General features: G+C 45.3%; 1 protein-coding gene and 1 pseudogene across 1 annotated transcript; one reads left to right on the forward strand and one right to left on the reverse strand.

Annotated features, from left to right (window-relative positions):
- The first annotated feature begins 11287 nt into the window (after positions 1-11287).
- Positions 11288-12025, forward strand: LOC136455995 (uncharacterized). The gene has a single exon (XM_066455749.1). The coding sequence runs from the start codon at positions 11288-11290 to the stop codon at positions 12023-12025; it is 738 nt and encodes a 245-aa protein (XP_066311846.1).
- A 13997-nt stretch (positions 12026-26022) lies between these two features.
- Positions 26023-30218, reverse strand: LOC136482152 (peroxisomal membrane protein PEX14-like; annotated as a pseudogene).
- Between the last annotated feature and the right edge of the window lie 41871 nt (positions 30219-72089).

Below are 72089 nucleotides of genomic sequence, written 5' to 3' on the forward strand. Positions count from 1 at the left end.
CTATCTATATTTGAACTCACCTTTTGTGCTAATTGTTGACAAAGGGGGAGAGAAACAAAGATATGAGTGATAGGGGAGTGAGTATTTGACATAAGGGGAGAGATATGATAAAGGAAAGGGATCAATTAAAATTTTGATCACACAAGTAGGGGGAGCAAGCTCATAAACTTGTATGATACATTTGAATGAACATTTCATATATTTGCTTGCATGATACAAGTTCTTAATTTTAATATCCATGCTTGTGTGGTGTATGCTAGTTATAGGTTTGAATGATGAAATGAAAAACTAGCATGCATAGGCTAAAGTAACTAGACTTATGTTCATTCTATGGAAACTAGACCCTTGCATGTAATGTTGATCTCACGGGGTACTCTAGTTTTTGTGTATGTCTAGTTACTAATGATGCTAAGGATGGTATATTGGTGCACTCCAATTGGTATCACGCTTCAAAGGTCCATCTCTTATACCTTATCATCATTTGGTAGAAATTGTCTCCTATATTTCCTATCTAATCATATGTGCAAAGCTTCAATCCAAACTCTTAGCACATATGTAGGGGGAGCAATTGCTATCATATGGAGTTCATGAAACTTGTCCATATCCTTTACACATGGTAAATATGCTTGGGCAAGCAACATGGATTCAAATGAACTTTAATTCATATCTTTGTATAAGGGTTGTCATCAATTACCAAAAAGGGGGAGATTAAAAGCTCTAGTTTAGTTTTGGTTAATTGATGAAACCCTAAGTGCTAACCTAGTTTATCAAGATGATCATGAGATAGGTAGCACTACTCCAAGTGATGAAGCAATGACGAAGATCATGACATTGGTGATGATCAAATGCTTGAACTTGGAAAAGAAGAAGGAGAAAAACAAAAGGCTCAACGCAAAGGTATAAAATGTAGGAGCCATTTTGTTTTAGTGATCAAGACACTTAGTGAGTGTGATCACATTTAGGATAGATAGCCGTACTATTAAGAGGAGTGAAACTCGTATCGAAATGCGGTTATCAAAGTGCCACTAGATGCTCTAATTCATTGCATATGCATTTAGGATCTAGTAGAGTGCTAACACCCTTGAAAATATTTGTGAAAAATATGCTAACACATGTGCACAAGGTGATACACTTGGTGGTTGGCACACATGAGCAAGGGTGAAGAAGTTTGAAGTGAAATGGAGTTGGTCGCAAAGATGCTGGCGTCGGTCAACTGACCGGACGCTGGATCACCCAGCGACCAAACGCTGAAGGGCTACGTCCGGTCGAGCTGTCGGATGGCACAGTGACTAGGGTTAAGCACCGGACGCTGGTCTATGTCCGGTCAAGCATGACCGGACACGTTCGGTCGGCAAAAGATGGTTTTGGGAGCTTACTAGAAACAACCGGACACTGGGGTCTGAGCGTCCGGTCACTTGTGCCAGAGCGTCCGATCAGTTAATAGCCGTTGAGATCTGGCGGCTCAGGTTTAACTCAGAATGACACATGGCTTACATCGGGCGACCGGACGCTGGATTCAGCGTCCGATCAACTAGATCGGAGCGTTCGGTCACCCCGATCAGTGCCCAGTGAAGGGGTACAACGGCTCTATTTCGTGGGGGCTTCTATTTAAGCCCCATGGCTGGCTCAAGCTCACTCTCTTGCGCATTTTCATTGACATAGCAACCTTGTGAGCTTAGCCAAAGTCCTCCCACTCATCTCCATCATTGATCCATCATCATTGTGAGATTGGGAGAGAATCCAAGTGCATTGCTTGAGTGATTGCATCTAGAGGCACTTGGTATTCGTGTGGCGCTGTGGATTTTGCTTGTTACTCTTGGTGGTTGCCACCACCTAGATGGCTCGGTGCAGCGGTGGAGGATCGACACAAGTTGGTGATTATTCGTGGCTATCTTTGGTGATTGTGAGGGGAGTTGTACCTTCCCTGGCGGAGCGCTGAAAGGTAACTCTAGTAAATTGCTCGTGTCATTGAGTTACCTCACTTGTGGGTAGGTTCTTGCGGTGTCCAATCATGTGGACAAGGTTTGTGAAACATCTCTTAGTCGCCGAACCACCAAGTGTTGGTCGACACAACGGGGGACTAGCGTGTTGGCAAGCACGTGAACCTCGGGAGAAAAATCGGTTGTCTCTTGCCATTTGATATTCTCCTGGTGATTGGTTTCATATACATCTTGTGATTGATTCATTCCTCTACACGGCGGTATAACCATTCTACTCACTCGTTTATATTCTTGCAAATTAGTTGTAGCAAGCTCTTTAGTGTAATTAGATTTGAGAGCTTGCTTTGCTATTTAAGTTTGCTTAGTGGAGCTCTTTAGAGTAGAAAAATTGAGAGCTCTTAGTGAGTAGTATCATAGCAAATTGTGTGTCTAGCTATCATTGCAACTAGAATTGTTGGATAGGGGGCTTGCAACCCTTGTAGAGCTAGAGCAAGTTTGCATTTCGCTATTTGTCATACTAATCAAATTGCTCTAGTTGATTTGTAGTTTTTTAAATAGGCTATTCACCCCCCTCTAGCCATATTAGGACCTTTCAAAGTGTAGTTGCGTTCTTGTCTGCTCAAAAGCATCAACTTTTGATGGTTATTAGCTCGTCCTCTTTGCGTACCCTAGTATCTGGTCCCCAACAGTAGCCCCTGGGTGATTCGGATAGAATCACCCGGGGGTGATTTGACTTGCCAGAGGGTGCGCGCGAGCGCACCCGATGGGTGTAGCCCTCGTGCCCCCGAGGGATTTGGATAGAATTGCCTGGGGTTTTTTCAATTCGCCAGAGGGTGCGCGCGAGCACACCCGATGAGTGTAGCCCTCGAGCCCCCGGGTGATTCGGATAAAATCGCCCGGGGGGTATTTTGGTTTGCCAGTGGGTGCACACGAGCGCACCTGTCGGGTGTAGCCCCCGAGCCCCCTTCGTGGGTATGGCTGTAAGATTTGGTGTTTTGATAACTAGATAGTTCGATGGAGTCCCGATATCCCGTTCATGGGGATCTAGCAAGAGTCAGCCTGGCTATGACTCAATCGTGGGTCGAGATACTTGTGGCACTCATGTGCCTGGGTTTTGGCCACTCGCGGGCCCATGCTTCGTCGTAAGGCTGCCTTGGGACAGTCATCAAAACCATTGATGGGCCAGCCCTCGAACCCCTAGGCCCAGGTGGGCCAGAGGAACGCTTTTTGACCCGTATCTCTTTTGTTGGTAAAGAGTCCTGGTCCGCCCGGGAAGGCAAAATGTCCGGCGCGTCTTCGAAGGAAAAGGATAGGGATTGCGGGCGCATATCCCGCGACGTGACATGGTGGCGTATCGTGGTAGGCACGGAGATCTAGGCAAATGGTTGCCTTCCTCGCATCCGTCACCCCTATAAAACCAAAGGGTTCGCCCCTAGGGTTTCGTACTTTGCCTCCTTGCCTTCTCATCTGCAACCTCCGTCGCCAATCACCCAAGCTCCTTGCATCCACATCTCAGCCGTCGTCAAGCTCGGATCCACCCATCCCAATCATTCAATGGAGCCATGGGGTAGATCTGATATCACCCTCTAGCACTTGGAGGGCCTCGTCCACTGCGGTCTCCTCTGCGCGTGGAGCGCCGCCAAGGAGTGGTGGCTGCCCAGTGATGAGGACACGCCGTCGCCGCCTGATGGCTACGTCGTGTCCTTTGCTCACTTCCACGAGCGAGGATTCACCACCCCCGCCCATAAGTTCCTTTGGGGGTTGCTGCATTGCTACAAGGTGGAGCTGCAGCACCTTAATCCCAGTGGAGTCCAACACATTATGGCGTTCATCGCCCTGTGTGAGGGGTTCCTGGGGATTAGTCCCCACTTCGACCTATGGCGGTACTTCTTCGCCGTCACCCTCCTTCAGAAGCGGGAGAAGAGGCAGGAGCTGAGCGTGCCGATGGGATGCGCCGGCATTCAGCTCCACAACAACCAGGTAAAAGAATACCCGCCGATGCGTCTGTCGACCTCCAACAAGGGGTGGCATTCACATTGGTTCTACGTCAAGGACGACGTAGCCGCCCCCTTGCCGGCGTTCACCGGGCGCCTCATCGAACGGGTCCCGGAATCATGGAGAAAGTGGGGGGTCCTGGATAAAGACAAGAAGAAAATCCAGGACCATCTTGCCGCCATCCGAATTCTAAAGGAGAGGGGCGTGAAGGGGTCGGGGATCATCGGCGCCTACCATACACGGAGAGTGGCGCCGCTGATGAGGCGCGCGCTTCCCCTGCACATGATGGTGCCTGGAGAGTCACTCGATGGGACAGCGCTTGTCGTGGGAGCACTCTCCCACTTCGAAGTGGCGCAGTGCATCAAGGAGGCGATGGAGCCTTCGCGCGATGACAACGGATCCATCCTCGATTTCGTGTATCCGGTGCCGAGGCACCCTCCGATGCGGCCGGAACTGGGGTACATTACCTTTGTAAGTTTTTCTTTTCTCGTGCCTCCTTTTTAATTGAACTCCTGACCCCTTGAAGCTGATATCGAGATAGGGGGACTAGCCAAAGAAACTCGCCCTCGCGGATCACCCCGGCTTCGCTACCGAAGGACCCGTTCGTGGCGGTGGCCAACTACGCCGTGGCCGAGTGGTAGAGGAAGACGAAGGAGGTCGAGAGGAAAAAGAAGTAGTAGAAGCTGCAGGCACGGGAGCGAGGAGAGGAGACTGACAGTGACGACGACGATGAGGAAGACGACGAGGTAGTTGCTAACGCCTAGTGGGATGACCTGGAGAGTGAGGATACGTTGATAGGTACTCACTCGTCTATGTAGGGACCCTTCCTGTTTCATGAGGGGGGAAGTGAGTCTGTGAGGCCGGCGGAGATGGGCCAAACCATCGGCCCATCCTCAGGACTAGTGGGAGCAGGCGGCTCTACCGCCGTGCCCGAGGTGCCATCAGAGAGGAGTGGCCCCGCCACCACGCTTTGAGAGGCAGCAAGGGCAGGCAGATCTATCGCCGCGCCTAAGGTGTCGGTGGAGGGGGCGGCTCTGCTGCCACGCCCCAAGAGCTAATAGGGGTGAGCGGATTTGCCACCGCGCCTGAGGTGCTGACAAAGGTGGGTGGCGTCGCCGCCGTGCCCCTGGAGGCAAGGGAGGCGAGCCCCTCTGCCCGGGAGTAGGGGGTAGGCTCAAAACGGTCCCGCCCCGACGAGACAGAGCAGGGACCTAGGGGTTCGTCCCCCAAACAGCCCCGCCCAACAGCACCGATGTAAGCCACCAGTTCCTCTGCTTTTTCTCTGGTTTTCTCTGTTTTCATCATGACTCATGCTTGTTGTGTTCTTACAGCGTCTTGAGACGGCACGATTTTTTGGCAGTGGCGCCCAAGAAGAGCATCGCCATTCAAGCGAGACGGAGGTCGTCGCCCGATGTTGCTCCTGTTTCGAGCAGGAGCAGAGTCGACATTGCGGCCTCGTTGGCCGGTCAGGCATTGCCAGCGGTGGCGCTCGTGCCCTCAGCGGGTCATGCGGACGTCGGCGCTAAAGGAGCGCCCACGGAGATCGCCCAGCAACCGGTGACGGAAGTGATTTCGCTGCTGACGTCGGAGCGGGCGGAGCTACCGACCGCGCTCGTTGCGTCGACCATGGTGGGTGCGGCGCAGCCGGATGAGGTCCTGTCGATGGAGGCGGAGGTGACGGTGGCTATGACGGATGGGTCGCAGCCTAAAGTTGTGGTGGCGGTGCCCGAGGCAGCGGCGCGACCCGTGCTACCGGCAGCCCAAGAGTCGACGCCCGTCGTGGGCTGGACGGAGGGGGTCATGGCCGAGGGACCCTCGGACACCACGGTGTAACACCCTCGGTGTTAAGCATGCACTTAACCTTGACATTCCATGATCACAGTCATCTTTGAGCATTCATGAACATGAGCATCATTCATTCATTCACAAGCTTATATCGCATGAAACATGTTTTCGAAACATTGCAACATATTGTATATTTCATGTGTGTTGTTCTATAAAATGAAAAGTGTGCAACACTTAAGTGCAACATGTGTTACTCACTTTAGTGAAACATGGTTAGTTAGCTATGCAACAAGATCATGAAACATGTGAAACGGGACTATGAAACAATTGTAACATTTCATGTGTTTTTCAATGTTTCAGTGCATACCTTGCTTGATTCTTGTGTGACCAATGTAGGGTGTGGCTAAAAATCCTTCTAGGTAACTTAGTTACACTTAGAATGTCATTTGGGACATTGTTCATGTTGATCACTTTGACTAATTAAGTTCCCAAGTCATGGTTTGACCCATTTTGACCCCTAAGCACTTTGGTTTGACTGTTTAAAAAGTGTAGCTTAGGATGTTTGCATGTCTGAGAAACCTAAAACAAAGTTGTAGCAAATTTTATAAGGAACAAACTTTGTTTAGAAGCCAAGTCATGAAAATGGGCACAACATGTTCTAAAAGGGCCCACAAGTCAGAATTGAAAGCTGTTTCAACACTTAAAAATTTTGCTAAGTCCTAAATGCAATTTCAGTTTGATTAGGCCAACTTTGGCTTGATATAACTCTTGATCCAGGGAGATCTGGCTGTTGATTTCTAAATCAAAGTTGAAGCCCTAATATAGCTCTACAACTTTCATGTTCATTGTTTCCTCTAACTCGTCACGGTTTAGGAACTAATCGGTGTTTAACTTGCCCTGTCAGTCGACACCTTTGAGCTCTGAAACGAAAAGTTCAGACATCTACAGTGTTCACCATTTCAGAATTTAGCCGACGCGTGGTGACACCCGTCGCCGGCCGTCTGACCACGCGGCCACGCGCCGCGGATGCCCTGGCAAGGCCAGCCACGATGGGCACACTCACCCGCGCCTGCCCGACCTATTCGTAGTCCAATTTTTCATTTCGTCGCCTCCACCGCAAGTAGTGACCGAGCTCTGCGTCCGCCATTGCTACCGAGCGAGCTTCGCCGTCGCCGAGCTCATGAACCACCGCAAAAACGTGAACGCCATCTTCACCTTAGCTCCGCCGTGTCCTCCTCTACCTTCTCCACCTCCTTGCTGCGCCATTCGTGCTTTGGTAAGGTCACTGTGACCTTTTCCGCCATCACCGCCATGGGCGTGGCCTCGCCAGAGATGAGGCCGCCGTGGCCAGGGTAGCTAGGAAGCGTCCCGTCCCCATTTCTTTGCCGTGTTAGCACCGTGGCGACTTCTGGTAGCTCACACCGTGCTCGGTTGAGCCGGCCATGGGTTGCCGTCACCGGCAGCTCGCACCGGAGCGCTGCCGTGCCGCCATCACCGGCGACGTGCAACCTCCGCTAGGTCGTAGGTCGCGCCACTAGCACCAATAGATTCCCCGCATCACGTAGATCGCGTAGGTGTCCTCGGCGTTGCCGGAGGAGTCGCCGTCGGCGAGTTCCACCGTCGCCACGCCGTCGAAGCCGCCTCCTCTGTTTTTGTCTCGCTGACGGGTGGGGTCGGCTGACACCCGGGACCCACACGGCAGTGGCTGTTTGAGTCAGAAGCTAGTTCAAAAATTCCAGTTTGAATGCTGATTTGTGATTTTTGTAACTCCAAATTGGTAGATCCAAATTGAGTACTTCCAATTTTGTTAGACTCACAGTTAGGTCTAGTATTTAAGAAAAATATGTCTTGAGCACTTTATGTAGAAATTTTGGATGAATTAAATAGGATTTTGAAATGTGTTTTTAGATGCATGCAAATTTGTTTGAATTTTATCTTGAGTTTCTGTGATCCAAAAATTGTGAAATTTTGTGGGTAAGCTAGTATTGCTTAGTAGAAGCTCTGGTTAAAATTTGAGAGACATTGCATGTGTAGTTTTTGAGTTATAGATTTTTCTTTTATCACTGATTGATACTTGTGTGAATTTTTATAAATTATCTAGGAATCCAGTGACCATGAAATTTTGTGGAGAGTATCCTAGTACCTTAAGGATGCTAGGAAAAATATGAAATCTGTTGCTTGACACTTTTCACTAAAGTTTCCTAATTATTTCATTTTAAGCCATTATGCCTTATCATTTTCATGTAGGCTGTTATACTTACTCAAATGGTGTGAAATTTTTCTGGTGGTCTACCTAGAGCATGTAGTACCTACTGTAATTTTTGTAGATTTAATGGTAGAGTTTTCATATATGTTTACCATTTCCCATGATTAATTAAATAAATTAAGAAAAGCATTAAAAGAAATGATTTGGTGGTGAACACCCTACTTTCTGGTATTATTTTGATATGTGTGATGAGTTAGTAAAGTTGGTCTTGTCCAATTATATGTTTGAAACATAAGTTAATAATTATTTTCCCACGTTATGTAATTCTGGACAGCAAAGCATAGATTTACTATTTTGACTATGATAGATTGTGATTCGTCTTTTGGTGATTTAATAAGAGTTGTAGGCGATTTTATAAGCTTTCCAGAAAGTTTTACATCAAAGCATTTGGATAAGTATAACTTCAGTTATGATGTGAACATGTAACTTCCACATGTAGTTTAGACATGGCTTTGTGTAAAATTGGTAAGTAGATTGAGAAGAGATATGCACCTACTCAATTAGTAGGGAGTTAGCATTGTTATCATTTTTCTACTTAGCATCATTGTCATAGCATGTACATCCTGTTATCACATCCTCCGTGATCCATCTTATGCATTCATGGTACTTATTTATGCATATGCATGCAATAGGTGCAATCGAGGAGATCACGCTAGTGGAGCTCGACGTCGACCCGTAGGAGGTGAATCAGGAAGTTCAGCACCTAGAGGTTTCCGGAGAAGGAGAGCCTGAAGCCGATCACCTTCCCGAGTGCCCCGATCACCAGCCTTCGACGTTTGTGAAAGGCAAGCCCCGGAGCATTATAAGCCTCCCTATTTTATTAATGTCACTTAAAGTTATTCGTATTGCTGCATTACGTGACAGGAGTTGTTTGTAAACACTTGCTGCATACTACCATTCCTTGACTAGATATATCTACCACGGATCCTATTTAAGTCCAGGAACGTCTATCATGCTTAGCTCTGCTTAGACCGGTAGAAGTCGAGTGATTTCCTGTCACATGCGAGCTATAGGTGATAACTTAATCACGGTTGGCTATATTGTGCTATCGTGGAACATAACCTGGTATTGTTGAATAAATGGAGACCGGGTGGATGTCTTATATGTGGTATTGTAGTGACTCCACCTATGTCGTTTAAGGACCGGACGTTGGAGGTCATCTTGTCATGTTGAACGTAGCCTCTCACATAGTTGGTTGGATAAGTCGTTCCGACCGTGAAGCCGAGTAGCTCATCTCAGGCCAGGACCACAAGCAGTTCAAGTGCGCACTCTGGATGGTAGTAAGGATGTGCGGAGAGCCATTGGCGTAAGCCCAAGGGCGGGTTAGAGTCCCGATCACCCTTGGCAGAGTGGTTCTCTGCTTGTGCGGCGCTGGTCGTACCCGCGAATTTGGCTCCTGATTTGTACCAAAGGTGACCTAAGGCTACCTTCACGAGGTATGCCTGGGTGTGTGTTAGGAATATTTCCCCAGCTGGGTAGGAATCGATTCGAATCGCCGTCTCTCCCGGATAGTGAGAACTTGACTTGAGTTCCTTTCATCGTAGTAAGTTATGGAAAGGATGAAAATGATGGTTATGAGATTATGCAAGAACTCAACTGGATATGGTTATTATTGTGATGAATTAATGGTATCAACATGTTTGGCATAGGATAGTTACTAATCTAGTATGAGACAGGATTAATAATTGGTGATTTCCAATTAAAGAGATGTTGGATAACTTATGCTTTTTCTGCAAATAATGTCTACCAGCTCTACTTATAAAGCCTTGCATACTCCTTGGTGTCTTAGTATATTAGTTGGATGGGTAAGTCTCGCTGAGTACCTTCTCGTACTCAGGGTTTTATTCCCATTGTTGCAGATAACGTTATGTTTCATGGCTACTGCAAGAACTGTCTTGCTCCTGCTGTGGATGAGGACTAGGACCATGGGCAATGGTCATTCTGTATTTCATCTCACCTTTGTGCTTTTGGTTGGAGATGACTGTGACACTGGCTTTGTATTAAACTACGTGTGATGTTGATGTTAAACTACTTTGCTTCCGCTACTTTCAAACTTGGTTTGTAATAATTATTCGAACTCTGATGTATGAGACCTATTTATGAACTGTGATGTAACATGTGACTGGTTGTGTTGAATCTCTACAATCTTGGTTTGTATGTTGGTTGTTTGAGATCCTTCACGATTTCGTTGGACTACCGGGTTTATATGGGCTCAAGTATGACGGTTTGATCGCTTCGGTGATTGCTATTGTACTTGTGCTCTTATAAATTGGACGGTTCTATGACAGCTGGCATTAGAGTAAGGATTCAACATTAAAACTTGTCATATGTGTATTTAAAAACAAAGGTTTTGTGTTATAAAAATCTAAAGTGTGCCAGTGATCATCTCCTTTATGCCCAGTTAAGGACTTTTAGGTGGCTATTTAAGTACTAACATGGGGGGTTATTACTTTCGTCGTCCATACGGCGTGCTATTGCATGGATGCCATTCACTTGAATGGTAATGTATGGATCAAATGCCTCTACGCTAAGGTAAGAAGGTAAGTTGATGAGTGGCATGACCGCAAGACGTGAGCGTGCGGTCGGGGAGAGCTAGTTTTGATACGACTATATATGCATGCTTGCATGTGTGTATGGTGCGTATTTAATTATGGGTATAAATTGTCATCGGGTAGTTTTGATACAGAAGTATATGTATGGGTATACATATATGGAAGTATTTAGTTGCAATTTAGATCCTACGTTTACATGCTGTACTTATATTTGTTGGGTTGGGCTAAAATGCATTTTCTGCAGGTACACTAACAACGAAACGTGTAGCTCGTCTAGTTACGAATGTATTGAGAGAACGTATGTATGCCACCGAGTATGTCGTTAGAGATTATTTTTTTTCTAAGTTTGTGAGGACGTACGGAACGAGCATACATCATGGTGCATTGTTCATTCATGTTCCTGCATGATTCCCCCTTAAATGATCTATCGTTATGTAAACCGTTTCTTTTGCACGTGTCTCCCTTAAGTGGTAACTAAAGATGAAGAGGTGAAGTCTTGTGAGGATGACCATGGTGATGGTGTGCCCGACATCGATAGCGACCACCCCGAGGAGTAGTTTAGCTATAGTAGTGCGAGCACAATAAGCGATCATTTGGTGATGTTATGCTGTGGAATTGAATTATTGTGCCTCTGTGTTATTGTATGAATTTATGATTCTCTCCAGTAACTACAGTATGGCATAATTTTTGCAATTCTTCTGCAATTTCTTGACATCATCCAATAATCACTAGTTGTTGCGATTTCGCAGATGACGCGCACTCGTAGGGGAACTTTTGGTGATGATGCAAGTGGCAGTGCTGGCCATGGCAATGGCCATGAGGATCTTCCCCCACCACCGCCTCCTACCCCAGCTGAGATGATGGCTCAGCTAATGGAAACTCAACGTGCTATGGGTGAAGTGTTGTACGGTCTCGCGCAGAATGCTGGACAAGGACGTGGGAGAGATCAGCATCAGGGACCTGAACCTAACCAGTTCAGTACTTTTAAGGACTTTCTCGACACCAAGCCTCCTGTCTTTAAGGAAGCAGAAGAACCACTGCAGTCAGATGAGTGGTTGAATACAATTGAACAGAAGTTCCGTCTCTTAAGGCTCACTGAACACTTGAAGACCGAGTATGCATCGCACCAGTTGCATGGACCAGCGGGCATATGGTGGAGTCACCATCGATCCACTTTGCTTGGAGATGCTCAAATTACATGGGATCAGTTCAAGGTTGCATTTAGGGGGCATTATATTCCCCCAGGTCTGATGAGCATGAAGCATACAGAATTCATGAGGCTGACACAGGGAACTAAGGGTTTGACAGAGTATCTGCATGCCTTTAACAATTTGTCAAGGTATGCTATAGAGTTGGTGGATACAGATGCAAAGAAAATTGCTAGTTTCAAGCGGGGCCTTAGCCCAAAGCTGATGAAGACGCTCGCTAACAACAAATGTGCTACCTTCAATGAGTTTGTTAGTGATGCACTAACCCAAGAGAACTAGAACAACAGTTATACAGCGTCCAAGAATCGCAAGCGAGCTTTTGAAGCAGGAGTATCTCAGTCCCAAGCTCCTACCAATGCAAGACCCCAGTTCCGCCCTCCAGCTCCAAAGTTTAGACCACCCCAGAAGAAGGCACAGCCAAGTCAGAACTAGCAAGTATACCGCAAGGCTTATTCTATTGCTCTACCTAAGGGTAGCACTGGACAGAGTAGCTCCAATGTTCCACCTAATGGTATGCCATGTTGGAACTGCAACAAGACTGGCCATTGGTCAAGAAATTGTCCATATCCCAGGAAGAACAACAACCAGAAGTAGAACAATTCCAGTGGACGTCAGGGACATGTGCACTATACCACCATGGAAGAGATTCCCTCTGGTGAAGTGGTCACGGCTGGTATGTTTCTCGTGAATCATCATCCTGCAGTTGTTTTATTTGATTCTGGAGCTTCGCATTCTTTCATGAGTCCAATATTTGCATCCAAGTATGACCAGAAAATAGTTGTAGTAGAAAAGGGTGGTTATTGCATAAGTGCTACTGGGAGCAACATTTCTACCAACCAGATAGTTAGAGGTGTACGTATCCAAATAAGTGAATGGGAGTATACTGCTAACCTAGTGATATTACCGGGATTGGGTATTGATGTAATCTTGGGGATGAATTGGATGAAGAACCATGGTGTTCTTATTGATACCTCGACTAGAACTGTTATGTTGAGGGATCCCAAGAATAATGAGGCTTTTCTAGTACCCCTTCCTCGGGAGTTTGATCTCCATAATGTGGCCAATGCTATCCAGCCTATGGCCCTTCCTGATATTCTGGTAGTATGTGAATTTCCAGATGTCTTTCCTAAGGAATTGCCAGGATTACCACCGGATAGAGAAATAGAGTTCAAGATAGAATTGTTGCCTGGTACCGCACCTATTTCCCGAAGACCTTATAGAATGCCTCCCAATGAGTTAGCAGAATTGAAGATTCAATTGCATGAACTTTTAGAGAAGGGTCTCATTCGCCCCAGTTACGTCACCTTGGGGTTGTCCCGCCATATTCGTGAAAAAGAAGGACAAGTCTTTGCGAATGTGTGTGGACTATCGACCACTCAATGCTGTTACTATCAAGAACAAGTATCCTTTGCCTCGCATTGATATCTTGTTTGATCAGTTGTCGAAAGCAAAAGTGTTCTCTAAGATTGATTTGAGGTCAGGTTATCACCAAATCAAGATTAGGCCCGAAGACGTACCTAAGACTGCTTTTTCCACTAGGTATGGCCTTTATGAGTATTTAGTCATGTCCTTTGGATTGACCAATGCTCCTACCTACTTTATGTATTTGATGAACTCGGTGTTCATGCCTGAACTTGATAAGTTTGTGGTTGTGTTCATCGATGATATCTTGATTTATTCTGAGACGGCAGAAGAACATGAAGAGCACTTGAGAGTGGTATTGTCGAGACTAAGAGAGCATAAGTTGTATGCAAAGTTTAGTAAATGTGAGTTTTGGTTGAAGAAGGTACCTTTGCTAGGCCACGTCTTATCGGAGAATGGAATTTCTGTAGACCCATCCAAAGTGCAAGAAGTGATGGATTGGAAAGCCCCAACCTTAGTTCATGAAGTCCGAAGTTTTCTTGGTCTAGCGGGATATTACCGTCGGTTTATTCTAGATTTCTCTAAGATATCTAAGCCTATGACAAGGTTACTTCAGAAGGAGGAGAAATTTGTATGGACACCAGAGTGTGAAGTAGCTTTTCACACTTTGCGGACTTTGTTAACTACTGCTCCTATATTGGCACAGCCTGACATTGAGAAACCATTTGATGTATTTTGTGATGCCTCAGGTACTGGTTTAGGATGTGTGTTAATGCAGGAAGGCCGAGTCATTGCTTATGCCTCACGCCAGTTGAGAAAGCATGAATTCAACTATCCAACACATGATTTAGAGCTTGCAGCAGTTGTCCATGCCTTGAAGATTTGGAGACATTACTTGCTTGGTAATGTTTGCCATATCTACACTGATCACAAGAGCCTGAAGTACATTTTCACTCAACCTGAGTTGAACATGAGGCAACGAAGATGGCTAGAATTGATCAAGGACTACAACCTAGAAGTGCATTATCATCCGGGTAAAGCCAATGTAGTTGCCGATGCCTTAAGTCGGAAGTATCATGGTAATTCTTTGTTGGAAGATGGTTTCAACTTATTGCATCCGGCGGTCCTACACAATATCACAGTTAGCTGTTCTATAGAGTCAAGGATCATTGAGCTGCAAAAGACCGATGTTGGTATATTCCACATCAAGAGAAAAATGAAAGAAGAAGAAAGTAAACATTTTCGGTTAGATGAGAATGATGTTCTATGGTTTAAAGATCGGCTTGTAGTGCCAAAAGATAGGGAGTTGAGGAACCAAATCCTAGGGGAAGCTCATTCGTCCAAGCTATCCATTCACCCGGGTAGTAGTAAGATGTATCAAGATTTGAAGACTAGATTTTGGTGGACAAAAATGAAGAAAGAAATTGCGGCATATGTGGCAAGATGTGATAATTGTTGCCGAGTGAAGGCCATTCATATGAAACCAGCAGGTTTACTTCAGCCACTGTCTATTCCAAGTTGGAAATGGGATGACATTAGTATGGATTTCATTGTTGGACTTCCAAAGACACAAAAAGGTCATGATTCAATATGGGTAATTGTTGACCGTCTCACCAAGTCTGCACATTTTATTCCTGTTAATGTCCAGTATCAACCTCATCAGTATGCAAAGCTGTACATGGAACAAATTGTCAAATTGCATGGTGTACCTAAGAGTATTGTATCAGATTGAGGGTCCCAATTTGTTAACCATTTTTGGGAACATCTGCATAAGTACTTGGGTACCACATTGATTCGTAGCTCTGCTTATCACCCCCAGACCGCAGGTCAAACTGAACGTGTGAATCAGATCCTAGAAGACATGTTGAGAGCATGTGTGATTTCTTCCAAGGGTTCATGGGAGGACTGGTTACCTTTGGTGGAATTCTCCTACAATAATAGTCATCAAGAGAGCATTAAGATGGCTCCATTTGAAGCTTTATATGGTCGCAAATGTAGGACCCCTCTAAATTGGATTGAGCCTGGTGAAAGAAGATATTATGGAATTGATTTTGTCAAAGAAGCTGAAGAACGAGTTCAAATCATTCGGCAACATATAGAAGCCGCTCAATCAAGACAAAAGAGTTATGCAGATAAGAGGAGAAGTCCTATTATATTCCAAGTTGGAGATTATGTGTATCTGAAGGTATCCCCAATGAGGAGAGTGCAAAGATTTGGAGTGAAACGAAAACTTGCTCCTAGGTATGTTGGACCATACAAGATCACTGCACAAAAAGGGCCGGTAGCCTACCAACTCCAGTTACCTCCGGAAATGAAAGCAATATTCAGTGTTTTTCATGTCTCCCAACTCAAGAAATGTCTTCGTGTGCCCAAAGAAGTAATTGAACCTACTAGTATCAAGATTCAGTCGGATTTGACTTATGAAGAGAGACCTATTAAAGTGCTTGAAGCAATGGAAAGAGTGACCCGTAGCAAAGTCACCAAGTTCTACAAGGTGGTTTGGAATAATCATAGTGAACAAGACGCTACGTAGGAACGTGAGGATTATCTTCGAGAGGTTTATCCTAGTTTCTACGAGGAATGGTAGGTCATGCAATCTCGGGACGAGATTTCTTTAAGGGGGGAAGGGCTGTAACACCCTCGGTGTTAAGCATGCACTTAACCTTGACATTCCATGATCACAGTCATCTTTGAGCATTCATGAACATGAGCATCATTCATTCATTCACAAGCTTATATCGCATGAAACATGTTTTCGAAACATTGCAACATATTGTATATTTCATGTGTGTTGTTCTATAAAATGAAAATTGTGCAACACTTAAGTGCAACATGTGTTACTCACTTTAGTGAAACATGGTTAGTTAGCTATGCAACAAGATCATGAAACATGTGAAACAGGACTATGAAACAATTGTAACATTTCATGTGTTTTTCAATGTTTCAGTGCATACCTTGCTTGATTCTTGTGTGACCAATGTAGGGTGTGGCTAAAAATCCTTCTAGGTAACTTAGTTACACTTAGAATGTTATTTGGGACATTGTTCATGTTGATCACTTTGACTAATTAAGTTCCCAAGTCATGGTTTGACCCATTTTGACCCCTAAGCACTTTGGTTTGACTATTTAAAAAGTGTAGCTTAGGATGTTTGCATGTCTGAGAAACCTAAAACAAAGTTGTAGCAAATTTTATAAGGAACAAACTTTGTTTAGAAGCCAAGTCATGAAAATGGGCACAACATGTTCTAAAAGGGCCCACAAGTCAGAATTGAAAGCTGTTTCAACACTTAAAAATTTTGCTAAGTCCTAAATGCAATTTCAGTTTGATTGGGCCAACTTTGGCTTGATATAACTCTTGATCCAGGGAGATCTGGCTGTTGATTTCTAAATCAAAGTTGAAGCCCTAATATAGCTCTACAACTTTCATGTTCATTGTTTCCTCTAACTCGTCACGGTTTAGGAACTAATCGGTGTTTAACTTGCCCTGTCAGTCGACACCTTTGAGCTCTGAAACGAAAAGTTCAGACATCTACAGTGTTCACTGTTTCAGAATTCAGCCGACGCGTGGTGACACCCGTCGCCGGCCGTCTGACCACGCGGCCACGTGCCGCGGACGCCCTGGCAAGGCCAGCCACGATGGGCACACTCACCCGCGCCTGCCCGACCTATTCGTAGTCCAATTTTTCATTTCGTCGCCTCCACCGCAAGTAGCGACCGAGCTCTGCGTCCGCCATTGCTGCCGAGCGAGCTTCACCGTCGCCGAGCTCGCGAACCACCACAAAAACGCGAACGCCGTCTTCACCTTAGCTCCGCCGTGTCCTCCTCTACCTTCTCCACCTCCTTGCTGCGCCATTCGTGCTTTGGTAAGGTCACTGTGACCTTTTCCACCATCACCACCATGGGCGTGGCCTCGCCGGAGATGAGGCCGCCGTGGCCGTGGTAGCTAGGAAGCGTCCCGTCCCCGTTTCTTTGCTGTGTTAGCACCGTGGCGACTTCTGGTAGCTCACACCGTGCTCGGTTGAGCCGGCCATGGGTTGACGTCACCGGTAGCTCGCACCGGAGCGCTGCCGTGCCACCATCACCGGCGACGTGCAACCTCCGCTAGGTCGTAGGTCGCGCCACTAGCACCAATAGATTCCCCGCATCACGTAGATCGCGTAGGTGTCCTCGGCGTTGCCGGAGGAGTCGCCGTCGGCGAGTTCCACCGTCGCCGCGCCGTCGAAGCCGCCTCCTCTGTTTTTGTCTCGCTGACGGGTGGGGTCGGCTGACACCCGGGACCCACACGGCAGTGGCTGTTTGAGTCAGAAGCTAGTTCAAAAATTCCAGTTTGAATGCTAATTTGTGATTTTTGTAACTCCAAATTGGTAGATCCAAATTGAGTACTTCCAATTTTGTTAGACTCACAGTTAGGTCTAGTATTTAACAAAAATATGTCTTGAGCACTTTATGTAGAAATTTTGGATGAATTAAATAGGATTTTGAAATGTGTTTTTAGATGCATGCAAATTTGTTTGAATTTTATCTTGAGTTTCTGTGATCCAAAAATTGTGAAATTTTGTGGGTAAGCTAGTATTGCTTAGTAGAAGCTCTGGTTAAAATTTGAGAGACATTGCATGTGTAGTTTTTGAGTTATAGATTTTTCTTTTATCACGGATTGATACTTGTGTGAATTTTTATAAATTATCTAGGAATCCAGTGACCATGAAATTTTGTGGGGAGTATCCTAGTACCTTAAGGATGCTAGGAAAAATATGAAATCTATTGCTTGACACTTTTCACTAAGGTTTCCTAATTATTTCATTTTAAGCCATTATGCCTTATCATTTTCATGTAGGCTGTTATACTTACTCAAATGGTGTGAAATTTTTATGATGGTCTACCTAGAGCATGTAGTACCTACTGTAATTTTTGTAGATTTAATGGTAGAGTTTTCATATATGTTTACCATTTCCCCTGATTAATTAAATAAATTAAGAAAAGCATTAAAAGAAATGATTTGGTGGTGAACACCCTACTTTCTGGTATTATTTTGATATGTGTGATGAGTTAGTAAAGTTGGTCTTGTCCAATTATATGTTTGAAACATAAGTTAATAATTATTTTCCCACGTTATGTAATTCTGGACAGCAAAGCATAGATTTACTATTTTGACTATGATAGATTGTGATTCGTCTTTTGGTGATTTAATAAGAGTTGTAGGCGATTTTATAAGCTTTCCAGAAAGTTTTACATCAAAGCATTTGGATAAGTATAACTTCAGTTATGATGTAAACATGTAACTGCCACATGTAGTTTAGACATGGCTTTGTGTAAAATTGGTAAGTAGATTGAGAAGAGATATGCACCTACTCAATTAGTAGGGAGTTAGCATTGTTATCATTTTTCTACTTAACATCATTGTCATAGCATGTACATCCTGTTATCACATCCTCCGTGATCCATCTTATGCATTCATGGTACTTATTTATGCATATGCATGCAATAGGTGCAACCGAGGAGATCACGCTAGTGGAGCTCGACGTCGACCCGTAGGAGGTGAATCAGGAAGTTTAGCACCTAGAGGTTTCCGAAGAAGGAGAGCCTGAAGCCGATCACCTTCCCAAGTGCCCCGATCACCAGCCTTCGACGTTTGTGAAAGGCAAGCCCCGGAGCATTATAAGCCTCCCTATTTTATTAATGTCACTTAAAGTTATTCGTATTGCTGCATTACGTGACAGGAGTTGTTTGTAAACACTTGCTGCATACTATCATTCCTTGACCAGATATATCTACCATGGATCCTATTTAAGTCCAGGAACGTCTATCATGCTTAGCTCTGCTTAGACCGGTAGAAGTCGGGTGATTTCCTGTCACATGCGAGCTATAGGTGATAACTTAATCATGGTTGGCTATATTGTGCTATCGTGGAACATAACCTGGTATTGTTGAATAAATAGAGACCGGGTGGATGTCTTATATGTGGTATTGTAGTGACTCCACCTGTGTCGTTTAAGGACTGGACGTTGGAGGTCATCTTGTCATGTTGAACGCAGCCTCTCACATAGTTGGCTGGATAAGTCGTTCCGACCGCGAAGCCGAGTAGCTCATCTCAGGCCGGAACCATGAGCAGTTCAAGGGCGCACTCTGGATGGTAGTAAGGATGTGCGGAGAGCCATTGGCGTAAGCCCAAGGGTGGGTTAGAGTCCCGATCACCCTTGGCAGAGTGGTTCTCTGATTGTGCGGCGCTGGTCGTACCCGCGAATTTGGCTCCTAATTTGTACCAAAGGTGACCTAAGGCTACCTTCGCGAGGTATGCCTAGGTGTGTGTTAGGAATATTTCCCCAACTGGGTAGGAATCGATTCGAATCGCCGTCTCTCCCGGATAGTGAGAACTTGACTTGAGTTCCTTTCATCGTAGTAAGTTATGGAAAGGATGAAAATGATGGTTATGAGATTATGCAAGAACTCAACTGGATATGGTTATTATTGTGATGAATTAATGTTATCAACATGTTTGGCATAGGATAGTTGCTAATCTAGTATGAGACAGGATTAATAATTGGTGATTTCCAATTAAAGAGATGTTGGATAACTTATGCTTTTTCTGCAAATAATGTCTACCAGCTCTACTTATAAAGCCTTGCATACTCCTTGGTGTCTTAGTATATTAGTTGGACGGGTAAGTCTCACTGAGTACCTTCTCGTACTCAGGGTTTTATTCCCATTGTTGCAGATAACGTTATGTTTCATGGCTACTGCAAGAACTGTCTTGCTCCTGCTGTGGATGAGGACTAGGACCATGGGCAATGGTCATTCTGTATTTCATCTCACCTTTGTGCTTTTGGTTGGAGATGACTGTGACACTGGCTTTGTATTAAACTACGTGTGATGTTGATGTTAAACTACTTTGCTTCCGCTACTTTCAAACTTGGTTTGTAATAATTATTCGAACTCTGATGTATGAGACCTATTTATGAACTGTGATGTAACATGTGACTGGTTGTGTTGAATCTCTATGATCTTGGTTTGTATGTTGGTTGTTTGAGATCCTTCACGATTTCGTTGGACTACCGGGTTTATATGGGCTCAAGTATGACGGTTTGATCGCTTCGGTGATTGCTATTGTACTTGTGCTCTTATAAATTGGACGGTTCTGTGACACATGGTGGTTGCCGAGGGGACCGCTGGGGAATTGTCCCTAGCCCTGACATCAGGGGGCAGCACCCACCCACATGGGATGAGCCCCTGCTCTGGTGGGTGAGTCCGTAGGACCCGTCATCAGAACTCTTCACCCTCGATGATGCCGCTGAGGGCATGGAGTGGGAGAGTCTCAACGAGGGGATCACGGTGGCGCTGGATGCTCTGAACTAGGACAGGGGTGCCCTGCGCGACGTCATTGTTCCCACCGGCCAGGTATTCACTCAACCTTGCCTCTCACCCTTCTTCTTTCTTTGTTTATTTTTGTGTTCTAGCCATCATCTTTTCTCAGTCCCTCATCGCTTGCAGTCGGGAGAAATCCCGCTTCCTTCGCGAACATAAGGAGGATTGGGACCGCCTTGTCGACGAGGCACGGCTGCACAGGGATGTGACCACCCAAGTCCGACGGAGGGTGGCCGAGCTGACTCCCTTGGCCGAGGAGGCATCCAGTCTCCGGCTGCGGGAGGCCGAGGCCCGTCGGCAGGAGGAGGAAACCAAGAAGGCGTTCGAGGAGCTCTCGGCGAGGGCGCGGTAGGATGAGGAGGAGGCCGCCAGAGTCTAGAAGGAGCGAGATGAGCTGCTCTAGAGGGATGCCGAGGCCCGCCAGCGAATCCTCGACCTCCTGGCTGAGGCCGAGAATGAGCGGGAGCTCAAGCTGGGAGCCGAGGAGAGGTCTATGGCCCTGTAGCAGAGGGCGAGCCTAGACGCCGAGGTGATAGCCCAGCTGCGCAAGGAGCGAGACGAGCTGCGCCAAACTGTAGAGAGACTTCACTCGGAACATGGCATGGCCTGCGAGGAGCGCGACCATGCCGTTCGAGAGCGTGACGAGGCGCGGCAGGGGGTCAGCTCCCTCCGGGCCAATCTTGGAGCATCTCCGCCAAGCTGGTCACAGAGCTTGCTGAGGCGCGGAGGATCCTTCAGGCAGAGAGCGAAGAGCACGATCTCCTGCGCGCTGCCATCGAGGTGGTCTTCGATGACCTAGAGGTGGCGTAGCTAGAGGGAACCAGCTTGCTTACGGCCCGTGCTGTAGATATCACAGCGCGGGTGCGCCAGCTCGAGGAGGACACTTTTCATGCCAGGATCACCCAAGCCTTTGCTATTGCCTGCTCTCATTATGCAGAGAGCATTGACTTGGAGACAATGAGCCTCGGCTTCGCGCCTGGCTACGAAGCCTCCGAGCTAGATGACATCGAGACGATGGTAACTCCTATTGCACGGAACCTGACGAATAGAATCAAAGACATAGTTCTCCCCCGGAGGGGATAGTTAGTCGAATGGGTCTAATAGACATTATCTATAATCTGTGGACAAGTGCCAACCCTTTTGTATCTTATAAACATATTCATAACTTCATTTCATTAAACAAATTCATAATTTCGTTTCCTTTGATTGAACTTGCTTTCTTCCCTTTTCGTATTTGGAAAAGAAGGGCTCATGCAATCCGACCCTTCCATTCATTAAGACCATAGGGCCCGACGTGTGTAAAAGGGAAACTTTGATTATGCTGGTGAGCAAAGTTACCGTAGCCATCGGGGCATGGGTTTTTTGCAGTCTGACCAGGCATGCTTGGTTATTTGTTCCCACAAACCTTGCCACTAACCTTAGCGTGAGGAAGAGGTCCGACGCGACAACTGTTTCGAAAAAAGAGGGTATTTATACCTTTATCAGCCCCCGAGTGAGATCCGACCCCTCGCGGTTGCTGGGGTCGAATGTCACTGAGACCGAAGAGAGGATAGCGAAACTACTCTTGTATTCGCACATACCCCTTCCTTAGGATTTTAGCTATCATTCTGTGACCGTGCGTTCGGTCTCCTTGCAAGTCCAAACTTCCCTGAGCCCCCGCGCGTGGCGGGGATTCGGTCAAGGGTCGGCTCATTTTTGTGACTGTTGTCCCGTCCGCGGTTTTCGCAATCGGAGGGGTTGAGGCAACATCACTTGCCTCAATGGCTCGAGTGACGCGCTTGATGAGCTCGCTAACGGTGATGTTTGAATGGAATCCGGTCCTGTCGCTCATGATAGGGTCGGCAAAGCCCTCGGGTGGCATTCCGTTGCTCCTTAACCCACCTTCCAATAGATTCCCCCTCAATGGGGATTCTATGGGCTCGGCTAGAGGCTGAATTGAACGAGAAGGTTGAGATGACCCTATCCGCCTCTATGCAGGTTGGGCGAAGGCCGCTGAGGCTCATCTGCATTTTCTCTCCTGGCTCTTGTTCGACGTGAGGCGGCCTCAGGCCCTTCGTGGGCTGGCCTTTGAACCTCGGTCTCTCATTCTAGGATCGGGCGGTTCAAGCCCCTGAGCCCCTTGGGGTCTGATAGGGGCTGAGCTAACGACACTTGCCTCGATAGCTCGAGTGTTGCGCTCAATGAGCTCGCTAACGGGCACGTTCGAGTGGAATCCGGGTCCGTCATCCACTGACGGGGTCGGTAGAGCCCTCATGTGGCATTCCACTACTTCTTAACCCACCTCCTGGCAGATGCCCGAGCCGTTCGATAGGCTTGGTGGCCCGTTGGCCTCTCCTCGATGGAGATTATGTGGGCTTGGCTCGAGGTTAGAATCGAATAAGAAAGGTCGAGATGTCCCTGTCCGCTTCTGAGCGAGGCCGGGCAAGGCCGCTGGGGCTCATCTCGGTTTTTCTCCCCTGGCTCTGTTTGACATGAGGCGGCCTCGAGCCCTTCGTGGGCCAGCCTTCGAACCTCGGTCAGTTGCCGCTCATATGAAATGAGGTGACTACCGCTTCATGACGCGACGTGAAGCATTGAGATGCAGCAATTGCATATGCAACGCTTGGATATATGGGATGAATGTATGATATAATGGAAATGAAGGCGAGGGTTCATGATGTTACCTTGGTAGCATGAGTGATGAGGAGCTCTTACCGTACATATCCGTGCGGGGTTCGGGTCCGACATTTGCGACGGGGCCGGTGTAACCTGCACGAGCATCGTAATTTTTCGTTTCTATCTCTCGGCAGCGATCCGAGCTGTTTGATCGACTTAGGTGACCTGACAACTTCTCCTTGAAGGATATTCTGTAGGTAGACCCCTCCGAACCCTTCTCGAGAAGGTGGATGCTAAAGCTTGGGGTGTGGGGACAAAGAATTCGATCACGCTGGTGAACAAAAACGCCGTAGCCGCTGGGGCGTAGGGTCTAGCGGTTCGACCAGTTTTACTCAAAGTTTACACCAGCACACCGTGCCTCTGGTTTTTAAATGTCAGAAAGGGTTGAGCGAAGAGAATGTCTAAATGAGTAGACACTCTCGGCAGCCCCCGAGCGATGTCCGCGCCCCTGTCGTTGCAGGGGTCAGAGGCTCGGTAGTGAAATTGATACGTAAAGTAAGTAAATAAGGGTGCTTATCTTTCGGTGGCCGTTTGGTTCCTCAACCCTATCGCTCGGCATTCGCCTGGGCCGTCCGATCGACTCAGGAGGCCCGTTGGTCTCCCTTGATGGAGGTTCCATCGTTGGGCCCTTCCAGGTCCTGCTTGGGAAGGCGGAGAGCTGCCTGCATGCGGCTACGCCTTGTTTCTCGTGCTCGGCATGCGGTAGTGGTGGGCCATGCCCAGGCGCCGTCTCGTCGAGCAGGGAGTGTCCCGTCGGTCAGGACGCGTCCCATCGAATTCCCATCTACATTGAATAGGGGAAGGGAGAGGGTTTTTCGCCCCAATCCTTCGCCTTTCTCCAACTGCTGCGTCTCCTCCTGAAATAGGGGAAGGGAGAGCGTTCTCGTCCCGTTCCTTCGCCTACTCTTGAGCTGCTGCCTCTCCTCCTTCTTCCTTCTCGCCGAGTGCGTTCGTGTGTCGTGGTGGTTCCTAAGTGAGAGAGGGTAAAGCGAGGGAGAGGAGAACTCACAGATCCATTGGTGAATCCGAAGCGCGATGTCGAGCTAGAGGTCATCCAATGTAGATGAGATGGTGCTGGCCGCCTTTGCCGAGAAGGGGCCACTTCCGCCAGAGGAGGAGGCGCACTAGAGGGTGCTGCACGTCGCCGGCTTTGTCACCGTCTGCGAGGCCTTTGTTAGGATGGAGCCGTACGTAGACTCCTTCTGGCGAATCTTCTCCGAGCGAGCCTTGTCGGTGGGGAAGCCACCTAGGACTGCGCCGATGGGGGGTTTTGCCCTTGCAGCCACTCAGGTCGGCCAGTTCATAAAGTTTGATGAGATGTCAGAGACATCCACCAGCCATGGCGGCCATACTTCGGCGGGCAGCGTCCCCGTCCAGGAGCTGCCTCGTCTCGAGGTGCCGTTGTCAGGGTTGTGGCTAATCACGATGGCGTAGTCCCTAGACGCCCTGGCAAAGACACCACGGTCACCGACGTGGTGCTCGATGTTGCAGACGACGGCACCCTCAGGCATCCCGCGAAGCAGTAGGACGTTGCCGATGGAGAGCGTGGCGCGGCGGCCGCAGTAGATGAATTGGCCGATGCCGCCGGGTGGCCACAGTAGTATTTAGAGTAGAAGTGGTCAGCAAATATAACCGTTTAAGTTGTGGGGGAGCCTCCGTGTGAACAGTTTTTGTATTCATGAATACATCAGTCCCTTTCATGATGAAATCACTTTGTAAGGGGGAGCTTGTCCCATCCGTTTCCTGGCAATGTTCGTGTCGTATCGCGACCCTACGGGGAGCAGATGGCGTAGAGGCCCCACGTTCGTTACTGTAGATGACATGAGTTTCCTTCTGGACCGTAGTGGTTGTCGTATACACCCGTCGGATTCGTGTCCGAGGGCAAATGCCGGCGCCCATAATATTGTAAGACAAATGTCGGCGCCCACAACGCTGTTTGGGCTCTGACATGCCTGGAACGGCTTAAAGCGCCCGTCTTGTCTTATTTTGATGGTACTTTCCTACAGGCGTGCAGGGTATGGTCCTCGATATTGCGGTTGACTTGAGTGCCCCGCCTTATCTGCACGCGTAGTTATGAAGGAGTAGCGCATAGGACGTCGGGCGATGCAGAGTCTGCCCTCAGGCGTCGGGCGAGGCGGAGTTTGTCCCCGGACGTCGGGCGAGGCGGAGTCTGCCCCCGGACGTCGGGCGAGGCGGAGCCTACCCTCGGACGTTGGGCGAGGTGGAGCCTGCCCCCAGACGTCGGGCGAGGCGGAGCCAGCCCTCAGTCGTCGGGCGAGGCAAAGTCTGCCCTCAGTCGTCGGGCGAGGCGGAGTCTGCCCTCAGTCGTCGGGCGAGGCGGAGTCTGCCCTCAGTCGTCGGGCGAGGCGGACTCTACCCCCAAACGTCGAGCGAGGCGGAGTCCAGCCCTCGTGGGTCGGGCGAGGCGGAGCTAGCCCTCGGACATCGGGCGAGGCGGAGTCTGCCCCCAGACGTCGGGCGAGGCAGAGCCGGTCCCCAGACGTCGGGCGAGGCAGAGTCCAGCCCTCGAGGGTCGGGCGAGGTGAAGCCAGCCCTCACGGGTTTAGCGAGACAGAGCCAACCTTCGGTTGTTGGGCAAGAAATGTAGTTGCGTTCTTATCTGTTCGGAAGTATCAATGTTTGATAGTTATTAACTCCTCTTTGGGTACCCAGTATTTGATCCCCGACACCAACTGAATCTGAACGATGCGTCCAGGACAAGGGTCTGGGTAGAGCATGAACTGACGGAGACAATCCATGTGTAGGCCGCCATTCATTCTCATCCTTGGCGGGCCCAGAAAATAACCCCTGGACAACACCTGAATGGGTTCATTCTCATCCTTGGCAGACCCAGAAAAACAAGACCTTAGAACATCTGAATGGAATAAAGCGAAACAGCAAAAGGCAAACAAACGACCGTCTCCATTTTGTCCATTGCGATTGCTAGTCTTTACAAGATTAAGACCGAAGGAGAACAGTTCACAAGCACACTTTTTAAGCACCCTCAATCGAACAGCCATAGAAATATTACTGATATGTTCTCCTGTGTACAAGTAGCATGAACCTAAATACAGAAACTATCTGCTACTTATTGCATTATTACAGGTATCCATCTTGCGCGGTTTTCCCGCTGTTCTGATACAGATGTTATTCAGAAATGTATGACAAACCCCCAGATGTACCAGAAATCCAGAATCTCAATTAGATTGCTTCCCAGTTCTTGGCTGGTCGTGGTTTCACTTAGACGGCCACTGATTGTTCTTCGATCTCGCTGTGTCCAGCATCACTTGCCGTAGCACCATTAACAGGAACCTCAGTCACAGCATCTGATGCACTTGAGGCACCATTCACCTGCGTCTCACCAGCTGCCTCAGAGGCATTGCTGGAGGGTTGCTTTGGAGGGGTCTTTGGTTGATGTATGGCAGCAGCTGCTTCTGGCATCACGACACCTGGAGGCTGAGGGGGCACCCAGCGGCGCTGAGGCGGCGGTCTTTCCTCAACCCCAGTGTTGTAGGTCAAAGGCCTAGGTTCATCTGCTTGAAAATCAGGGGCCTTTCCATTCTGGTGATAGGAAGGAGCATAGCTGTTCTGGGCATCAGAGTATGATCCATCATCACTCAACTGGGAGTTGGATCCATAACCAGGCCTCTGTTGCGAATACTGCTGCATCTCCCATGGCTGTGATTTTTTAAGGGGAAAAAACACAAAGACGTGAAAGCCTGTCCAACTCAAAGACATCATTGTGTCAGAAATGCAACAGACAAGGGCTTCTTCTCACCTTACTGCCAGAAGACCTATCCCCTCGTTGTGCAGTGGACATCGTCTGCTAAAAGCACACAGATACAATCAGGGTAGTGGTTCAAGTTATAGTAGGCCACATGCTTTCAGTGAAAACTGATAAGTTAAATGGACAACAACAAAGCAGATGATATTATGAATTTTACAGTAATAGATGTGTGAGTTGTCAAGAACTCAAATATGTGAGATATTTATCAATAATGCAGGCTCATATATTTTGCATTTTACTCCCTCCGTTCCACATTATAAGCCGTTTTGACTTTTTTGGTTCATCCATTTTGCTATGTGTCTAGACATATTATTATATCTAGATGCATAGAAAAATGGATGTATAAAAAAAGTCAAAGCGACTTATAATTTGGAACGGAGGGAGTAGCTAGGAGTTCCACAAGATTATAGAAATTGGTTACACCGTGGTAGAGCTGAACAGCTTTCAACTGATCAATAAAGAACACCATATAACAAAATATGTTAACCATATGCACATATCACACATACATATATTTGGAGATTGAGCAACATGTATATTGAGAAGATGTAATAAAATATATACTAAAAGGACTACCTTTGTCAAGAATATGAGCCTCTATATAGTTAGTTTGAAAAAGGAATGTCGTATCTTTTAAAGTTCAGCTATTATAATCTTATTAGTTAATGGTCAGTTTTTTCTCTCAGACGTGAAGGAGAGCTTGTCATCTTCATTAAAGAGAGAAAAAAGACAACTGCATAACTAAGCACCCATACCAATGCACGCAACACACACACCAGCAACACACTGCACTAAGATTATACACTACGCAGGACACTAGCAACACAACCAAGAGCAAGAACAGGAAGGCCTCTAGAGTAGCTGGTAGAGGTGATGAGCACCCGCAGCACACTACAAGAGTTCCTCTTCTTCCACTGGCCACACTACAGCACTCACCCGAGGAGTGACACTATTAAAAACACAATCATTCCAGTGTTTGCAGATCTGGTCAAATAATGTATGTCTAAAAACATACATAAGCGACGGATTGTTATAGTGGATTTGCAAACAATTCCCTTTGGTACACAACCATATCTAGCTGATTTGGGAAATTCGATATTTTCCGTAGCTGATCAACTCAGATGTAAGCTGTTCATAAGCATGAAAGAAGGCTGGCTGCCAGCAAATACTAGTTGTCCCAAAAGTTAGTTAAAGTGAATGTGCAATCTCAGAGACTCAGACTGCACCAAGTGGATCCAACAAACTTGACAGATGTATATTGATGTCAATCAGTTTTCCTTCTTTTCACTAGGTTGTTTATTTTCCCCACCTGGCGTGTGCCCGCTGCTGGGTACAAAACTCAGTCTTGCAGGGTATGCCAATATAAACCAGTCAAGCTCCTTACCTCGGCATAGGATCTTGAAAATGATCCAGCTGTAGGTTCAACAGGTGCTGGCGCGAATGAAGACCTCGCTGCAAAACAAAGGCAAGAGTAGGTAAAGCAACAAGAAAACATCAGACTCAGTATGGCAAACAAGGAAAAAGATATTCACGAAAGACACCAACCAGAACCAAAGTCACCGTTCGACGCACCGTACATGTTAGTTTGCTACAGAAGGGAAAGTGGTCAGAAATAGGATGATAATTGAAAGCATGAGCATGCTTGTGGAACAGGAATATGGGTAGACATTATAAGCGCACACCTGAGAAGCTCTCCATGAACTATTAATTGCCCCTGAAATCACAACCAAACAAATGGCAATGTTGTGAGATTCACATAGATGTTGGATAAAAAATTTCTAATCTTTACGCAGCACAAGGTGGGCCGCTTTTGATAACAGAGCTAAGCACTGAACCATAAAACAGCAGATAAATTTTGGACACTGACCATTCCTTATAACAGGAGGGGCATGGTCTTCCAGTGGGCGGTACTGAGAAAACCTATCATCCCTGGTAATGTTGATGGATTCCCTGGTATGACTGATTGACTCGGTCAAGGATTTTAACTCCTTGGCTTGGGAATCTAGAGCTTGTGTTAACGTCACTAGTATCTTCTTTTCTGCTAACAAGAACAAAACGACATTATTGGAGTGAGTAAAACCATTGGCAAGGAAGAAGAAGCAAATCATGAACAGGTAGAGAGTGAAACCTTCATCCTTTGAGGCAAGCAGCTGTTGGTTTGTTTTGGCAATAGCAGAAACAGCCGAAGCAGAAGCCTTTACAGCCTCGGCCGTTTCCTCATCTATCCTGGCCTTAAGTTGGTTGCCTTCAGTGCCATCACCTTCCGCTACGACATTGCGTATCCAAGACTTGAGCCTAGGAAGGAACAATTTCTAACATGGAAATAAAGATGCCCCAGTTAGTGCACGGGAAGGGTTGCAAAAATTCAGAGATGAGAAATACCTTGATAAAGACAGCAGCACTAGCACCAAAACCAAGCAAGAGCCCTGCAGCGAGGAATGCTTGGTACCAGCTGAACCTGGGTTGCGTTCGAAGGACGACAGGGCCAGCAGTTGCTGGGTGCACAGGTTGCGCTGGGTGCAAGTTTGCACCCCAGCGGAATGATTCTGGCTGTTGACTGTAAGCAAGCAAGCAAACAGAGGACAAGGCAAGTCTGTAAATGAAATCAACATGACAAGATGAGACATGCTGAGACTGATGTTTAGTTGAGTTACCTTGCTGCTGCTGTGGAGAAGTGGTAGCCGTAGTGCTGGGTTGAGGATCCTGCAAGCCAAGCAGCAGACAGAGAGGGCGTAACGTAAGATAAGAAGGTACGGGCATGGATGAAGACGGTGATGGAAGGAGGAGGATGTATCTTCATCTTACAGGGACTCTTCGGAAGGCCTCGTCGATCTCCTCGGTGGTGAGGCCCTTCTTCTCGAGGAAGGATCGCCTGTAGACGACGGGGGAGCCCCTGACCTTTGGGTGGGAGAGGAACTTGACGGCGTTCTGGACGTAGTCCTCCCTCACGGGCTGCGGCGGCGCCTCGAAGACGAGCTTGTCGCCGCCGGCTCCCGGGTCAGCATCTGCCGCCGCTGCTGCTAGGGCAAGGAAAAAATTGATTCTCCCTCCTCGAATCTAATTGCTGAATCTACCTAATTCTAGTTTGGTCGGTCTAAAAATTGGAATCTAATCGAGCAGCAAGAGGAGGAGGACGGGGAAGGTACCTGGGGGTTGCAGCTGGCCGGAGCCGGTGCCGGAGGCCATGGCCTCGCCTAGTCGCCTCTCCTCTCACGGTCACTGGAGTCGTCGGGAACGGAACGAAACGGGAGGTGTCGTTTTGCTTCTTCTTTTTTTTTGGATGGAAAGGTGTCGTTTTTGCTTTTGTCCTGCACCTCAATCACCACCTCATCTCATCGGCAGCAGGAGCAGGCCGTGTGCTGCCCATTCCAGTTCACTTCCAATCCAAATACAAATAGGGGGGGAGTCCAAAACGGAAACGCAACATTATCTTCCTCCTACCTTCGAAATAAAGTAATTCTCATTTTCAAACAGCCAAACGAAGTAAAGTAAAATAGCTTCACTGGTGAAGCCCCTGAAAACATGCTCTCATAGTAATTTGGGGTAGGATGAAGCCAAAAAAAAAAAAGTGGTTTCTCCCAGCTCCTCCTCCAGGCCCCTAAAAACATGCTCTCACAGGGAAGCCATTTTGCCAAATGGTTTACCAAAACCGCTTCAGCTCCACTGGTGGAGCTGTTCGTAGAGCTAAAGCCAAAAAAAAAATGGCTTCACCAGTGAAGTGAAGCTCTGTCAAATGGGGCCTAAGTGAAATTTAAAAGTATATACAAAAATTAATAACATTTACTATAGTCATAAAATAATATTCTAATAAATAAACCTATTTATTAGAGACATAAAATTTAATAGTATTTTTCATAGGTTTAGTCAAACTTGTGAAATTTTGAGTTGGTTAAAATGTTTGAGAACGGAGAAAATACCTAATAACTACTCCACTAGATCTCATTATATGAGTGAAACATAAGCACCTTTGCTACGCCACCCTTGTACACATAAGCTTTGGCGCCAAATTCTCTCGTAGTAACAGTTTTGAGAATCATTGGCATGGTCGAATAATTTCTAGTCCAAAGGTGATTAATGTGAGGAGGCACACCGACACACCTTTTTACTATGTGGAATATTTAGAGAAAAACTAATCAACAGATCGTCCAAATTTCTCGCTAAGGGAGAGGGTATTGAAAAAAAACACTCGACTCTCTTGCCTTTGTATAGTGATAGCTCAATGACTTCGATCTTAATTGAACAGACAAGACGTCTTTGTATTACGATAATTTATTGATTTTGGCCAGACAAGACGTCTTTGTATTACGATAATTTATTGATTTTGGCCATGTTCGCTTGTCACTTTTCGACTTGTCTTTTTTAGTCGGAAGAGTGTTTTTCTCTTTCAATAAATTAGCCGAAACAATGTTTCAGCTTGTTTTTTTAGCGAAACGAACGAGACTTTTTTTTGTAATTAAATAGATAGAGCTCCGGCCCTTAAGTAAAATAAAAAAGAAACATGAAATGATTTCATGGTGTTCGTGGCTGCGTGCCTGCGTGTCATGTGTGTGTTTTTCTTTTCTTGTGTGTTGGCTCTCTCTTCCGAGGAATTTTTTTTTATTTGTAATTCTTTTTAAATAAATAATTTAATACTAATATCAAAAAAGTATTTACAAAAGTGACCCTTTTGGTCATGCTAGCGCGGCTGGCACGACAGTACCACGCTGTCGCGCCACATGTGCTGGCGCAAAGCCCAGCCACGGTGGCACCCGGCGTTGATCGTAGCTGGCGTGGCGGTGCGTGGGCCCCGGCCTATCACGCCAGCGACTCTGGCACGACAGAGCTGTCGCGCTAGGTGGGCTAGCGTGACAGACCCATATAAAGGCCGCGGCCCACCACCTTTTTCCTCCCTATTGTCTATCTCCCTTCACTCTGTGACCACTCTAGGCGAGCTCGAGGTCACCGTTGTATCTGTGTTGTCTCTCTTCTCCTCCTCCCATTCTCTATTTGCCTTTGATCAAATTTGCATTTGCTTTTCAGATTTGAACGGTCTTGTGCATGAGGTATGACTCCCTCACCTCTGTTGTTTTTTTTTTGTGTTTAGTTGATGTTTATATATTGCTCTGGTTTAGATTGCTGTTTGCAATACCAGCTTTCGTTTGGTTGAATGAAAGTTGTTTTGGCTAATCACGTTTAATATATTATGGTTCATGTTGTACTTGTTGAACTTTTATGATTTTTTTGATTGGTTTTGGTTGGCAGTGCATTAGGGTTTTGGTTGGCAGTGCATTAGGGTTTAGACAGCAGTATGGGTTGCACTGTTTGAAGCGTGTTTTTGTGGTGATTAGATGTATAGATGAGTTGGACTATGTATATATAGACATCATTTACATTCAATAAGTTTGTTTTAGAGTTTGGCTTCATAGGTTTACATGATTATTGGTTCATATCTTTGCTTTCTTGAACTACTTTGTAATAGGTTCAATGGTTGTTCGAAATGACAACCAATTTGTGCACCATCCGAAGGACCATGGTGCTATCGATCATTTCCTACCAGCAGAGCCAACACCGTTGTGTTACTGTGGGTTATCGGCATTTTGAAGCAGTCAAGGCATCCCGCGTCAGCTGGGCGTGCTTTCTACTATTGCCAACTTAAGCGACGTCCCCCGACACTTGATGTCTGAAAGCATCTAGGCCCCTAGTTGGGTTTCAATGATTAATGACAATATGTGATTACTATGACTAATGTGTGTTTTGTAGAGACAATTAAGTTAGGTCATGGTAATAGAGATCGATTGGACAATCATGTTTGTCATGCCCCTACGATGGAAATCGTTTTGGTTTTCAAAGGATGGGCGACAAGGTTAAGGATGGACTAGTTCTAAGTGTCGTTTGGAGTTGAAGAGACACTTAGAGTAGTTTATGACTTTGTTTTTCCTTTGGGCGTACTATTAAGGGGGTATGGACGGGTAGTTTGACCTAGGTGAGTCTAGTGGATTAGGTGTGGTGCACACTTGTTAACTCTAGCACTAGGTAGCTCCTAAAAAGTCCTTAGATCTATTGGAGCAAACTTTATTCACATATGATCGCGAGTTGAAAGTGAATGGAGGGTCAAATACTGACCGGACGCTGGCTTCGGCGTGACCGGACGCTGGCGTAGAGTCCGGTCAGTTCATTTGATCAAGGAGAAATCGTCTGGTGCGACCGAACGCTAAGAGGTGAGCGACCAGACACTAGGTGCCAGCGTTCGGTCAACTCTAGTAAGGTCTCAGAGAGGGAAAATCCTGATCGGACGTGTCCGGTCAGTGCTGACCGGATGCTGGTCAGGTTTCGGGTACTAACCGGACGCTGAGCAGCAAGTGATCGGACGCTGGGGTTCCAGAGTTCGGTCAACATCAGTAAGGTTCTAGAGAGGGAAAATTGTGACCGAACGCGTCCGGTCAGTGCTGACCGGACGCTGGCCTACGTCCGATCACCACTTAATCACTGGAGTTCGAGGTGTACTGACCGGAGCGTCCAGTCAACATGACCGGAGCGTCCAGTCACCCCGCAGAGGCACATAACGGTTCGTTTTTCAAACAAGGTTATAAATACAACCTCCACTCGTGTGTGGGGGTACTTTTGCTCATTTCAATAGTTGAGAAACACCTTTAAGAGTGCCAAGAAGAGCAAGATCCTAGTGAGGTGATTGAGATTTGAGAATCCCAAAGAGAGCCCTCATTAGTGAAAGCAAGAGTAGTAAAGTGTGCATCCACCCTTCTTATTAGACTTGTCGTGGTCAAGTGAGAGTTCGTGCTTATTACTCTTGGTGATCGCCATCACCTAGACGGCTTGGTGGTGATTGGGAGTTTGGTGATCATCCAGAGAGCTTGTGGATAACCCAACTCAAGTTGTGAGTGGTTGTGGGTGATTCACTATGACGAAGTGTCGAAGAATCAACCCGTAGAGAGCACTTGATCCTTGCGCGGATCAAGGGGGAGCTACACCCTTGCGTGGGTGCTCCAACGAGGACTAGTGGGGAGTGGCGACTCTCCGATACCTCGGCAAAACATCGCTGCGTTCTTCCTTCTCTCTTTACTTTGAGCATTTACTTTGAGCAATTCAATTCTTGTCTTTACATTCATAGAATTGCCATGCTAAAGTAGGATTGGAACTTAGGTTACAAAATTTTTTGTGCGGTAGAACATTAGAAACACTTTCTAGGCACAATGGGTTAATTGGGCTAACCGTAGGACTTAATTATTGCAAAGAAATTTAGAATTAGCCTAATTCACCCCCTCTTGGGCAACTTGATCCTTTCAATTGGTATCAGAGCCTCGTGCTCACGTATTTAGGCTTAACCGCCTAAAGAAAGATGTCTCACGGGGATGAATCTCCTTCTATTTTTGAGGAGAATGATTTTCCTTATTGGAAAATCTACATGGAGGCGTATTTAGAAGCTCTAGATGTTAGAATACTTAGAGCCGCCTCACAAGACTTCCCAAAACCTCGGGATGCCACACACCTACAAGGTGATGAGGTAAATTACAAGAAATGGAATGCAAAGGCTCGAAACACCATCTTTAGAGGCCTTTGCAAAGATGTGTTTAATCGTGTACGAAACCACAAGGACGCCCATGTACTATGGTCGAATGTTTGTGCACTCTATGAGGGAACAAAGAGTGAGCGTGAGGAACACTATCATCTCGTCATTGACAAATGCAACCATCCGACGTTGTAAGAAAAATCTTGAGTGTCCTCCCCATTGACAAATATGGGCATATTGTGACCGTGTTTCATCAAGGTGATCTTTCCACCGCTACACCAACACAAATCTTGAGAAAGATCAATGCTCATGAGATGTACATGCACATCACACCACAAGATGGCTCATCCTCTACTAAGAAGAAAGAAAAAGACTTAGCATTCAAAGCTAGCCAAGAGAAGGGTAAAGCAAGACTTGAGTATGAGAGCTCAAGTGATGATGAAGTTGATGATGCAAGTCTTGTTCTCATGGTGAGAAGAACCGCCAAGATGCTAAAGAAGCTTAACAAGAGTGGCATCAAGTTTAATGACAAGAAAAAGAAGTTCTTCACTAGCTCTAGAAGGAAGCCAATCTCCGAGATGGATTGCTACAATTGTGGAGAACTTGGTCATCTAGCACACCAATGCACAAAGCCCAAGAAAGACAAGTTCAAGAACAAGAACAAGGGCAAGAAAGATGACTCAAGTGATGAAGATGAGAAGAAGAAAGATAAGCCATACAAGAAGAAAGATGGCAAGAAGAGAGACTTCCATAAGAAGAAGAAAAGTGGAAAGGCATACATCATCGGTGATTGGCTCATGAACATTGATTCATCAAGTTGCTCATCCGATGATGATAGTGACAATGAGAAGGTGGCCGCCATTGTTATTGACTCTTCATCATCTTCACCGCCACCACCACCATCATCCTCTACACACCTATGCCTTATGGCCAAGGGTGATCGCAAGGTATCTAATGATGATAGTAGTGGTGATGAACATGATAGCAATGATGATAGCGATAGTGATGATGATGAATATGAATCACCTTCTTATGATGATCTTGTTAAATTGCTAAATCAATACACTAAGATCATTAGAAAGAGTAGAGCTAAAAATGAAAAACTAGAAGCTAAGAATGATTCTCTTTTAGCTAAATGTGATATAGTCGAAAAGGCTAGTGTTGAGCTTAGAGAAGCAAATGATGCTATATCTTCCAAACTCAAGGAGCTCAAATCTTCTAAGAAAGAGCTTAAAGATAAACATGATAAACTTGAGAGGATACACAATGAGCTCATCACTAGCCATAAGATGCTAAAAGATGAATATACTACTCTTAAGATTAATCATGATAACCTTGTTATTGCTCAAGAATATTTATCCAATGAGCCACATGATGCTACTAACGATGTTGTTAAGATTGATATAGCTACATCATATGATGATTTGATCATTGAGAGTATTGAGCAAAGTTCTAGTAGCAAGAGCAAGGAAGTGGTTGAAACCACCAACTATGATGAGTATGTCAAGCTCAAGCAAGACAATGAAAAGCTCAAGAAAGAGTTTGAAGTGTTCAAAACCCACAACACCATTGTGCTAGAAACTCTTGATCATGATGATAATTTGATCCTTGAGAATGAGAAGCTCAAAGAAGAAAACAAGAGACTCAAGGAAGAGAAAAATGATGATGCTCTCAAGGAAGAGAACAAGAAGCTCAAGTTGGAAAAAGAGCATCTTAAGATTGGATTGAGCAAGTTCACAAAAGGCAAACATCTTCAAAGTGAGCTCCTAATGAACATCATCATGAAGATGGATAGAAGTGGCATTGGGTATGTGGCAAATGTAGAGAAGAAGAAGGCTCAAGCTCAACAACAACAATCAAAGCCAAAGCCAAAGCCAAAGAGATGCTTTGAGTGTGGACAAGAAGGCCACTTTGCTCATGAGTGCCAAACTCCACCACCACAACCCTTGCCCAAGCATGCTAGACCTTTTGCTTTCAATGCTCATTACATGCTTAGAAAGGACAATAGTGGAAAGATGAAAGTTATGTTCTTAGTATTTCCCAACAAGAATAGGCTTAAGAAAATTTAGGTTGCAAAGTCACTTGTTGAGAAGGTAAAGGGCCCTCAACAAGTTTGGGTTCCTAAAGCTTGATCACTTGTGTGTAGGTGAACTACAAGACCGATAGAAGTCATTGGGTAATTGATAGTGGTTGCACACAACATATGACCGGTGATCCTCGTATGTTCACCTCATTAGATGAAGAAGTAGATGGACAAGAAAGAATCACATTTGGAGATAATTCAAAGGGCAAGGTCAAAGGATTGGGCAAAGTGGCAATATCAAATGATCATTCGATCTCAAATGTGCTATATGTTGCTTCATTGAGCTTCAACTTGCTATCCGTTGGACAATTGTGTGATCTTGGCTTCCAATGCCTATTTACCGAGAAGAAAGTTGTTGTATCCAAGAAGGATGATGAACAAGTGATATTCAAGGGATTTAGATACAATAACCCATATCTAGTGGACTTCACCTCCGAAGATGCTAACTTGAAGACTTGTCTATTCACCAAAATAACACTTAGGTGGCTATGGCATAGAAGACTTGCTCATGTTGGGATGAGCTCACTCAAGAAGCTTATGAAGAATGATTTGGTGAGAGGATTGAAGGATGTGAAGTTTGAGAAGGACAAGCTTTGTAGTGCATGTCAAGCCAGCAAGCAAGTTGCAAATACTCATCCTACAAAAGTTTTCATGTCAACCACAAGAGTGCTAGAGCTCCTACATATGGACTTATTTGGACCAACAACATACAAGAGTTTGGGAGGGAATCTCTATTGTCTTGTGATTGTTGATGATTATTCAAGATACACATGGGTATTCTTCCTTCATAACAAATCTGAAGTTGCATCATGCTTCAAGAAGTTTGCCAAGAGAGCACAAAATGAGTTTGAAGTAAAGCTTAAAAAGATTAGAAGTGACAATGGGAAAGAATTTGACAACACAAACATAGAAGCCTATTGTGATGAAGTTGGGATCAAGCATGATGTCTCCGCAACATATACTCCTCAACAAAATGGTGTAGTTGAGAGAAAGAACCGGACTTTGATCACTCTTGCAAGAACAATGCTTGATGAGTACAACACTCCTGAAGCTCTATGGGCGGAAGCTATCAACACCGCATGCTATGCATCCAACCGCCTATTCCTTCAAAAGTTTCTTGGCAAAACACCTTATGAGTTGCTCAATGGGAAGAAGCCGGACATCTCATTCTTTAGGGTGTTTGGTTGCAAATGCTACATCTACAAGAAGCGGCAACATCTAGGGAAGTTTAAAAGATATTGTGATATTGGTTTTCTTGTTGGTTACTCATCAAAGTCCAAAGCATATAGAGTATTTAATCATGCCACCGGCTTGGTTGAAGAAACATATGATGTGGAATTTGATGAATCTAATGGCTCCCAAGGAGCACATGAGAATCTTGATGATGTAGGTGATGAACCATTGAGGGAGGCCATAAAGAATATTCCGGTTGGAGACATCAAGCCTAAAGATGATGAAGATGATGTACAAGTCATTGGTCCACCTTCTTCATCAAGTGTGCCACATGATGGTGATAAAGATAGGAGAGTTGAAAATGAAGACACACATGTCTCCCATGATCAAGTGGTGGTACAAGCACATGATGTTGATGTTCCACAACCTCCTCCTCAAGTGGTCAATAGAAGAAATACACATCTACTACAAGATCATCCACAAGATCTCATCATAGGGAGTCTATCTAAGGGAGTAATAACTCGCTCTCAAAAGCTTGCTTTATTTATTGAACATCACTCTTTTGTCTCTTGCTTTTAGCCTACTAAGGTAGAAGAAGCTCTTCAAGATCCGGATTGGATCAATGCCATGCATGAAGAGTTGAACAACTTCACCCGCAATAAAGTTTGGACTCTTGAAGAGCGACCACAAGGTGCAAGAGTCATTGGAACAAAGTGGGTGTTTCGCAACAAGCAAGATGATCAAGGTGTTGTTGTGAGGAATAAGGCAAGACTAGTTACAAAGGGGTTCTCTCAAGTTGAAGGTTTGGATTTTGGAGAGACCTTTGCACCGGTTGCAAGACTAGAAGCCATTCGTATCCTACTTGCATATGCATCACATCATGAAATGAAACTATATCAAATGGATGTGAAAAGTGCATTTTTAAATGGCTTTATTAATGAACTAGTCTATGTTGATCAACCTCCCAGGTTTAAAGACCCTAGATATCCTAATCATGTTTATAGGTTGTCCAAGGCATTATATGGGCTTAAGCAAGCCCCAAGAGCTTGGTATGAGCACCTTCAGGACTTCCTCATTAAGAAGGGCTTCACCATTGGGAAGGCCGACACTACACTATTCACCAAGAAGCTTGATGGACATATCTTCATTTGTCAAGTGTATGTTGATGATATCATCTTTGGATCATCAAATGAAGATTCTTGCAAAGAGTTTGGTGAATTGATGTCAAAAGAGTTCGAGATGTCAATGATTGGAGAGCTTACATTCTTTCTTAGTTTTTAAGTCAAGCAAATGAGAGAAGAGATTTTCATCTCTCAAGAGAAATATACTAATGATCTTCTCAGGAGATTCAAGATGGATGAATGTAAGCCAATCAAGACACCAATGCCAATAAATGGATATCTCGACCTAGATGAGAGAGGTAACACGGTTGATCAAACTCTCTACCGCTCTATGATTGGTAGCTTGTATTTAACCGCATCTAGGCTCAACATCATGTTTAGTGTGTGTATGTGTGCTAGATTTCAAGCTAATCCTAAGGAAGCTCATTTAAATGTCGTTAAAAGAATCCTTAGGTACCTTAAGCACACACCAAGCATTGGCCTTTGGTATCCCAAAGGAGCTAGATTTGAATTAATTGGCTATTCCAATTCGGATTATGCTAGATGCAAAGTTGATAGGAAAAGCACATCCGGAGGGTGCCATTTACTTGGTAGATCACTTGTGTCTTGGTCCTCCAAGAAACAAAATAGTGTGGCTTTATCCACCGCCGAAGCAGAATACATTGCCGCGGGTGCTTGTTATGCACAAATACTTTATATGAAACAAACTTTGCTAGACTATGGTGTAGTTCTAGATAAAGTACCTCTTTTGTGCGACAATGAAAGTGAAGTAAAACTTGTAAATAATCTGGTTCAACACTCTCGCACCAAGCACATAAATATTCGCCATCACTTTCTTAGAGATCATGTTGCTAAAAATGATATATCATTAGAAGGTGTAAGGACCGAGGATCAATTGGCGGATATCTTTACTAAACCGCTAGATGAGGTGACTTTTTGTCGATTGCAGAATGAGCTCAATGTTCTTGATTTTAGTAACTTCACTAAAAGATGAGCTTGTGTTGTCCCTTGCATTGCATTGTAATATACAACATGTTTACTTTATGGTAATGCACATAGGGCTTGTCTAACATGGTTAAGATAACCGCCGAAAAGTGAGTGAAGAAGCTTAACCTTGGATCAAACTTGACAAGCAACTAGATTTACATTCAAGTATTGCATATGCATAAATGTTGCTTTGTCGTTTATCTTAAATCATCCTTTTATTGCCTATTTTTTTTAAAAAGAATTATAGCCTAAGGCAAAATATTTTGTCAAAATATGAGGGTTTGAGAGAGGTCACTCACAGCAGTTCCAATTGGTGTTTATTTGGATCTTATTGAAGTTGGGACTTGATTGGGAACAGGTAGCACGAAGGACTTTTGAAGTTTTGCTAGAAAATGTGTGACCGAACGCTGCACCGAACTCTAAAGTCCAGCGTCCGGTCAGTCCACAAGAGGTGAACTGCTGCCGAGAAGGAGTGACCGGACGCTGAAACAGTGTTTTCCCAGCGTCCGATCAAAAGACGATCTAGCGTCCGGTCAAGCGAAGCCAAAGGAGACAGGATCGACCGAACTGTGGCTGCGTCCGGTCAGTAGGGATCGGACGAGTCCAGTCAATAGAAAACATGCGGGATTTAATCTCTTTTCTTATTTCCTTTTTTATCACGGTTGGGGGCCACCATAAATCATGCCACCGGTTGACCTAGAGCCGCAATCGCATCCAATCCGCCATTGCGCTGACATCGCCGCCCGTGTAGCTCCCGCACCATCGCAAGCCCCAGCCGCCGTGCCTCTCCATTCCTGCACCAGCGCCGCCCATGCGCCTCCCTGCTGCACCGCCGCGGGCCTTCCCGTGCTCGCGCACTGCCGCACGGCCCGCGCGTCACCTCGCCCGTGCTGTGCCCTAGCCGCCTCCCGCACAGCCGTCCTAGCGCCACCGCATCTCACCAGAGTCCACGCTTCCAAGACCCAGCTCTACAATGTCCATGTCTCCACAGCGCACGCCCTTGCTCCAGAGCCTACATTGCTAGCTTCACCATTGTAGCACCCTCATTGCATTGATTGGTCATCTCTGGAACCCTAATCCTAGGATTCTCGATGGTTCCCCGCGTGTCGGTTCTCTGCTTTTCGAATCGCCGGTTCGTCAGGTAGCAAGCCCTTGTTTCAATTCCGTACCTATTGCTTGCTTCTTAGGGTTTCACATCTTTAGATATAGTGTAATTATTTATAAATCTGATCTATTCTAATGTGTAGTGAGTCAGTGTTTTTGTGGTCCTATTTGCAGTTGTCAGACAACTTGGGGCCAAGCTCATGAGTACGGATCGAGGCCAAGCCTCAGAAGTGTCAGTGGCAGTTGATCTTTGTCAGTGGCAGTTGTTCTTTTCAGCTCCATTAGATGGCTCATGTCAAGAACGTCGAAGGTGGTCCTAGAGATGAGGATCTGAGGCCCCCGCGGTGCTTGCCTTCGGAGGTTAAAGGCAAGACAATGAAGAAGCTGACAACAAAGAAGCAGAAGTATCCAAATGTAGATACAGCAAGAGCAGCCATAGTTGTAGAGGCCATAGACCGTGCAGAGAGAGGAGGTGCTAGGAGTGGAGTACAGATTGTAGATCAGCTTTCTCCAACACAAAGGACAGCTATTGAGCAGGTTGAGCGCCGTCATGGTGGTCCAGCTAGGACTGTCATGATTGAGAGACGGCGAGTTGCTTTAGAGGAGCCTCAACCTCAGAGGGAGTCATAGTAGGAGCCACAGCAGCAGACAGAGCAGGCTCAGGAGGGAGAGCAGGTAGAGGAGATAGAGCAGGCACCTTAGCCATAGTTACGCCGCTCTGGTCATACCCGTGCTCTAGTCACACTGAGGCCAGACACATAGCGGAGGGGTTCTCGTCCGCCTCCTAGACCACAGGGTCCGCCTCTAGTGACTCACTTGGATCTAAGGGCCACCACGGCCAAGTAGGTACAACAGCTCAGATTTGTGGAGTTTGAGCAGTGGTTTCTGCCGAGGCAGGATGAGCGTGCATTAGAGGGCTTCTACACACCACTGCAGGAGGATTTCTATAATGCATATCTTAACAGTGTGGCAGTCTTCAGATCTTAGAGGGTGTGCAACAATAAGTCTATTATAGCAGCAGCTAGAGAGCACATTCGCCCTTACCTTGCTTATCTACCAGGGCTGATAGATCTACTTGGACGGATAGGCTTATATGTCCCATCTTGGGTCCGTGAGTTTTATGCCACATTCTAGATTGATCCGCAGCACAGATTTATACACTTTGCATTCAGAGGCAGAGATTATAAGCTGATGAGCTTTTGGGTTAGGGAGATACTCATGCTTCAGGAGCAGCCTGTCAGGCTACATGAGGTTTGCTATGGACAGATAGCGCCTCCTAGACACCCTCATGGCGGTATGGTGCCTCCTATAGACTTAGTCCGCCATTGCTTCACAGAGCCATTCGACGAGGGTGAAAGCTCTAGTTTGGTTTTGGTGAATTGATAAAACCCTAAGTGCTAACCTAGTTTATCAAGTGATCATGAGATAGGTAGCACACTCCAAGTGATGAAGCAAATGAAGATCATAGCATGATGATGATGATATCATAATGATGATCAAGTGCTTGGACTTGGAAAGAAGAAAGAGAAAAATAAAAGGCTCAAGACAAAGGTATAAACCATAGGAGCTATTTTGTTTTGGTGATCAAGACACTTAGAGAGTGTGATCACATTTAGGTTTGATAGCCGTACTATTAAGAGGGGTGAAACTCGTATCGGAATGCGGTTATCAAAGTGCCACTAGATGCTCTAACTCATTGCATATGCATTTAGGATCTAGTGGAGTGCTAACACCCTTGAAAATGTTTGTGAAAATATGCTAACACATGTGCACAAGGTGATACACTTGGTGGTTGGCATATTTGAGTAAGGGTGAAGAAGATAGAGTCGAAGAAGAGTTAGTCGTGCTGGTTACAGAGTGACCGGACACGTTCGGTATGTTGGTGATAGACTCAACGACCGGACGCATCCGGTGTGAATTAGAAAACACAGTGCTTGGCAGTACAGTCGATCGGACACTGGCAGTGTCCGGTCCGATATCACCAGACACGTCCGGTCGAGCAAGGATGCTTACTGTACTCCACTGGACGCTGTGGCTCAGCGTCCGGTCATTTGTGAGTCTACGTCCGGTGTGAGTGTCCGGTCGTCAGCAGAAGGGGCAGCAATGGTTAAGTTTGTTTGAACTGGACACGTGGCAGTCTAGGAGCTACCAGACATGTTCGGTATTCACGACCAGAGCATCCGGTGCTGCGTCCGGTCAGTTGGACTGCAGCATCCGGTCAGCCCACGTTATGCCTAGTGAAGGGGTATAATGACTCTATTTTGTGGGGGCTTCTATTTAAGCCCCATGGCCAGCTGTAGCTCACTATCTTTGGCCATTTTCATTGACATAGCAACCTTATGAGCTTAGCCAAAGCCCTCCCACTCATCTCTATCATTGATTCATCATCATAGTGAGATTGGGAGTGAATCCAAGTGCATTGCTTGAGTGATTGCATCTAGAAGCACTTGGTGTTCGTGTTTTCGCTATGGATTTCGCTTATTACTCTTGATGGTTGTCGCCACCTAGACGGCTTGGAGCAGCGAGGATCGTTGAGCAGAGGGTGGTGATTGTCTCCGACTCCGATCGTGGTGATTGTGAGGGGTTCTTGACCTTTCCCCGATGGAGAGCCAAAAGGTACTCTAGTGGATTGCTCGTGGCTTGTGTGATCCTCATCTTGTGTTGGTTGTGCGGCACCCTATTGAGGGTTTGGCATGTGAAGCCAATTAGTGTGTGAACCTCCAAGTGAGTGAATCGTCACAACGAGGACTAGCTTGCCGGCAAGCAAGTGAACCTCGGTAAAAAATTATTGTGTTCATCATTGATTCTGAGGTGATTGGTCTTTATTGTTATTCATCCTTGTGATTGATTAGTTCTTTCATCTACACGGCGGTATAACCTTCTTGATCACTCTCTTTACTTTACCACAAACTAGTTGACAAGCTCTTTAGTGTAGCTAGTTGTGAGAGCTTACTTGCTTGGTTGGTGTGGCTCTTTAGTTAGCCTTTAAGAGCACACTAACATTAGGTAGTGTCATAGCTCTTGTATGAATCGACACTATCTAAACTAGAATTGTGGTAGGTGGCTTGCATTTTGAGTAGGCTAGCGCAACACTTGCTTCGCCTCATAATTGTCTAACTACTTTGTTAAGTGTTGTTGTAGAAATTTTATTAGGCTATTCACCCCCTCCTCTAGCCATTAGGACCTTTCAAGTGGTATCGGAGCCGAGGTCACCGTGATTTGAGGCTTAACAACCTTCGGTGTAAAAATGGCTCAAATCAACAACACCAAGAAGCCACCCCAATTTGATGGCACAAATTATCCATATTGGAAATCAAAGATGTCTACGCATATCAAGTCAATCAATAGAAGAGTGTGGAGGGTGGTAGAAACCAAAATTGAGATTGAAGATCTAGAGAATCCCACCACGGCCGAAGAGGTGCTTCTCCAAAACAACGACATTGCTCTAAGTGCCATTCATGATGCAATTGATGAGAGAACATTTGAGCAAATCAAGAATATTAAGATGACTCATGAAGCTTGGAAGAAGTTGGAAGAATCATTTAAGGGCACTCAAGCCGTGAAGGGTGCAAAGGCATATATTCTCAAAGAAAAGTTTGCAAGCTTCAAGATGAAGGAGGATGAGAGTGTGCCGGAGATGTTCCATAGGCTTCAAGTGCTTGTCATTGATCTCAAAGCACTTGGAGAAGAGGTGAAGGACAAGGACTTCTCCCACAAGTTCTTGAGATGTTTGCCTTCAAGATTTGGTACATTGGTCACTATTCTAGTGAGGAGTGGTTTGGACACCCTGACACCAAACCAAGTGTTGGGAGATATAATGACCAATGATACATATAGAGATGATGATGAGAAGGAAGAAAAGAGGGAGAAGAAAGATGAGAAGAAGGATGACAAGAAGAAGAGCGTGGCATTCAAGGCCACATCATCAAAGGGCAAAGCCAAGCAAGAAACATCAAGTGAAGAAGATGATTCATGGGATGATGATGATGATGAGAAGATGGCTCTCTTTGTCAAGAGATTTGGCAAGTTCATGGTGAAGATGGGCTATCGTGCAGAAGAAAGAAGTCTTCATCCAAGAACAAAGAAGAGTCAAGAAGGTGCTTCAAATGTGGAAGCAAAGATCATCTTGTTGCTCAATGTCCATACAATAGCGACAATGATGATGACAACAAGAAGAACAAGAAGAAAGACAAGAAGGAAAAGAAAGAGAAGAAGGACAAGATGGCCTTCAAGAAGAAGAAGGGCGGTTCATATGTGGTCACTTGGGATAGTGATGCTTCCTCAAGTGATGATGATGATGATGATAGTGATGATCACAAGACCACCAAGAAGAAGGTTCTAGCAAGCATTGCCATCAATGAAAAGCCTTCTCTCTTCGACTCTTCATCATGCTTCATGGCTAAGGCCACTAAGGTACAAACTTGTGATGATGAAAGTGATGAAGAACATGATGATGATAATAAAAATAAAAATGAAAATAATAGTGATAGTGATGATGATGAACCTACTAAGGATGAATTAATTGACATGCTAGAAGATGCTAGAGAACACTTTGACATCAAGAGAAGGGAATGCAAAAGCTTGCGTAAGGAACTAAAAGCCCTTAAGCAAGCCTTTGATGAGCTCAATGCATTCCATGAGAGGCTAGAGGAAGGCAATGAGAAGCTTGGCAAAGCTCACAAAAAGCTTAAAAAGGCTCATTCCTCTTTGCTTGATGAGCAAAATAAAAAGAAGCATGTTGATACTTGTGATATAGGTTTAACTTGTGATATAAATGATGAATCACTATCTTTGCCTATCATTGTTCCTGCTACTAACTATTCTTGTAGTACTTCCACTTCCACCTCATCTAGTGGTGATGGTCTCACTTGTGATGCCTCACTAGTGGTTGAGAATGAGAATCTCAAGAAGAAGGTTAACAAGCTCACTCACACTTTGGCTAAGGCCTATGGTGGTGAGGACCGCTTGCTTATGTGCTTGGGTAGCCAAAGAGCTTCTCTCTACAAAGAGGGATTGGGCTATACCCCCAAGAAAGGCAAGGCGGCTTTTGCTCCTCACAAGACTAGTTTTGTGAAGAACAATGGTTGGTTTTTGATTAGTTACAAGCAAGTGGGTCATAAAGAGCATGAATGCACCAACAAGAGCAAAAATGCTAATGTATCCTCCCTTAAGCTTGATTCATGCTATATGCTTACTAAGGGTACAAATGGTGTGAAGGCTAAGTTCATTGGTAAACCATGGATGGGCTCAAAGAAGAAAGCCATTTGGGTACCAAAGAGCTTAGTGACTAACCTTCAAAGACCCAAGCAAGTTTGGGCACCTAAAAAGAATTGATCTTCTTTTGTAGGTCAATTACAAAGCCGGAGGAAGACATTAGCGTTAGCTCAAATCAACAACACCAAGAAGCCACCTCAATTTGATGGCTCAAATTATTCTTATTGGAAGTCAAAGATGACCACACATATCAAGTCAATCAATAGAAAAGTGTGGAAGGTGGTAGAAACCAAAATTGAGATTGAGGATCTAGAAAATCCCACTGCGGCCGAAGAAGTGCTTCTCCAAAATAATGACACTGCTCTAAGTGCCATTCATGATGCAATTGATGTGAGAACATTTGAGCAAATCAAGAATATTGAGATGGCTCATGAAGCTTGGAAGAAATTGGAAGAATCATTTGAGGGCACTCAAGCCGTGAAGGGTGCAAAGGCATATATTCTCAAAGAGAAGTTTGCAAGCTTCAAGATGAAGGAAGATGAGAGTGTGCCAGATATGTTCCATCGGATGGAAGTGATTGTCAATGATCTCAAAGCACTTGGTGAGAAGATAGAGGACAAGGACTTCTCCAATAAGTTCTTGAGATGTTTGCCTGCAAGATTTGGTATGTTGGTCACCTTACTAGTGAGGACCGGTTTGAACACAATAACACCAAACCAAATCTTGGGAGATATCATGACCGATGATGCTTATAGAGATGATGATAAGAAGGAAGAAAAGAGGGAGAAGAAAGATGAGAAGAAGGATGACAAGAAGAAGAGCATGGCATTCAAAGCCACATCATCCAAGGGCAAAGCTAAGCAAGACACATCAAGTGAAGAAGATGAATCTTGGGATGATGATAATGATGAGAAGATGGCTCTATTTGTCAAGAGATTTGGCAAGTTCATGGTGAAGAATGGCTACCGTGCTAGAAGGAAGAAGTCTTCATTCAAGAACAAAGAAGAGTCAAGAAGGTGCTTCAAGTGTGGAAGCAAAGATCATCTTGTTGCTCAATGCCCATACAATAGCGACAATGATGATGACAACAAGAAGAACAAGAAGAAGGACAAGAAGGAAAAGAAAGAGAAGAAGGACAAGATGGCATTCAAGAAGAAGAAGGGTGGTTCATATGTAGTCACTTGGGATAGTGATGCTTCCTCAAGTGATGATGATGATAGTGATGATAACAAGACCACCAAGAAGAAGGTTCTTGCAAGCGTTGCTATCAATGAGAAGCCTTCTCTCTTCGAATCTTCATCATGCTTCATGGATAAGGCCACTAAGGTACAATCTTGTGATGATGAAAGTGATGAAGAACATGTTGATGATAATGAACATGAAAATGAAAATGATAGTGATAGTGATGATGATGAACCTACTAAGGACAAATAATTTGACATGCTAGAAGATGCTAAAGAACACTTTGATATTAAGAGAAGGGAATGCAAGAGCTTGAATAAGGAGGTAAAAGCCCTTAAGCAAGCCCTTGATGAGCTCAAAGCAACTCATGAGAAGCTAGAGGAAGCCCATGAGAAGCTTGGCAAAGCTCACAAAAAGCTTGAAAAAGCTCATTCTTCTTCGCTTAAAGAGCAAAATAAAAAGAAGCATGTTGAAACTTGCAATGTAGGTTTAACTTATGATATAATTGATGAATCACTATCTATGCCTATCATTGTTGCTCCTACTAGCCCTTCTTGTAGTACATCTACTTCCACCTCATCTAGTAGTGATGGTCTCACTTGTGACACCTCACTAGTGGTTGAGAATGAGAATCTCAAGAAGGAGGTCAATAAGCTCACTCACACCTTAGCTAAAGCTTATGGTGGTGAGGACCTCTTGCTTATGTGCTTGGGTAGCCAAAGAGCTTCTCTCTACAAAGAGGGATTGGGCTATACCCCTAAGAAAGGCAAAGCGGCCTTTGCTCCTCACAGGATTAGTTTTGTGAAGAACAATGGTTGGTTTTACACTAGTTGCAAGCAAGTGGGTCACAAAGAGCAAGAATGCAAAAAACAAGAGCAAAAATGTTAATGTATCCTCCATTAAGCTTGATTCATGCTATATGCTTACTAAGGGTACAAATGGTGTGAAGGCTAAGTTCATTGGTAAACCATGGATGGGCTCAAAGAATAAAGCCATTTGGGTTCCAAAGAGCTTAGTAACTAACCTTCAAGGACCCAAGCAAGTTTGGGTACCTAAAAAGAATTGATCTTCTTTTGTAGGTCAATTACAAAGCCAGAGGAAGGCATTGGGTTCTTGATAGTGGGTGCACTCAACACATGACTAGTGATGCAAGAATGTTCAACTCAATCAACACCAATGACAATGATGGTTATGAGAGTATCACATTTGGTGACAATGGCAAAGGCAAGGTCAAAGGGCTTGGTAAGATTGCAATATCCAATGACATGAGCATATCCAATGTGTTGCTAGTAGAGAGCTTGAATTTCAATTTGCTATCCGTGGCACAATTGTGTGATCTTGGATTCAAATGCATATTTGGGGTAGATGATATAGAGATCATAAGTGTAGATGGCTCTAACTTGATCTTCAAAGGCTTTAGATATGAGAATCTATACTTGGTTGATTTCAATGCTAGTGAAGCTAGATTATCTACATACTTGTTCACTAAGTCTAGCATGGGTTGGTTATGGCATAGAAGGCTTGGTCATGTTGGAATGAAACAATTGAATAGATTGATTAAGCATGACTTAGTTAAAGGCTTGAAAGATGTTGTGTTTGAAAAGGATAAGCTTTGTAGCTCCTGTCAAGCCGGCAAACAAGTTGGAAACACCCATCCTAAGAAAAGCATGATGAGCACTAGTAAAGCATTTGAGTTATTGCATATGGATTTGTTTGGGCCAACACAATACACTAGCATTGGTGGAAACAAATATGGATTTGTGATAGTGGATGATTACACTAGATACACATGGGTATTCTTTCTAGTGGACAAAAGTGATGTGTTTGCAATATTCAAATCATTTGTCAAGAGCATTCACAATGAGTTTGAAATAACCATCAAAAGAGTTAGAAGTGACAATGGTAGTGAGTTCAAGAACACTAGAATTGATGAGTTGTGTGATGAATTTGGAATTAGACATCAATTCTCGGCCAAATACACTCCACAATCAAATGGCCTTGTTGAGAGAAAGAATAGAACAATCATTGATATAGCAAGGTCTATGCTTAGTGAGTACAATGTGAGTCAATCTTTTTGGGCCAAAGCTATCAACACGGCTTGCTATTGTAGCAACCGCCTCTATTTTCACCGATTGAAAGAGAAGACACCATATGAGCTCTTGAATGGTAGAAAGCCCAACATTGCATATTTTTGGGTCTTTGATTGCAAATGCTATATCTTGAAGAAATGCACTAGATTAGACAAGTTTGACAAGAAATATGATGAAGGATTCCTACTTGGATATTCCACTACAAGCAAAGCATATAGAGTTTGGAATTTGGATAGTGGTACTCTTGAGGAAGTTCATGATGTTGAATTTGATGAAACCAAGGGTTCACAAGTAGAGAATAAGAACTTAGATGATGTTAGAGGCATTCAACTTTCAAATGTCATGAAGAATATGGATGTTGGTGAATTAAGGCCTAGGCAAGTGAGTGATGATGAAGATGATCAAGTGCAAGTGCTCTCTAACTCAAATGTGCAAGATGATACAAATCAAGTTAGTGCAAGTGGATCTCATGACAATGAACAAGATCAAGTGGCTAGTACATCATCTCAACCCAATAATCAAGCAAGTGCAAGCAATCAAGTTCCAATCCTCTAACCAACCAATGTTGCAAGAGATCATCCATTGGACACTATCATTAGTGATATTTCTAGAGGTGTACAAACAAGATCAAGATCGGCATCATTTTGTGAACACTTCTCATTTATGTCATCCATTGAACTAAAGAAGATAGATGAAGTATTGAAGGATGTTGATTGGGTAAATGCTATGCATGAAGAATTGAATAGCTTCACAAGAAATCAAGTATGGGAGTTGGTAGAAAGACTAAAGGGACACAATGTGATTGGAACCAAATGGGTCTTTAGAAACAAGCAAGATCAAGATGGGATAGTTGTAAGGAACAAAGCAAGATTGGTAGCACAAGGCTATACTCAAGTTGAAGGTCTTGACTTTGGAGAAACATATGCCCTGGTTGCTAGATTGGAAGCAATTAGAATCTTGCTAGCCTATGCTTGTTCCCACAACATAAAGCTCTATCAAATGGATGTTAAGAGTGTATTTCTCAATGGCTACATCAATGAAGAAGTTTATGTTGAGCAACCTCCTGGTTTTGAAGATGATAAGAAGCCCGACCATGTATACAAGTTGAAGAAGGCATTATATGGCTTGAAGCAAGCACCTAGAGCATGGTATGAGAGATTAAGGGATTTCCTACTCTCTAAAGGGTTCATAATGGGCAAAGTTGACACCACTCTTTTCTTCAAGAAGATTGGAAAAGATCTATTTGTATTGCAAATATATGTTGATGACATCATATTTGGATAAACAAATCAAGATTTTTGTGATGAGTTTGGAAAGATAATGGCTAATGAGTTTGAGATGTCCATGATTGGAGAGTTGAGTTACTTCCTTAGGCTTCAAATCAAGCAATTGAAGAATGGCACATTTGTGAGTCAAGGCAAGTACATCAAGGACATGATCAAGAAGTTTGGCATGATTGATAGCAAAGTCATTAGCACACCAATGGGAACAAATGGCAACTTGGATAGTGATGCAAGTGGAAACATGGTGGATCAAAAATTGTATCGGTCTATGATTGGAAACCTACTCTATGTGACCGCATCAAGGCCGGATGTCATGTTTAGTGTATGCATGTGTGCAAGATTTCAAGCCTCACCAAGAGAAAGTCATTTGAAGGCTACAAAGAGAATATTGAGGTACTTGAAGCATACACCAAATGTTGGTTTGTGGTATCCCAAAGGAGCAAAGTTTGAGCTAGTTGGTTACTCCGACTCGGATTATGCGGGATGCAAGGTTGAAAGGAAGAGCACCTTGGGCACATGACAATTGTTGGGAAGATCACTTGTTTCATGGTCATCAAAGAAGCAAAATAGTGTTGCATTATCAACCGCCGAAGCCGAATACATATCCGCCGGTAGTTGTTGTGCACAAATACTTTAGATGCACTTTGTGTGACTTTGGAATCAAGTTCAAGAAAGTGCCATTGCTATGTGACAATGAGAGTGCAATCAAGCTAACCAACAATCTGGTTCAACATGGAAGAATAAAGCACATTGATGTCCGCCACCATTTCATAAGAGATCACCAACAAAAAAGGGACATTTGCATTGAGTGTAGGCACCGAAGATCAACTTGCCGATATATTCACCAAGCCATTGTATGAGAAAAGGTTTTGCAAGCTAAGGAATAAGTTGAACATATTGGATTTCTCAAATATGTGTTGATGCAACCCCACTCATGACATGCCTCTCCTTTGAGCAATCCAAGGTAAAAGTTGATTGGCATGACATACATCTTTGTTAAGGACATGATTAGTGCATCTAGTCACATTTTCAATTTAATTAGGACCTTTCAAGTGGTTCTATTTTATTAGGCTCATTCATGAAAATCAAATGAATTTGATGTTTATATGGTATCACTATTGCTTCTATGCTTGATTTGATCTAGTGATAGCATATGACATGTTTATGGGCTTGTAAACCTAGTGTTTGATCTAGAAAATGAGCTCTAAGTATTTAACTCAACATGGCACAAGATAACCCTTATTTGGAGGTGTGAAGAAGCTTGTCCTTGGATCAAACCGAGTTAGATATCTTTGGCAAATGATCTAGATTGGATCAAATTTGGGAAAATGATCCTCACCCCATTGATTGACATTGATAATCTCGACCCTACAAGTAATACTATCTATATTTAGAACATTTGTGGTCATTAATGACAAAGGGGGAGAGAAACAAAGATAGTAGTAGAAATAGTGAAAAGGGGAGAAATATCATAAAGGGAGAGAAACATAAAGATATACTTGATATATGACATAGGGGGAGAAAAGTGAAAAAAAGAAAGGGATCAACTAAAATTTTGATCACACAAGTAGGGGGAGCAAGCTCATGAACTTGTATGGTGCATTTGAATGTGCATTTCATATGTTTGCTTGCATGGCATAAGTTCTAAATTTAAAAATATCCATGCTTGTGTGATGTATGATAGTTGTTAGATTGAATGATGAAATGAAATCACTAGATAACTTTCACTTCCAAATATTTCTTAAGTGATATTGAGCTAACCATGGTGCTAAGGATGGTATATTGGTGCACTCCGATTGGTATCACGCTTCAAAGGTCCATCTTTTATACCTTAGCATCATGTGGTAGGCATTGACTCCTATATTTCCTATCTAAGCATATGTGCAAGCTATAATCCAAACTCTTAGCACATATGTAGGGGGAGCAATTGCTACCATTTGGGGTTCATGAAACTTGTCCATATCCTTTTATACATGGTAAATATGCTTGGGCAAGCAACATGGATTCAATTGAATTTCAATTCATATCTTTGTATAAGGGTTGTCATCAATTACCAAAAAGGGGGAGATTGAAAGCTCTAGTTTGGTTTTGGTGAATTGATGAAACCCTAAGTGCTAACCTAGTTTATCAAGTGATCATGAGATAGGTAGCACACTCCAAGTGATGAAGCAAATGAAGATCATAGCATGATGATGATATCATAATGATGATCAAGTGCTTGGACTTGGAAAGAAGAAAGAGAAAAACAAAAGGCTCAAGGCAAAGGTATAAACCATAGGAGCTATTTTGTTTTGGTGATCAAGACACTTAGAGAGTGTGATCACATTTAGGTTTGATAGCCATACTATTAAGAGGGGTGAAACTCGTATCAGAATGCGGTTATCAAAGTGCCACTAGATGCTCTAACTCATTGCATATGCATTTAGGATCTAGTGGAGTGCTAACACCCTTGAAAATATTTGTGAAAATATGCTAACACATGTGCACAAGGTGATACACTTGGTGGTTGGCACATTTGAGCAAGGGTGAAGAAGATAGAGTCGAAGAAGAGTTAGTCGCGCTGGTTACAGAGTGACTGGACGCGTCCGGTATGGTGATCGGACACGTCCGGTATGTTGGAGACAGACTCAGTGACCAGACACGTCCGGTCGCCACACCGGACGCGTCCGGTGTGAATCAGAAAACACAGTGCTCAGCAGTACAGTCGATCGGACGCTGGCAGCGTCCGGTCCGGTATCACCGGACGCGTTTGGTCAAGCAAGGATGCTTACTGTACTCAACCGGACACTGTGGCTTAGTGTCCGATCATTTGTGACTCTACGTCTGGTGTGAGCATCCGATCGTCAGCAGAAGGGGCAGCAATGGTTAAGTTTGTTTGAACTGGACACATGACAGTCTGGGAGCTACCGGACACATCCGGTATGCCGACCGAACGCATCCAGTATTCACGACCGGAGCGTCCGGTGCTACGTTCGGTCAGTTGGACTACAGCGTCCGGTCAGCACGCGTTATGCCTAGTGAAGGGGTATAACGGCTCTATTTCGTGGGGGCTTCTATTTAAGCCCCATGGCCGGCTGTAGCTCACTATCTTTGGCCATTTTCATTGACATAGCAACCTTGTGAGCTTAGCCAAAGCCCTCCCACTCATCTCCATCATTGATTCATCATCATAGTGAGATTGGGAGTGAATCCAAGTGCATTGCTTGAGTGATTGCATCTAGAGGCACTTGGTGTTCCTGTTTTCGCTGTGGATTTCGCTTGTTACTCTTGGTGGTTGTCGCCACCTAGACGGCTTGGAGCAGCGAGGATCGTTGAGCGGAGGGTGGTGATTGTCTCTGGCTCCGATCGTGGTGATTGTGAGGGGTTCTTGACCTTTCCCCGGTGGAGAGCCAAAAGGTACTCTAGTGGATTGCTCATGGCTTATGTAATCCTCATCTTGTGTTGGTTGTGCGGCACCCTATTGAGGGTTTGGCGTGTGAAGCCAATTAGCGTGTGAACCTCCAAATGAGTGAATCGCCACAACGAGGACCAGCTTGCCGGCAAGCAAGTGAACCTCGGTAAAAAATCATTGTGTTCATCATTGATTCTGAGGTGATTGGTCTTCATTGTTATTCGTCCTTGTGATTGATTGGTTCTTTCATCTACACGGCGGTATAACCTTCTTGATCACTCTCTTTACTTTACCGCAAACTAGTTGACAAGCTCTTTAGTGTAGCTAGTTGTGAGAGCTTACTTGCTTGGTTGGTGTGGCTCTTTAGTTAGCCTTTGAGAGCACACTAACATTGGGTAGTGTCATAGCTCTTGTGTGAATCGCCACTATCTAAACTAGAATTGTGGTAGGTGGCTTGCATTTTGAGTAGGCTAGCGCAACACTTGCTTTGCCTCATAATTGTCTAACTACTTTGTTAAGTGTTGTTGTAGAAATTTTATTAGGCTATTCACCCCCCTCTAGCCATTAGGACCTTTCAGAGGGGTCAAGCAGGACACCCAGGGATCTTACTCCTATAGCTAGAGTGCTTGATGCTATCATGAGGAGGACCCTGCTTCCTAGGATGGAGTATCGCGAGGGCTTGACCCGTATACTGTTGTGGCTACTGAACTGTCTAATACAGCAGACAGTATTTAATATATGGGATATCCTTCTGTCAGAGATGGAGGACACTATAGCAGAGGGGTTCCGAGGCCATCGACAGTTGCCATATGCTCATTAGATCACCTTTATCATTCACAGAGCAGTCACTGTTAGGCCTCCAGAGATGCTGGCAGAGTATAATGGTGCTACTACAGAGTTTCCAGTTTATAACATGACTCAGATGTTTCGCCATAGTGTAGTGACGCCACCTAGCCAGCTGCGCCATTGCCTAGAGGTGCTAGAGACTACAGCCCAGCAGGATGAGACTATCAGGGGCATTGTAGCTACAGAGGAGGAGCAGCTTGATGCTCAGCAGGAGGTTATAGTCAAGAGCGACCCTAGCGATAGCTCAGATGATGACTACTAGGCTATCTCTAGGATGCCTCCTTAGCGACATAACCATGAGGCCGGTAGCTCCAGTTCAGCTCCACCTGCACCATAGACAGATCCCGCTCTACTTGCTATACTTGAGCGGATGAGGCAGGATCAGGCTCACCAGGCTCAGGAGACAGCTGCCACCTTTGCACAGTTTTAGACTCGGCAGGATGAGTTCCAGCAACAGTAGCAGATGATTCAGCAGCAGCAGGCTATACAGTAGTAGCAGCAGGCCATGCATCAGCAGCAGCTTCTCATGTAGCAGCAACTTCTTGGATTTATGCAGCATGTAGTCACTGCCATTGGAACTCCACCGCCATAGCATACACCTCAGCTTGGTCAGCCTGCTACCACTTCAGAGACTCCAGCTATACAGCCTAGTGGGCTTTAGAGTCAGGGACAACCACTTGCATAGTTTGCTTTACCTACAAAGCAGGTGTCCCAGTGGTTTGCTACGCCAGTGCCAGCCCCGTAGTTCACACCGTTTTGTACGGGCTTCACACCGGCACAGAGTTCGTCGTTGCTTGTGTCAAACACTCTAGTTTCCAGGAGCCTTGGTGCTTCATTCAGTGAGTTGACAGGGCACCCTACACCACCAGACCTACATGTCCCTATACCTTCCACCATTGCTCCAGTGACAGGCACAACAGAGACACTCCCTTCCTCAGTTGCATCATCAGAGCCACCTGCTACAGTCATTCCTTCAGAGTCTCAGGCCACACCAGTTCCTGATCCGACCTAGACCGCTTTAGCATCGCTTCCAGCTATAGAGGGTTAGACAGCTCAGAGCTCTGGATTAGATGATGATGGCACACGGTTCTAGCTCGCTCCTCGTACCTCAGCGCCTGACTCATTCACTGCAGCCCCGCCGACTGACCCTTAGGTTTTTGTGTTTGACACCAAAGGGGGAGAGGGATCGAGTATGTTAGACTTAGGGAGAGCTATTATCTAGGGGAGCTAGCTATTATCTATTATCTAGTACATTTGGATTTTTATGTGTGATACACTATTATGCATTCATGTGTTTACTTTCATGCATTGAACTATATTTATGTGATAGTGATATCTACATGATCGTGATATACATGTGATATGTGACATGTGTGCTCTCTACTCTGAATTATTTATATGTCATATCACTTGTGTTATGCTCATTTGCTTTGCTTCCGCGTTTTACTCCGATGCAAATGAGCTTTGTTACTTGTACTCATGCTTATTTCATATCTATTGAGTACATCATGTTGGCTTGGGTCATATAAGCTTGCCTAACTCTTTTGTTCTTATTGTCAAAAGCTTATATGAACCAAGCATGTTAAAAACCTCATCTCTTTCACATACTCGAGGTTGTATTGTCATCAATCACCAGAAAGGGAGAGATTGAAAGCATCTAGGCCCCTAGTTGGGTTTCGGTGATTAATGATAATATGTGATTACTGTGACTAATGTGTGTTTTACAGAGGCAATTAAGTTATGGCATGGTAATGAAAATTGATTGGGCAATTATGGTTGTCATGCCCCTACGATGGAAATCGTTTCGGTTTTCAAAGGATGGACGACAAGATTAAGGATGGACTAGTTCTAAGTGTCGTTTGGAGTTGAAGAGACACTTAGAGTAGTTTATGACTTTGTTTTTCCTTTGGCCATACTATTAAGGGGGGTATGGACGGGTAGCTTGACCTAGGTGAGTCTAGTGGGTTAGGTGTGGTGCACACTTGTTAACTCTAGCACTAGGTAGCTCCTAAAAAGCCCTTAGATCCATTGGAGCAAACTTCATTCACATATGATCACGAGTTGGAAGTAAATGGAGGGTCAAATACTGACCGGACGCTGGCTTCGGTGTGACCAGACGCTGGCGCAGAGTCCGGTCAGTTCATTTAATCAAGGAAAAATCGTCTGGTGCGACAAGACGCTGAGAGGTGAGTGACCGAACGCTGGGTGCCAGCGTCCAGTCGACTCTAGTAAGGTCCCAAAGAGGGAAAATCCTGATTAGACGTGTCCAGTCAGTGCTAACTGGACGTTGGTCAGGTTCCGACTACTGACCGGATGCTGAGCAGCAAGTGACCAGACGCTGGGGTTCTAGAGTCCAGTCAACATTAGTAAGGTTCCAGAGAGGGAAAATTGTGACCGGATACGTCTGGTCAGTGCTGACCGGACGCTGGCCTACGTTCGGTCACCACTTAATCACTGGAGTTCGGGGTGTACTGAATGGAGCGTCTGGTCAACATGACCAGAGCGTCCGGTCACCCCGCAGAGGCACATAACCGTTCGTTTTTCAACCAAGGTTATAAATACAACCTCCACTCGTGTGTGGGGGTACTTTTGCTCATTCCAACATTTGAGAAACACCTTTGAGAGTGCTAAGAAGAGCAAGGTCCTAGTGAGGTGATTGAGATTTGCGAATCCCAAAGAGAGCCCTCATTAGTGAAAGCAAGAGTAGCAAAGTGTGCATCCACCCTTCTCATTAGGCTTGTCGTGGTCAAGTGAGAGTTCGTGCTTATTACTCTTAGTGATTGCCATCACCTAGATGGCTTGGTGGTGATTAGGAGTTTGGTGATCATCCGGAGAACTTGTGGATGACCCAACTCAAGTTGTGAGCGGTTGTGGGTGATTCACCGCGATGGAGTGTCAAAGAATCAACCCGTAGAGAGCACTTGATCCTTACGCGGATCAAGGGGGGCTACACCCTTGCGTGGGTGCTCCAACAAGGACTAGTGGGGAGTGGCGACTCTTCGATACCTTGGCAAAACATTGCCGCATTCCTCCTTCTCTCTTTACTTTGAGCATTTACTTTGAGCAATTCAATTCTTGTCTTTACATTCATAGAATTGCCATGCTAGAGTAGGATTGGAACTTAGGTTGCAAGACTTTTTGTGCAGTAGAACATTAGAAACACTTTCTCGGCATAAGGGGTTAATTGGGCTAACCGTAGGACTTAATTATTGCAAAGAAATTTAGAATTAGCCCAATTCACCCCCGCTCTTGGGCATCTTGATCCTTTCATATGCGTACCTAGAGGGATGCAGCTTCTATCAGTGGATCGATAGTGATGAAATGTTCAATTCATTGATTATGTTGTTTCCTTATGACCCCTGGAAGAGTGTTCCATATTTAGAATTTGTTCATTGGGTTCCATTGCCACCAAACCCTTCGGAAATGACAGAGGCAGAGAAGGTTGACGCTGCTTTGCACCGTATAGCCAATCCTCCTAGATGCCATTGTGGAGTGTTGGTGGGACTAACTACTCCTAGCCAACATGGAGCATTCACTGCCTTCTATCATTATGGATTGCCAGATTATGTGAGTTCTCATGAAAGCAATCTATCTCTAAGCTTGTATGCATTTTGCACATACAATGTTGCAATTGGAACATGTGTTTTTTGCAGAGAGGGTTCCCATCTTGTGACTTTGAGAAGTACAACTATGGACCCAAATTGCACTAGCCTTCTGAGTATGAATTTGCAGAGTTTGAAGCAGGCATTAAGCCATGGCCATGCACAAAGATGCCGGACCATAAGTGCAAGTGTGGCATCAAGGCTCGCAAAGGAGTTGTTCTGTCTGAGCTAGGATATGGATACTACTGTGGCAATGCTTATGGAGGGTCGTCTAAGTTATGGGTATGTTGACTAAACCAGTGAAGTTACTACATGAACATCGGCCACCAGTTTATTTGCTCATTGCTTTGTGTTTGCTTAGGTGGGGAGGACATGCTATTGGGATGACTTCACGGGTCGTGGATAGTTAGTGGAGAGGCTAAAGATACATTCACCACTCCAAAAAGAGAGCAAGCGTTGGATACGGGAGGAGAAGTAGATGGAAGTGAGGATGAGGTATGGGGTAGAGATGCCATCATGGAAGACTTGTAACAGGATTTTAGAGGACTTTCCTCGAGTGACCTGTCGACAACTGAGTTTTTACAATAACGAGGCCAAGTTGATGAGCTTCTAGCAAAAACAAGGAGGCCTACGACTTTAAGGAGGCCGAGGATAAGAGGGAGATGGCCTTTTTCGACAGGCATTTGTGTCGCTTATGTGAGTAATAGATTTAGAAATTTGTTTTGACTTGTGCATCTTCTTACAATTGTTGCCAATGAGACATTGTTTCATTCTTGTAGTCCCCGATAATTTACCGAATGACGACCATATCCCCGCACCCATGGAGGAAGAGGATGATGATGATGATGATGATGACGATGACGATGATGATGATGATGACCATGACAATGGCGATGACCATGAGTAGTGTCTCAACAGCTACAAGGTGCAGTACATATTTTGCAAATGTCAATAGGTTTGGTATTTCATAGGTCTTGTATATGGTAGATGGAAGACAGGTACGATAGCGTTGCTTCTTTTGTGCCAAGGCAGCAAGATTCATACATATTTTACATATGCCAATAGGTTTGGCATTTCGTAAGTCTTGTATATGGTAGATGGAAGACAGATACGATAGCATTGCTTCTTTTGTGCCAAGGTAGCATGATCCGTACATATTTTGCAAATGGCCATGGGTTGCCATTTGGTAGTACTTGTTTATGTTACATGGAAGACTCTTAGTAGTAGTGGTTGTATATGCTAGATGGAACACTTATAAGTGATGATGATGATGACCTTGAGTTGTACGAACAATGCTTCCAACTCCTTATCGTGTGTTATGGTAATGTGAACACTGTTTATCTTTGCATTCGTGCTTTTCATGTAAACAATTCTTGTAATTTGAAGTTTAGTTCAAAACATGAAGAGCACATAATGTTCATGATTTTGAAAATGTTGGACATGTATAAAGTGCAATGTTTGCAAATGGTGGATTTAGGTTTTGAAAACATGAATAAACAATTTGACAAAATTGGTTATAGAAAGCCATGGTGTCGTAGATGAAGCTAGCCAGGACTGTCGCGTAGCCTAGGTGGCGTGACGAGGAGTGGGCGCCCAGGCCAAACCTTTCTGGTTTCTTTGGCTCACTGGCGTGACACTGCCGTGCCAACGAGCCTGGCATAACACAGCCACGCCACCCTACCTAGCACGACACTGCAGCGCCAACAAGCACTCTGGACCAGAATGGTTTGGCCTGGCTGCTGCCTTCTCATCGCGCCATTAGGGCTGGCGTGACAGGCTTGTCGTGCGAGTGACTCAGGCACGATAGTCATTTGCACAGTGTGCATTTAGGCTGTCACACCATTGGCACTGGCGAGATAGACCTGTGTGTAATGAATTTTTTCCCATCCTTCCCGCACTTCCATACATACAGTTGCACATATAATTCAAACATGAAACAAATATCATACACATACTTCACAAACGACATAGTCCACATTTTCCATAGTTCACATACTCCACAGTTCATACATGACCAACATACTTCGCATAGTCCACATAGTTCAGAAATCTAGCATTTAGAACATAGTGCACCAAAGAACCAAGTAGTCGTACCATCGTCCACAAAAGAGGCACATAGTTCACAAAGCATGCACGTAGTTGATAGATGGGATTAGGGGTTAGGCGTGAAGGGTTGTCGAGGATGACGCCAGCGGCATGGATTTGTTGCAAGAAGATTAGGACTGCCGATGTCCGAGCGGTCATGGGCATGTGGTTGCGCGTTTCTTCCTTCACCTCATTGCGGGCATTGGGATGAACTCTACACAAAACATATACAACGTCAAAGAAGTAACATGAGGAAATAGTAAAGTGGTAGTCATATTCACAAAATATCAATGATGTTGGCCATTCATATCAAATACAGCCTCATGTACTACTTGGTAATGAATTACGCACCTGAGTTTGTGTACCCTGAGGAGCATCAGCAAGTTGGGAACCCATCAGCTCGTCTTGGTCATATGTTGGATCATTGAAGTCATCATCATCTCCATCGTCATCGTCTTCGTCATCCCTACATCTTGCACGGGAGTTCTTTGGTCTCTCAATTGCTACCCTTTGGCTTGTATGGGTTTGTTGTCATTGGGATGTGGGAGGTGACACTTGTACATCTTCGGCTCTCATGCAACTCAACTTGCGAGCCATGCGTCGATAGGATGTCAACACTTTCTGCAAACATGTTCATGTCAAATGAGAAGTGGTTACATATCGTTCCGGGTATAGTTCAAATACATAGGCATAGGGGTATTACGTTGGCAAATTCTTCAAGGTATGAATTCTCGACCCCTGCTGCACGTCCAAGGTAAACTCCGGCCTCATTGGAAAGGTGAGCTAGCTGAGTTGCCTAGAGTACATGCATATTCATTATTACGAAGTACTTTTCAAGTTAAGGTGCGTGAAGGCATAGTTCAATTCAAACGCTTACCATGTAGTTCTCAAGTGGCGCTCTCTGCGACTACACACTTGTCATTGTCATCACATCATATGGGTCGTCGTCACTCCCTTGTTCATCAATTGGAATGCTCGAGACCGGTGGATGCATAATGATTCTTGACAACTTGTGAAGCCACACCAGGTACTCATGGTAATCGCTGGTCACACAGTGAGCCCCATTAGTCTGTTCCACCTTCTCTCCAGCTTCCCACTCTTGCACATACTTTTGATGCTTCATAAGCCAGTCGTTGACGCCGAACCTTTTCCTCCTTGAAATCCTGCAAGGACGACACATGTTACATTTTGAGGCCTTGTACGATGCATGCAATGGTGAGTCATGATACATGCAAAGTCTAGCTTGCTCATGCAACTGACGGGTTGTTGACTCATGCTGTAGAGGGAAATTTTGATTCCTACCAAACTGCTTCATCACTCTTTGGGGCAAGTGGTGCTTGACCACATAGTAGAAGATCATCGCTACATTGGATCGCCATAGCACCTTCTCAGCCTCAACATATGGGGCCATGTTCAACTCCCATACGTCTCACCTGTCATATGGATCCTATTCAACATGTAACATGTGTTATTAGTACATGGCCTTGTTGATACTTTATGAAGAAAAAGAATGGAAGCCTCGGTGGTAGAACGAACCTGATTTGGAGTTAAAACATCCAAATCATTGGAGTATTGAACGTAGTGCCGTTGTGGCTGACCCCGAACCGACTTAATTCTAGTCCAAAGGTAGCATACGGGGGGACGATAGTCACCATGTGTCCAAGCCTGATAAACAAAACAATTCTAAGCATTTCACATAGTGCATGCAGCAAATGAAACACATATAGCAATTAAATGCAAGGTACTTACCGCAACTCTGCCTCTATGCACCCATCCAATAGGAATGCACTCCCAAATCCTAATCTGAAGCAAGTATGTGCAACCACCTATGTTGGAATTGGGGTTGGCCCTCCTACATCCCTCACATAGCTGCTGATACAACCAAGCAAGAGTGGTAGACCCCCAACTATATTAGGCGATGTTCTCCCATGGCTCACGTAGCTGGGGTTGGACCATCCACGAGACGGTGTTCCTAGAAGCGCATGGAAATAGGAATCATGCCACCATGTGCCATAGCCAGACACGAGCGTACCTCTCAATGACGTCATCCCATGCATGGGGAGGGCACATGCTGAAGTGTTGTTGCAACCAAGCTGAGCTGACACCCAAAGTCTTCTTCTCCTTCTTCCCTTCTTCAGGGTTGGGTGGCCGATGGCTGGTAAACTGCTCCACCATATCCTTCTAGTTGAGTGGCTCTACCATGCCTATCACTACCGGACCATCCAAGTGAAGGCCCAAAATGTAGCCAACGTCTTGCATGAGCATGGACATCTCTCTAGAGGGTAGGTGGAAGCTATGGGTCTCCGAACGCCACCTATCGATGAAGGCACTGAGGAGGGGACCACCCATGTCTGGGAGGCCAGCATTGATAGCTCTAGCTAAGCCTAGAAAACTGGCTCCTGCTCTTGAGAGGTACAGGGCATAGCGCTCGTCCCACTCGAACGGTCGATGAGTTTGGGGACATAGCAGGACCAAGGCCTGCAAAAAACGACGTTAGAATCGATAGCAGGGTTAAGCATTATACATGAAAACGAAATATTGTGTGCAAATCACTTACATCACCGTTGTTGACCATCAAGTGCGCTTAGTGGTCCTTGTCGTAGTAGGTCTCAAGAAGGGGGAAGTGCGGGTGCGCCATGCTGCAATTGTGAAAATGATGAGACAATGTTAGAATATGGAAAAAGTAAATAAAACATGGAACATGGTACAAAAACAATGAACAAATGCATGGAATATATAAGCAACACCTATTTTAATCTATGTATGTACCTTTATAACCTCGAACCACTATGACTCTGATTCCATGTTTCTAATTTCTTTGACTTGTTATGCTTCTTATGTGTGGCAGCGGTACGACTGGTTTTGTGGCATTTGGAGTAACAGACATGTCCCGGTGCCTCATCAAAGTCACCAAAACCATACATATCTTCACCATACCCGTTCAATGCATCCATAACTCCTCGAAGCCGCTTTTTCTTCCTTATACCCTTTGTCTTCAGAAGGTCCAGGTCGGGAACATAATCCAACCTGTAGTACTGGGGCCATCGTATCGGATCTAGGTAAGGCTCGAAGCTCGACTCCCACACTTTGAGAATGTTTGACATGAGGTAAAAAGGAGACATGAACTTTTCACTTTCGTGGTCTAGACCTATGCATCTGCAAGCTGTAATGACATGCGAGCAAGGCACATGGAGGAGTTGTGGAATGTTATAAGAGCATTTGGCTTTCTCAAGGTCCACCCTATAATTCCTACCACCGTAATTCTCACCCCCAGGTTCGTTCCTTCGGCTGACCTGATATTGTACACTAATCGAGATGGCCCAAAGGCCTCCCCCACTTGGTTGGAAGCTATTGTCTCCAAGAGATCCAAGTGTTTTGTACCGGCTCTACCCCATTTCTCTTTGGACACCTTTGCTATGTTCCATCGATTAACAAAGTATTCATTGCACTTCCTGAAGGAGTACTCCACAATACCTGACATGGGGACTGCACGGATACCCTTGAACACCTTGTTGAACGATTATGAAGAATTGGTAGTCATCACACCGTACCGAAGACCTCCGGCATCAAATGCAAGAGCCCACTTCTCCCTTTGAGGCATCTGATCCTCAAGCCAACTCTTTTCCCTAGCATTGAGGACCTTGTGTAACTCCATAAGTGTCTCTTCAAACTTTTCCTTGGTTCGACACCCACATAGTGACTTCAACTTCTGCACTACCTCTTTTTTCTTCTGCCTCCTCCATATGTTGGTAGCAAAGTGCCTCATGCACCACTGATGCTCAAGAGGAGGGCATCCATCTACATGTTGTTTCATAGCTATCAGCAGACCATGAGGACAATATGAGATCGTGCATATGTTCCGAGATGAACGAAGCACATTCTATCTCACAAGCTTCAAGAACCAACACCAGCTGTCGTCATTCTCACCCTTAGCCAAAGCGAATGCTAAAGGGACAAGTTGATTGTCTAGGTCCACTTCAACGGCAATCATCAATACACCCCTATACTTGCTTGTTAGGAATGTACCACCAACAAGTACTAAGGGACAACAATGCTTGAAGGCTCCGCGTACTGAGCAAAACACCAAAAAAGTCTCTATAGAACATGCTTTGGAATGCCATCGACGTTCGTGACAATACGACCCACAGAAGGATACCACCTAAGGCCTGGATTGTAGTGTTTCATGGCACTTAGAATCCTAAGAACTTGGTTGTACACCTCTTTTCAATCACCCCATAGCAACTCTATAGCATGCTGCTTTGCCCGCCATGCCTTTGAGTAGTTCACTCTATAACCAGTGAACCCAAATATGGTCTTGAACATGCTTGAAACAGATGTGTCACTATCGGCCCTAACCGTGCCAACAAGACAACGACCAAAGTAACGGGCTGTGTTTTGGGCATGCACACCCTTCGGCTTCGAAGATCAACACGTATAAGGTTGCCTCACATTGCGAATCTTCCACTTTTCATTTCTCTACCTTCGAGCCCATAGACCCCATTGACATCCATTCTTGCAGAGGACCGTGTACCTCTTGTTCTTGTTGGAGTGGCTAACATAATACGGCCTGTGAAACCGAATGGCATAATCCATCAGACAATACTTAAGACGCTCCAATGTATCAAATAGCATTCCCTTCTTAATCTCTACCTCCTCACTATCTAGTACCTCATTGGGCAACAATGATAAATCGGTGTCACATATTGCCTAGTCAACCATACTAATGTCCATGAAATTTGGTACCAAGGGTACCTCCACATGGATAGCCTTCAATTGCCTCAATTCGATGTCATTGTACTCCATTATCAATGACCCATGAGCTAGGACTCCTATTGCATCCGAAAACCCTCCCTCACAACAATCAGTTTTGTCCTCACTACTAGGCTCAGATCTATACTCGTCCTCCAACACATCATCCAAAGTACTTCACCCCGAAGTAAAGTCATCTTCGTCTACGAAGGCAACATCAACTTCGTTATCCTTCGATCCTTGGGATATGTCATCCATATCATGTGTTCCATATGCATTGCCATCGTCCTCATCAAATGTTTCTTCATCGAAATCATCATTCAAGGCACCGGGCTCACATGACCTATCAACTTCTCTAATGACAACCGCCTGCAACTCTTCGTCTTGGGTAAGGTTCTCTATGGGCTCCACATCCACAGCCACCACAATTTAGCTACACCCCTTCTCCACAACAACTTCCAAGCACCTAACACTACTACTCTTGACAACCTCTATGTAGTTCTTCCATTTATCCTCACATGACAAACACTTCAACATATAATGTGCCCGTTCCTTCCTAGCCAAATCTGCATCTCAAACTTAGTGGCCACCCAAATTTATCCCGACACTTGCTAACCAAAGCATCAAAGGTAGGAGGTCCACTAAAGAACTCAACATGTTCGTGCATGCTTTCGAACTCCCCGTTTCCTTTCACTTTGTCACCATGAAACAATCACTGTCGATAGAATATCGTCGGCAATCCTCCGAGGGATATCCCGTGAAGGTAGATTGATTGACTGAGGTGCGCGTAATCAAGAACAAGAAGGCAACAGAGACACAAGAGTTAGACAGGTTCGGGTTGTCAGCATGACGTAATACCCTACTCTTATGGTCTATCAGTTTGTATTGGATATCGTATGATATTATGTGTGTTTTGAGGGGGTCCCCTACCCGCCTTATATAACCGGGGGGTAGGGTTACAAGTCGGTTAGATCTAGGAAATAATAGGTAAGTAATAACAGATTACAAAAATCATGGGATCCAGCATATCCTAACAAATCTCGTAGCATCTTCAGGATATCGCCCTTGATGTCCTGTGGTACACACCAAGTAGTACCGTGCACCGTAAGTCTTCATCTTGTGGGCTAGACCACCCTTGGCGGCATAGCCCATGTAGTCTGCCATGGGTATTCGAGGTTATACCCCCCACAGCTAGTCCCTGAGCACCTTGTATCTGCTGTGCAACGTTGTCTTGATCTTGTCCAAGCAGGTGTAAACAGAGCCGAGTAGTCAGACTCATAGTCCGACCACTCTAATGAGTCAGCGAGCAGTTGTGTACCGTAACCGACCACCTTAACTATCTGGCTAAGCATGGGCTTACCCAAGTAAGGCTTGCCAGAAGGATATAAGGAGTTCAAGTTCAAAATAAAAAATTTCCTCGCTATGAACTAAGTGTGCCCACTTAGAGTTTGACCACGAGAAAGGGAGATAATCTTCTTCAACTTCGGGAGGCATGGAGTCTTCCAATGAACAAATTAAAAAAACACACTCACTGTAAGGTGAAGTGTGCCCACTTAGTCCCTAAGCCTAATAGTAGGTGACGTGGTCATGTGGTGCCAGGGTCTAAAAAGTAGAAGAAAAACAGAAGACCAGCCAAAAAGGCAACCAGTCCATAGGCTGAGCCCTAAAATGAAAAGCGCACATTCACCGCAAGGTAAAGTGTACCCACTTAGTCCCCGAGCCTGACAGTAGGTGATATGGTCACATGGTGCCAGGGTCAGAAACAACAGTCCCCAGTATGGTGAGAAACTAAATCATAATGATGACGTAGTCCCTGAGCCACAAGTGAAAATCTCGGATAAATCAAGAAGTGTCGATTACTCAAATCATGGAGAAAAAATCAGAGTAATGACAGTATAGTAGAAATTACTAAGACTTGATGGTATTGCAGAGAGGTCAGTGAATATTCGGTGTGTAGTATCGAGTTACGTCGAAAAATGGGCGATATGGGGCCATAGTTGCTCAGAAGCCCAGAAAACGGCCCAGCACAATGCTTTGGGGAATTCAGAAAGGCGCAGACCATCATGGTGCGGTTTGCCAAAAACCCTTGAATGCAAAAAGTCAGGAGGGTGTCTTTATAACTACGCCGCCGCACTCTGCGCTCCCACCTTTGCCACTCCATCACTTCATCTTCCTCCTCACCCTCACACTCCCCCATTCACATTCACACGCGCTCCGCTGCTAGGGCTAAAAAGCATGCATAAAGGGACCAGTTCCGATTTAGATTTGAGGGATGGTGCCGAAGAAGGGAGGTGGTAACACGAAGAAGGTGGCCATTGGGGCGAGCCATGACAAGAAATGGGTACCATCACTCATGGGGGAAACAGAGCTCAATGGGATGGTGGAGGTGAGCATTCTTCCTGATCATGTTACCGCCAGATGGTGTCCGGCTGACGGTGAGCCCTATCTGATGCCACACACCGATGAACTCGTTGTATTCGAAGATTACTTCTAGCACGGATTAGGGCTTCTGGTACACCCTTTCTTGCAAGATCTATTGGAGTATTGGGGAGTAAGCTTATGTAATCTTCATTCGAACACTATTTTGCACATTTCTATGTTTATCCACTTCTACGAGGTTTATCTTGGCATTCTTCCCCATTTCAATCTGTTCCGACACTTCTTCTGGCTCAAGAAGAAAGGAGGGGGTGGTTCCAAAGTTGTCGGCGGTGTGTATCTATAGCTTCGTGATGGGATGGCGAGCGAATACATTCTTGTGCTGCTGAATACCTCGCTGAAGGGGTGGAATTCCAGGTGGTTCTATATGAAGCAAAGTGTTCTTGTCGTCCGATGTGATGTCGACCAGATTCCGGAGAATCAAAGGAGCTGGTCAAAGAAACTAACTAGTGCCGATATGGAACAGGTGAAGGAGCTCCTTGAGCTAATGAGGGGCATGAAGGTGAGCAGAGTGGTGGTGGTGGTGAACTTCATACTGCGCCATGTCTAGACCTGCAAGGAAAGGGCTCATCTGGGCTTTGACTTCAAAGGAGATACTGATGGCACCCGGAGAGGATGGAGAGACTAACGAAGGAGGCTATGCTACACCGGGCCACTGAACTATTCACTCCAAACGTGTCGTACATCATGGCGGGGTAGCCAAAACCCTTCAACTGGACGAACTCTCCTCCTCAGGTAAAAATCTCGACTATTGTTCCTGGTGCTTTTTATCTCATGCCGGCACTGAGCAATGGAATAATTCGCTTGTGGAAAAATCAATTGGCAGGAACGGGCGGCATACTTCTCGCTTGTGCCAAGGAGCAAAAGGCTTGTGGCAGTGGACACTAGGACGACCACTCAGTCGGAGGAAGGTGCCATCGACACCTTGTCTGGATCCAGAGGTGAAGGTGCGGGTCAAAAGGAGAGTCCCCCTAGTATCGGAGAAAGTTCGAGGGAAAAGGGCGGTGAAAGATGAGCCGGCCCAAAAGAAGAGAACAACGATGGATGTAGCTCCCCACAAGCCGATCGACATCTCATTTGATTGCGATCGGACCGCTTAGACGTAGAGTGCGGCAATATCCGAGTGATCGAATGACAACATGGCTCCAGTAGCTCCCCCTCTGAGCACTAAAGAGTCATCACGCAACATGTGCGTGGAGGTGCAATCGAAGGGAGGGGAAGGAGTCCCTGAGCAGCAGGCGGAGAAGACACCAACGGCGGGGGGCACAAGACCTCTAGCCTAGGACACGTGGGTTGACCCTAGAGTAGTGCCTGGGTGTTCGAGATGTAGTGCCGATTCAAAACAATTCATTGGGAAGCTGATGTGTAAGTATCTTCACCTTGGGATCGGTAGCTATCTAATTTTTATAGCTGCGGTGATCGATGAGCTAATCTAATGTAGAACGGGACGTGCGGAGGATCTAAATCCTTCAGGCCAGACTGGCGAGCAGCCAGGGGCTGGTCCTAGCATGGAGAAATTATGGATAGACTCCGTCCTAGAGTCCCCGGGTGCTCATCGGTTTGCGAAGGATTCGACCGCCGCTGATGGAGTTGGAGGTGGAGAGCGGTCGGCGATGACGACGGGCGATTTGATAGAGACACCAGGAGCAGAAGTGAGAGCCACTGAGTCTTTGATGGCAGAAGCAAAAGTTGTTGGAGCTATGCTGGAATCAGGGGGTGCAGAGGCTGGCAACATTGGAGGAGCAAGCGGGGCACCCTAAGATGCCACAGGGCATGGTCGGTCACCCTGTGCGGCCACTGAACCCCCAAGGAGCACCACCGGCTTTGGAGGAAGAGGATGAGGTTGAGGAGATTGAGCATGAGGGATCACAATCTCAAACTGTCCACCTCTTCCACAAGCGAGGGGAGGAAGTCATGGTCGTAGAAGAGGAGGACACCATCACGAAGGTGAAGAGGCTATGGTCCACCCTTTCCACAGCTATGAAACAAATTGAGGTTAGTATTGCGTCAACGTTGTCCATCTTTGGCATTGAAGACTATGGTCTTTTATAATCTTGGTGCTTTGCAGGGCATAGTGCGAACTATGGTACAATGGTAGTAATTGATCAAAAGGATGGAGCCCCTCGCTAAGGAGAACGAGAAACTAAAGGAGGCGGTGAAACTGATGGAGAAGAACGTCCAAAATGCCCAGTGCGACAGGGATCTTGCTGAATCAATCACTAAGGACCTAGAGTACCAAAAGGGCATCTTATCCGAGCAGTTGAAAACCATCTCTGAGCAGCTAGAGCGCACCTCCGAGAAGCTAAAAAGCATCTCCGAACAGAAGAAAGGTACTGCAGATCGATGAATTTGTTCTGCATTGCTGAACAGTTTTGATGTTGTTGTTGATCATTACATTTGTAGAGCAAGATGCAGAGCTCAGCCGGTTGCGTCAAGTCATCGGACAACTCTAAGAGGAGAAGGAGAAAACATCTGGGCAAGTGGAGAAACTGGCTGAGGATCTAGAAGGTGAGTTGTTTGTGGTCAGAGATGTTGCTGATATGATTTCTCCATTTGACGAGTCCCTTTGGTGTCTGTAGAATACCGTCGAAAAACCAAGGCACGGTTTGACATGATGGAGCTGGAGGCAAAAATCTAGAGGGGAAAACTTGATGCCATGGTGACCGGAGTCAGGTTAGTGCTCGACTGTATCAACATGGAGGTAGCTCCTCAGCCGGACGACAGGCCGCCCCATCCGGACGCCATCATTTGACAAGTGCAAGGCGGCGTGGGAGAACTTCAAAGGCTTCAACCGAGATGTCGTTGTCTTTGTCATGACGTATGTTGTGGTGGTGGTCCGGTCTCACTACCCTGCAATCAATCTTTAAGCGATAGGGTCCGGATTCGCCAGAGGGACGAGTGCGACGAAAGAGGAGCAGTTGAAAGATGAGGTGGAGGACGTGGCAAAGAGGCTGGCTGGCGATGTCGATCTGTTCGATGAGGTAGACGGTGATGGCTGAGCTCAATAACCTAAGTGGAGAGGAACCTATATGGAATAACTAGAAATGGAGTTAGATGCACGAGGGCCTAAGCAAACATTTGTGTATTTGTATAAATGTAGTAAGTAGACATCATATGCGTGTTTAAGCGACTTTCTAGCATTTGCGGTGAAAAAGAGACATGTTGTTAACCCTAATGCGTTTATACATGGTGTAAGTAGGGTCCAAGCAGTTAGTTCGTTACTGGGCTCTTAGCCTAGGCTAGACCGCATCCCATAACCTCGAGCGCTAGAGCCCGTACACGTGTAGGGGGAACGGACATGACCGAGGAACCATAGCCAACCACCCATAACGCAGAGCGCTAGAGCCCATAGCACGTGTAGGGAGAGATCAGAGATCAGGTTTTCTCCAAAGAACACAGAGCGGAACGTGTGCTACTCGATGGTTGGCGAAATATCTTAGAGATATTTTAGTATGGAGAAGCGGGGCAAAGCATTTATGGAGATCACGTATAATTGTCGGAGTTTGTTAAGGGGTAGCTTGGAGCTGGTGATCACAAATGGAGATTAAACTAGAGTGGAGAAATAATGGAGACAAATTATGGCGACAAAAACTTCATTCATTATGGAGTGAAGAGTACATATCTAGAGCATTTCAAGGATAGAAACGTATAAGGTGCTCGATGTGCCATGAATTGGGGATATCGATTCCCTCCATGTCACATAGCCGGTAAGACCTTGGTCGGGTAACCTCTTTGACCATCTAAGACCCTTCCTAGGGGGAGGAGATCTTGTGCATCCCTTCAGTTTTCTGCTTTCTATGGAGAACGAGGTCACCGACCGCAAGTGAACGACCTTTGATATTGCGATTGTAGTATTTTTGCATGCCTTCTAGGTATTTGGCTATGTGGACATAAGTGATCAGGCACTCTTCTTCGTCTGTGTCGATGTCCTCTGTCCAAACAGCTATGGCTTGCTCTCCATTATAACGCTCTACCCTAGGTGCTTGGAAGGCAATGTCCGTAGGAAGTATGGCATGTGAGCCGTAGACCAAAAAATATGGAGATACACCAATGTTGAGACTAGCTTGAGTGCATAGTCCCTAGACCACAGCTAGGAGCTCTTTGAGCCATCTGTCTGGATGCTTTTCCTCTTTCTGGTATAGTCTCTTTTTTAGGGCATCGAGGATCATGTCGTTTGCCCATTCGACCTGGCCATTGGCTCTAGGATGGGCAATAGAAACGTATTTGATGGAGATGCATCGGTCTTCACAGAAGTCCCAAAAATGGAGACCAGTGAATGTAGTTCTGAGGTCGGTGATAATGCTGTTTGGGAGACCGAATCTATGGATGA

The sequence above is a fragment of the Miscanthus floridulus genome, chromosome 1, assembly GCF_019320115.1.
Source record: "Miscanthus floridulus cultivar M001 chromosome 1, ASM1932011v1, whole genome shotgun sequence".
Classification (NCBI taxonomy): Eukaryota; Viridiplantae; Streptophyta; class Magnoliopsida; order Poales; family Poaceae; genus Miscanthus; species Miscanthus floridulus.

Bases quoted from the DNA above. Each gene is read 5' to 3' on its own strand.
- LOC136455995 (XM_066455749.1), top strand. From the start codon at position 11,288: ATGACGCGCACTCGTAGGGGAACTTTTGGTGATGATGCAAGTGGCAGT.